The 72089-nt window shown below is 40.9% G+C and overlaps 1 protein-coding gene across 5 annotated transcripts; it reads left to right on the top strand.

Moving 5' to 3' along the window:
• Nucleotides 1-35717: 35717 nt before the first annotated feature.
• On the top strand, nt 35718-38206 carry TMEM74 (transmembrane protein 74). Of its 5 annotated transcripts, none has more exons than XM_039706318.1 (2): nt 35718-35770; nt 36853-38206. In XM_039706318.1, exon 2 carries the CDS (start codon nt 37016-37018, stop codon nt 37964-37966), a length of 951 nt encoding a protein of 316 aa, XP_039562252.1. In that variant the 5' UTR covers nt 35718-35770; nt 36853-37015; the 3' UTR covers nt 37967-38206. The 5 variants fall into 5 exon arrangements, with proteins under 5 accessions (XP_039562252.1, XP_039562251.1, XP_039562253.1 ...); XM_039706317.1 differs by having other exon boundaries at nt 36805-38206; XM_039706319.1 differs by lacking the exon at nt 35718-35770 and adding an exon at nt 35948-36073.
• Nucleotides 38207-72089: the final 33883 nt, after the last annotated feature.

Here is a 72089-nt window from a genome sequence, read left to right as displayed (position 1 = left end):
TTAAAGGATTTTTAATGAGGTCAGGGTAAAGACCCACACCAGGATGTGCAACTTCAGCAATGGGTTCCTCCACCATATCATGGACTGCCAGTTTTGAAAGCTGGGAGTTTTCAGGGAGTTTTCAGGAGGTTTTCTCTCCTTTAAGCTACAGCTGTGCAGAACTGATAATAATATTCTTCCAAAGTAATTTTATACTGGTGGCTTGTAGAGCCAGTGGAAAAAGGAAGGAGAAAAACATTTCTGCATTGCAGACGGAGCAATTTCTTGTTAGTTCATTTGTCTGAAAAAATTATTAGTGTTTCTGAGTCTCACCTTCATTCCAGTGACCCCTTAGGGTGCAGCAATACAGGTGTGGTGCACACCGGGCACACACTGGGCACAGCAGGCTGCAGATTAAGTGATCTCCTCTTTCCACTGTCAGAAGAGAAGCTGGCTGGCTGGTTTTGGAAACCACTTTCCCTATTGTTCTTCTCCATGGAGAAGAACACCAAGTCTGATTCTTACCCTGTACTTTTCATCACAGCTTTCCCTCTTGGACTGCAAGGGTGTGGCAAGCAAAGCACTCAGTTTCCATCCTGCCTCACAAAGGGCCTCCCAGTGCCGGATCTACCAGCTGCAGACATAAGGTGGCCTCCACCTGGGGGTGCTCCAACCTGCTGGCTGCCAGGGCAAGCAGAATTCCATCTGCTCCTCCTTCCCTCTAGATTGCTAAAGATGAGGGAACCTGGGAGAGTGGGTGACCTTCTCTTGGTGAAGACCAAATCCCTACAGACATATTTAACACTCTGCCACCAGTGGGTCTTAATCTTCAGAAAAGATGTTTTCATCTTTTTCAGTTTCCTCTTTCTTGCATATGTTATCACTAGCTACTGTGGCCAGTAGAGGTGGACAATTCAGCCCTCTTTTCCTACCAAATTTGTTCATTCTCTTAGAAACACATCCTTGCATACCTCACCATCAGAGCATGGTGAAACAGCAGTCTCTTCTAGCTCCCATAAAGTTGACAAAGTTTTTTGCTGTTCTGGATTAAACCAATCATCTTCAGTTTTGTGTAAGGTCATCCTGGGTCCTTAGTTTATTTGGCATTTCTATTGTCATTGCTTGGTTGATTCAGCTCTTATAATTTTTGAAGAATTGAGGTAAAAATGTTTGGTAAATATAATTTACCTGAACTCAGAGCCAAGGAAATTCATCCATTCTAGTAGAATAGTGCAGATGATTTTAAGTGTACTTGGAAAACAACAAAAGCCATTATGAAACAGTAACTGTTCTGTACAGGAGAGCAAAACACTGGGTCATGAATTCATAATTATTATATTAATGGACTACACTCAAATCAATATATCTAGCCAGAGGGAGCTGAAAGCATCATTTGACCTAGCACTCACATTTCCACAGGAATACAAAAATGTCCTCACATTCTGCACACCAGGGATTATTGTGGAGCCCTTGGAGGGAGGCAAAGGGCACAGAGAATCAAGGGCATGATAAGCAATGCAGCCTGCCTGAATTCTGGACCGCCAGACTCCAGCCCCCATCACAGCTACAGGACAGAAGTAACCCCTCATGCACACAGCCACAAATTCCCAGCAGTTTAATGAAGCTCTTACTCATCATTTTCAGGCATGGAGGCCAGAAAAGGCACACACAGGTGCAATTATAGGTCAGAAGCATCTCATTATTGTTTCAAGTTGCCATGAAAAGCACAACTGGTTTTCCTTACATTTCAGATTATTCTTTCAATAAACTGAGCTTCAAGCCATTAGCACTGACAATTATACTTTGGACAAAATATAATGGAAAAATCACTGATATGTTGGACAGTTCTGTCTCTAGAGGAAACTCTATTGCTTCTTGTCTTCCAATACACACATGCAGCATTTAAAAGTATAATGCCAGACTACTCTCAATAAATTGAACTTGCTGCGAAGCTACTAGGCATTTAAATAGTTCTGCTCTTTTCAAAGTACACCTGTAGTGCTTGAAGTAATGTTCTCTTCTGCTGCTGAAGATAGAGGTCAATCATGTCAAACATAAGGAGATATTTCCCTTCATCTCTCTAAATGTTCAGGTCATAAATTTCATCATGTTTTGGGGAACTCAGGGGAGGCAAGTAGGAGGTGAGAAACAAATCCATCACTTAGGACATGAGAAATATTTAACAACAACTTAAAGATTTAGGAAAACTTAGTATTCTGTAACCTTGTTGGCTTGGTTCAAAAAATGAATGAAATAATTTAGAGAAATGTGACAAGAGGAGGTGTTTCTGTGAGCTAGAAGCACATTTCCTCCACAACAGAGATACCTGTACTACCTAACAGGGACAACAGAGACACGCATGTTGACTGAACATGCTGTGTTTATTCTATTCTAATTTACTGCTGTGCAGTACTTGTGTGCTGCACACGTCCTGTAAAGAACATTCACTTTCACATTTGCCCACTAAAGCAAATCCCAAGAAAAGTTTTGTGCAAACAACAGTTAGAGAGTGTTGCAAAGGGAAACTGAGAGCAGAGAGTGTGAACAAACACAACTTCTGATCATTTGAGATGACATTTGATCTGACCCAGCAGTCTGGCTGGCTTGCTGACAGCCTGGGGACAAATGAAAGTCCTTGTTAAAGAGAATGACACATTCTGTTTGCAGAACTTCAACATGATCAAGAAATTCCTTTCTCCCTTCCCCTATTTCCCTTTTTTAACCAGTAGATGATCAACCTCCACTCCTTTTCATGTGCTTTGAGAGGGATGCTGCACAACTTTCCAAAAGCCCTTTGACTAATGGCACACCTGACAGCTTGCAGGTGGTGGAGTTTGCTTGCTTCAAAGGAAAGTCTCTTGAGACTGTAAAACAACAAAAAAAAGAAATATTTCATTTTACCAGCTGACAGGTTTGCCTGTAGTGTAGAACTGCAATAGCTCATTTATTGCACAAAGATAGGATAAGTTGACATACCTTATTATCACAAAAAAAAAAATTTTTGGGAGGCTACAGTAGTGACAACGGCTGAGTAAGGGATTGCCATGTTTTATAGCCAAGACATTCCTCCCTGCCTCTTGAGACTTGAATTGTCTGTAATTAAAAATAGGGCTGCTTTTAGCTTAAAAAACAATAGATAAAATTCTAATATATTAGAATACCAATCAAGTTTATTTGGGATTCTTATTACAGGACAGAATGAAAACATGACATTGTTATTCATTTTTCTAGCAAAACACAGGTGTGAGACACACCACCTGAAAAGCTGTGCTGCTTTCAGCTCAGCACTAACAGAATGAAAACATGACATCGTTATTCATTTTTCTAGCAAAACATAGGTGTGAGAGTCAGACACACCACCTGAAAAGCTGTGCTGCTTTCAGCTCAGCACTGGGGTTTTCAATGCCACTCTGCTGCAGCTCATTCATTCTTCTGACCTGGTGGCAACACATCCATGTGATGGGAACATATCCTGCTCAGCTGAGGGCACACTGCCCTAGCACTCTGCTGGGTGAGTCAGCAACACTTCCATTTGCCTGTTTTCTATGCTTTGGGAACAGTTTTGGAGGGCTGAGCTCTTTCTGTGTGAAACTGATTCCATCTGGATGAAATGAAAGCTGAGACACACTCCAGGAGTGCAGCTACTGCTCTCCAGCTGTCTGTGGGCGTTCAAAGCACAGGGTCCAGCCAGGCACACACTGAGGCAAAGCCTCCTGACAGTCTCCTGTAAAATTAGGATGACATCAGTAATATCCACAATTCTAGGTACATAATGAACTGCTAATAAATCAAAACTGTCAGCACTCTGTGTTTTCAGGCTTGCAAGCTGCAGGTATGCATTGTCCAGAGTGCTGCTGTCCTGTCCAGCTGGACACAGGCACCTGCAGTACCCTCAGGAATGATGCTCTGCCTGCCCAGGGCAGAGGTGGTGGTGATGGTGGGGGCAGCTTCTGGCTCTGTCAAACCCAGCTCTGTCTTAGCTTTTTTACATGCTTTTCATATCTATTTTCTGTGTGACTCTTTTGTGTCAAAAGTCATGCACAATTCCCTGGTCGCTGCTTAATCTGGCTGATGGCCATCTCACACATCAGCACCATCAGATGGGGCCTGATGGCATCATCCCCGTTCATGGGATCAATTTTGGGCAAATGCCCTCGAGGCACTGCTGTGTTTGTTACACACACACTCTGCATATGCTCACATTTGGGTCCTAATGTGTGGTGTTTTCCAGGCCATTGCTAAGCATCCCCCAAGGTGCTCAGGCAACAGGCACAAGGCACAATCCACAGGGAAACCAAACACACGGGAACTCTGTAAAAGGAAATGTGCAGGAACAATGCTGCCACAAGGGCAGCAGACAGCAACACACCCTTGAAGATAAAACTCTCACCATTTCACAGCCATCTTGAGAGCTATAAAATAAAATGCATTCCCCTGTGGGACACTGCAGATCTGCTTTAGGATTTCATCTTCCCCTTTCTATTCTAAAACCTAGAAAGACAAGTTAATCAAAGAATTTCACTGGAAAAAGGAAAAGCAATGGAAATTAAACCTGGAGGGTCAATCTCTGAACACAGTGTGAACTGCAGTAGGTCTTCCAGGCATTCATCTCCCTGACTGTCTGCAAAAGAACTATCCACACACCACAACAGCCACAAAGACTCCCTGCCATCAAGTTTAGGACACCAACTCCAAATGTCACTGATAATATTCCAGTATTTTCACCAATAACTTCTCAGCCAGGAAAGCTGGGACACAGAAGTCATCAGGTCTATCATGGGAGCTAGTGCATTTCCAATTAGGTCAAAACCCGCCTACTTTTAATCAGAAATAAGAGAAAAGAGCTATTTCCGTGAACCATTTCATCTGGAAAATATCACCCAAAGCAGTGCTTTCCAACAAAATCCAGTTTTGCTATTCCAATGCAGGCCAGCTCCTAATATGCTTTAAGAATTTGTTTGTCATTCTCGTGTCTGAGAGTAAAAAGCAACAGAAACAACACAGTCATGACTAACTCCCCTAATTAACTTGACCTGTTTCGTGGTTTGGTTTTTATTTATTATGTTACCTGGCTCTTACAATATGCATCCTTCCTGAGAGGAAAAAACCTCCAGACAATTAGTGTTTTTAATTTGTAAATGAAACATTTTGTCTGAAAGATAAACCTGCTCTAACCTCAGGTTCTGCTATCTTCTGCATATCTGGCTTATTTGAGATGTCAACAACTGCAGAGGTCCCTTGTTGATACATTTTTCAGAGATGAAACACATCTCTCATGTTTCATATTTCAAGAATGGTTTTTGCATTATTATCGATGCAATTAGATCAAAGAGACAAGGGATATCAGAGGTAAGAGTCCCATCTATTGGCCAGAGGAGGAACATGATAACCAAATGCTTTCTGAATCTCAAAAATTTCCTACTATGAAAAATTATAAACAAAGAAAAAATACCAGGAAAAAATGAATTATCTAAATGTTAATAACGGATATTAATGAAGGAAAAAAATCTTTTAGGATTCCTTTTTTTTTGTTTTAGGGAGGAAAGAAAAGGAAAATAATTTATTATGTAGGATAAGGAGAAGGAATTTTTGTTGTCATTACTTTGTGCATGCAATTGGGATTGTTTCTCAGGAAACTCCTTCTAGAGTACAGTCATTTTTAAATAACTGCTAATGTTTTACTTGAGTTTCAATTCAGGAAACTGTAGTCAAAGCAGAGACATGGTCTGTTGCATAAACAACAGTTCTAGCACTATCTCATCACTCTTACACTTAGAAAACTTGCTTTTGATAGCTTGTTAAGTTACACAACCAGAATCTGTTAGTCCATGTTTTCTGAAGCTCAGCACAGAGACAAATGTTACTTTTACATGAAAATGCCTTAACTTGGGAATGTGTAAAATTGTTTTCCTTAAGTAGACCACTGCTGGGTTTGGATTTGAGCAAGAGTTTTCAGTGTGGGTTTTTTTCCTTTTTAGTGTGTGTTGAACACCACCACCACCACCACACAACACAGCAACTTCTTAATTCTGAGCCAAACCATACAGTTTCTGGAAACCTGGACTTGTGCAAAGCATTTGATACTGTCCTGCACAGTCTCTAAAATGGAGATAGAATTGACAGGTGGACCACCCACTGGATAAGGAATTGGTGGTCACAGAGTGCCAGTCAATGGCCCACTGTCTGTGTGGGGACCAGTGGTGAGTGGTGTCCCTCAGGGGCTGCTATGGGGACCAGTATTATTTTTCCTCTTTGTCAGGAACATGGACTGTGGGATTGAGTGGACACTCAGCAACGTTGTGGATGACACCAAACTGAGACGTGTCGTTGAAAACAGAGGGAGAGGATGCCATGCAAAGGAACCTTGACAGGCTTGAGAGGCAGGCCTGGGTGAACCTCATGAAGTCCAACAAGGCTGAGGGTAAGGTGTGGCAACTTGGTGGTGGCAGTCCCCAGTATCAGTACAAACAGAGGGACTCAGTTATTGGGAGCAGCCCTGAGGAGAAAGTCTTAGGAGTTGATTGATGGGAAGCTCAGCATGACCCATCAACATTCTGCAGCCCAGGAAAGCCAAACGTGTCCTGGGCTGCATCAAAAACAGTGTGGGCAGGAGGCTGAGGGAGGGGATTCTGTCCCTTTGCTCTTCTGAGACCCCACCTGGAGTTCTGTGTCTTCTATGGGGTCCTCAGCACAAGGATGTTGTCCTGCTGGAGGCAGTTCAGAGGAGGGTCACAAAGCAGATCAGAGGGGTGCAGCACCTCTCGTGTGAGGACAGGCTGAGACTGGGATTGTTCAGCCTGGAGAAGAAATGGCTCTAGGGAATCCTTAAAATGTGGTTTTAAAGCCTTTCAGTACTTAAAGGGAGCCTATGGGAAAGACTGAGATAGACTCTTCATCAGGGAGTATATTGATAGGACAGGGGGTAATGATTTTAAATAGAAAGAGGGCAGGTTTAGATTAGGTATAACAAAGAAATTCTCTGTTGTGAGTGTGGTGAGGCACTGGACCAGGCTGCCCAGAGAAGGTGTAGATGTCCTATCTCTGGACATGTTCAAGGCCAGAGCAAGATGGTCGGAGGGAAGGTGTCCCTACATGCAATTAGATGACCTTTAAAATATCTTCCAACACAAAAAAAGTTCTGAGTAAATGAAACTGCTTCCTACCACACTCCCTTATGATGGTTTAGGACACTGCTTCATGCTCTGGGCTAAAGTCTTGCCTCTGTTTTTGCGTGGTTCTACAGATAGTTCTTGATGCTAGAACATAGGAGCAAACTTCAAAATTTCACTTCCATGAATTTGTGAAACCAACATTTAACCCACATAAACCCATACCATCTGCAAGAACTGCTCATAAAAATCTACTTTCAGGATACTCAAAAATCACTTCAAAATTTCACTTCCATGAATTTGTCAAACCAACCCTTAACCCACATAAACCCATACCATCTGCAAGAACTGCTCACAAAAATCTACATTCAGGATACTAAAAAAAAATCTTACCTTTCCTGCAACTTTTTGTATTTTAATGAAGTGGTTCAACTATTTGGATATCTTGAAAGCAAAAGACCTGTATTCTACAGTAGCTTTGATATTCTATCAAAAATCCAAAGTAAAGGAGAATTGCTTATTCTTAAAAAAGTTGGGGCTTTAATTTTTATTTTTTTTTTTATGGAATAAGACTACACCAAATGGAAGCAGTTGAGCACACAATGGTGTGGACATAAAACCACTGCAGTGCCATATAATTCAGTCCCACTCTCCTTACATCCCAGTGAAAGCCCTGGGGATGAATTGTCATTCACTGCAAGTACTATGCTGTACTCTAGCACCCCTTTTTGCACTTTTCTGACCAAAAATAATGTGAAAAAAAGATATAGAGCAATTAAAACAAATAAAAACCGAGATTGTATTATGTAAGAGAATGGAAGTTGGGGGAGAAAACTGAAGTCACTGAAGATCCCTGCCTGGGCTGCCTCATAGACCAGCCCACACTGGGAACTGTCATGCCTGTAGAGGAGTGAGATAAGATAAAAACTGTAGTCAAACCCACTGCATATATGTCATGGTGTGCTGCACCTTGGCTGGTTTCAGAGACCATGACTGGGTCTGTGCCTTGTGAGGAACACCGGCTCCAGGCATGGCCAAGGGGAGCCATTGGTGCAGGTGCACTCCCAGCAGCTGCCATAGGCATCCAAAACTCCCATTTTACTGCTCCAGAGCACAGACACAGGATTTAGAGGACAATTAAAAAAAAAAAAACAAACAAAAAACATTTGATCTTATTTACTCATTAGAACCAGAGCGGGAGAAGACAGAGACTAAGACTCACCTGAGCAATAAACTTGGTCATAAAAATATAGTTGCAACATTTTCCATCTTAAAAGCTCCTGATTCACAAAAATATGAATGTTTCACTGTGATGATGACAAAAGTCTCAAAACTCTAAACCACATTGTTGTTGAAAAATTGTAAAACAGGGCTAGCAGCAACCTGTTTAGTACCATTTAGTACAGTGGAACTCAAAACAGGAGGTTCTGCATTATGGATCACTGGTATCTTCCTAAGCAACAAGGAACAAAATGTTTCTAAAGGTAATGTAGCAGAAATGTGTATGCAGAATAATGCATTTAAGGGATTTAAATATGTATTTAACTGTGGGTTGACCTCTATTTTTCCATGAAAATTGTCGTATCTGTTTTCTCCAGAAGGCTTATTAAAATTGCATCTTTCTTGGAGAAAGATTACATTTGTTCTTATCCTGATCACGTATCAGGTGATGTAAATTGATACAAAATCCAATGTTTGGATCAATACTGTGATAATAAAACTAAGGGAACTGAAAAAATGGATAAAAGCACCACTCTCCACAGAAATGTTGATTCACTGACCATCTGTCTCACTTCAGCTAAGTGCTTTACTGCTTTAGTTTGGCATTAGACAAGTAAGTCAATAAATTAAATAACTGAAGTCACACTATAATTCTTGGCTACCCTGCTCTATTTTTTAAGCTGTCAAGATCTAAATGTCACATGTAATCCTTTTTCGGGCATACAGTGAGCATGTGCCAAGTCCTGTCTACTCATCCTAAGCACAAACACACACAGGTAACTAGCAATTATAGTCTTGGTTTCTACTAGTCTCCCAGCTGCCATGAAAATTCTTCAGAGTGTAAATATGTGCCTTAAATATATTTCTATTTATTTGCTTACCAACGTATATGAATGCAGTCTGACTAAAGGCATCTGCATACTGAGAGAACAAAACCAGATTCACTCACATGTTGAAGCACTGTGCCCATATTCTGCACTCAGACAGCAAGAGAAACAAGAGAACACATGTAGACCTTTAAAATACCACAATAGAAGGTTCATTTTTACAGGCCATTAGAATTCCATTAGTCTCATCTATTCATTTCCAGGCTGCCCTCAGACTGAAAAGTGAGTATCTAATAGGATGCTTTCGTTAGATTAGAATGAACACCCCCCACACCCTGTCACAATCCAATATGATTTTCACAGAGAACACAATGGGTGGCTGCTCATCCAACTGGAAGGCTGAGAAGAAGCTCAGAATGATATTCACTTTTTTTTTTTTGGACAAACTTAAAGCATAAACAGCTGAGAGCAACATATAGGATAAGCAAATATTTCAGTGATGTGACAAAATTGATTTTAGAGTAACAGTCGATATGCTGTCAACATATTTGATACCCTCATTGTCCACATAAAGAAGCTATTCCTAAATACAGGAGAAAAAAGGTTTACATTATTTCCTATATGACAACATTTCCCTGTTGATCACTTAAACAACACCAACAAATGGCCTAGATTAGATGCAGAAATGAAAGTTAAAAAGCTCACTGCTGGAGACAGCAAAACCTGCAACTCCAGGACAGTAAAGAACATAAACAGCTGATTCAGAAGGTGGTCAAGTTTAAACTTTCTCATCTTTAGTAAGATATATGGGCCTGTGCCTGATGGGTTCTAAGTGTGGTCCTGCAGCTTATCACATGTTCAAAGAAGCTGGTAGCACCTCTGGCCAACAGGAATCCCTGCAACTGTATTAGTCCATGCAAAGGTGTTCTGCAAAGAAGTGCTCTTTTAGTGCCTCATCCTTCTCTTGCAAGGTGAGCATGACATCCTCTGGGTGGAACACATTTCTCCTTCTAAACCAGCAGAAGTACCTACATCTCCTTTTGAGGCCCGAGGACCCTGCTGCTGCAACAGCTCTGCTCACAGGCTGAGTCCTACGTTCCTCAGCACAGGAGAAATGCTGTGCTGGAGAAAATATCAATAGGCCCAAAGAGTGAGCCCATTTTCTGCTCTCCTCTGCAGAAAAGGTGATTATAGGAAGATTCTTTTAATTTTTTAAACATATCAATAGATGAGTAAAAATCTGTGAGCAAATAAACTTTCCAAACCGTATTGCAAGACGACAGGGGGAAAAAAATACAGAAACTAACAGAGATTTAGAGATTTTTAGAGAAAAATATTATGATTCACCACCAAGAGAAAAAAGCTTAATGCCTTCTGAGTTAAAGACATTTTAAATTCTACATTAACATGAGATATTATTTTACATTTACCTGGTAAACACATTTTTGTTTTTACCTTGGTAGCCATAATAATTCATATAAGGTTATGCCCATGTAAGAGGTTTCAGTGTTTAAGAAAGAATATTGAATGCCTCAGTATACATGCCAATCTTGTGTCTAGAAAACACTAGGTTTACAGAAAAGGCTGCAAACAAGCCCCCTCTCATGCATCAGCTCCCTCCACCCCTGAACTATCCACGACTCCCACTTCCCTCCCCTTTTCCCTCCCCTTTTCCTCCCACACCTTATTTCCAGCTGTGGCAGCTGTTATGAAACCAGCACTGGCAGACTCTGACACCTGGCGGTAGCTCAGCAAGTCTCTAGCCTTATGTTCTGTGAGGTTTTTGATTTTAGGAGCTTTATTTTATTTTGAGGAGTGCTTGGAACCACCACTGATGTAAGGAACAACATTTTTGAAAGTTGGAAGCCTTAACAGTGCAAGGAGATTAAGTATACAGCTGAATGTCACTCTGGGAAAAAAAATGCCAGGTAACTGCTCCCATGCTTACACATGATGACAAAATATCTTTAAATGCACTGCAAAAGACTTTAATTTAACAAAATTTTAAAATATCACCTATGCAGTTTTAATATTTCCTAAACCCAGAGCTTTTGACCATAAAATCTATAATCTGTGAGCAGGAATTTCTATGATTCTTCCTGCGTTCAGAGCATGGTATTTTAATGCTGTAGACCTCTTGACTGGAAACACCATGTTGTATTTTGGGAGTTTTCAAGCCATTTCCTACCCTCGTCTGCAGCATTTCTCTGCAGCAGTTGTGATTACCAATCTTCTGGGGCAGACCTGCCCAGTGCCAGCCATACAGCACACTGTATTTACCCACTGGCTTCCCACGGAGTCCAGTATAGCAACCATACATCATGCTTATTCATATCAGACCTTGCATTGGATTATCTATGGATATATGTTACTCTCCATGGATACCAAGCCATTCTTCCTGCTAACACCCAAATTTAATCTGCTGCTCTGCTTTAAATTTATTTTTAAATACTGTAGAGAATTAGGACTTTATATTTCTTGCTTTTGAAAATGCAAAGAGAACATAAGTTAATATTGTTCTCAGTACAGCATAAGCATAGTTGTTCACAATTCCTTTAATTTCTAAGAGATTTTCAGTTTTCATTATTATTTATTGTCTCACCAGTTTTGTCTTTATTAGGCATTCATAAAAAATACTTCATTATCATCTGTAAAGCACAGTTCATTAGCATGGCTGCTCTGTGAAGACAATTGTTTTTTCATTAGCACCAACTCCTCAGAAATTCAGGTCTTTGATGCTTGTTTGAATTACTTGTATCTTTTCATTTCCTCAGTTGTGTTTCTGAAAGATTTCAGGTTTTTTCTACAGCTATTTACATTTATGAATAAATATCCTTGTAAGCCCTGCACTTCTAATTTGTGATGTATTTTGCTTTCAACTACCTTAGTTGTTCATACAAATGCATTGGCATAGAGTTTATTCATAGGCTTCATCCTGCATTTATGAGTGCTAATCTATTAACTCTCTTTATTCCTTTAGGCAGGAATGAAAACATTTGTCCCTGAGCATGCTCCAGAGAAGGAGGCATACTTTTGAAAGCCCCACACTTTCATTGCCTTTCACTTGGATGCCTGGAAAAACCTGTATCAAGAACTACATACATACAGGCAGTGTGAGACACAGAGACTGCATTTTATAAATATAACAAAATTAATCAAATAAGAAGACTGCAGAATGATTAAAAGTTTGTTTTTGTTTTTTTTTTTTTGAGTGTCACCCTTCACATTGCCCCCACACACTTTCCCTCTTAGGCCATTGCCCTTCCCTCTGGGTTCCGGTGTCCAGGTGCTCCTCCTACTTCATGGTCAGTGGGAGCTGGAGATGACCTCTGGTGCCAAAGAGGATCCCCAACATGATCTGCTGCACCACCAAACCTCCTTGGCCCCAGCTCTGACTGGCCTCAGCCTTGGTCTCCAACTTGCCAGCCACCTTTCTATCTTAAACCATTTGGGTGCAAATAGAACAAACACTGTTCTGATTGGAAATCCCTGATCTGACACTGACTGGAAACAGGTTCCTTTCAAGAGCTGCCAAACTCAGGAAAATAGCCTAAGAAATGTTTCTGAGTGTATTTTTTGTTTCCAAGTGTATTTTTCTTTTCATTCCACCACTCTGTTGGTATTTTTAAAGATTTGTCTCTGAAATGGAGAACATTTCTCATGGGACAGATGGTTCAAAAAATTTTAGAATTACATAAACCAGGGAGGACAGATTTGTTGAACCTTCTCTCTATATGCATCTCACTTTTTATGAGGAACCTAGTCATAGTTACAGCTCCCCACACACACTCCTGAGTGTGAGATTGCTCCTCTTTTCTCTACTACAGTGGTACGCAAAATACACACTTGAAGCCAAGGACAGCCAAGGCTGAAAAATGCTGCCTTTGTCCTTGATCATTGTCCTTGAATATTTGTCCTAATATTTAATATAAGGTGATATGCCTACACTTATCACAATGCAGCCAACCTTCACACAAACAGTTAAAAAGGAATACAAACCTTCTACTTTCACCACAAACTCAGGCCAAGGTAAAAATCACAAAGCCAGCTGGCCAGCTTTCAAGAAAAGCTCACTTGCTGGATGGAAAGACAGAAACCTTGTTGACATGGAAACCTATAATTTCAATATATATCTATAATTAACAGATAAAATAGCAAGATGAGAGAGAGCTCAAAAAACCATGATCAACTATAATTGTGAGAGATTTTCTAATACTCAAATATTAGAGGTGAAAATGTTAAAACATCAATAAGGAAGCTGTTAAAACAAATGGTTCTTCCGAGAAATTGTTAGAGGGCTCAGTGGGAATGTGAGAAATGAAACAACAGTAATCTCATGCTGGAGCATTTTTCTGCATTTGTGTTCTATTGCTAAAAAGAACCTTTTTGTAGATTTCATCTATGCATATTCAAATGAGAGCTGCTGTCCTAAAAATTTCAATTGGAATACATGGCAGAGAAGGAAAGAGGGCACAACATTCAGAGAGGTGCAGAGAGGCAAAAGATGTAGCCTTGATACAAATACAGAAGGTGCACATCCCCAGTCATATCTGACCCACGAAGACACTGAAATCCCAAACTGGGAACAATCCTTGGGACAACATAATGGTAACAACCCTTTAGTCATCAGACAAATCCATACCAGAGATGACCTGGCCTAGGCAGAGGGAATGAAACTTTCTGGACATTACTGTACATGGTAGGAAGAATTTTTCTACTCTGTTGCTTTTTTTTTTTTTTTTAAATCTTCCTGGGGCATTTTAAGGGTACCAAACCCCAAGTAATGGTACAGGATTGTTAGACACATTGTGTCCCTTATTAGTTCAGGTTTTGATATCAGCTCAGCAGTAGATCTCACTTCCTTGTAGAGAGACCTCTGAATAAGTATGTGGCCCATGCATCAGTCCAAAAAAAAAGGGCACAAATCACTAGAGCGAGATATTTTCACATTCAGAAGTGACAGGCTCAGTCTCTCTAAACAGAAAATGTTTTTTACAGTATTATCTTTGCTTAATATTTTCTCTTAAAATAATTTTTGTTCTTGATTTCAGGTGTTCCACTAAAATATTTGAGCAGGCATCATCCTTCACAGACAGACAAGCACTCTTACAGGGAAGGGGGAAGAGATCTAATTAATTAACTTTTCCATGTCTGATCTGGAATAAGAAGGTGGAGTTCACAGCAGGCTTCATTTATGGTAGCAATATCTGTAGTGCAACATCATTTGTATTTCTCCACTTGCCAAATATGAGGAGAGATGGTAAAAAAAATAATACAGAAGAAAAGAAACTGTTAATTTAGATGTAAATAAAGCAAGCTTAACAAAGACTAGCTGAAGTTACCACCTGCTGCACAGCTTCTTCACACAGAAGCAGTAGACAAATGGGGGTAACGTGTTTGATGGTTATTAGTCTCCTCATTTTTGCAAAAGTCAATGCAAATTTGAGGCACTTTTAAAGTTGCAGGAATAATTTATTTTTTTCTCTCCATTATGTGGATACTAGTGAGAGCCATGGGAGAAGAAAAGATATATGTTCAAGATCACACCACGTATAATAAACCCCAGGGGTTAAATGACAAACTCTATTTTGTTTTGCATCTTTTAATTTTTAACTGTGCCTTTTTAATATTTTTGCTTTTCTATTTTGTAAAATACAAAGGGCCAGAGGCTCCCTTACTGGAAAAAAAAACCCGAAGTCCATTGGAATGCTGATCTATTCATCATTATTTTTATGGGCCTTGGGAAATTGCAAGGAGACAAAATTTTTGGAAAAAAAAAATCCCAAAACAACTGCCTTCCTTGCTCTCTGTGCAAGTGCTGATCATCAGGAAAGAAAGGCATGATTTGCTGCATATCTTCTCCTGTTCCCCAGCTCATTACAGACCCCCAAGCTGTGAATCCCTGGGCCAAAATGCAGGCAACTGTCAGGTTTCTAAATGTGGAGGGTGTTTTTAATACAAGTCTTACATTAAGTGAAGTAAAACCTTGAGGCATAAATACATCTTTCTCTTTCATATCATTTAAGCTAGCTGAATGCTTCTTAGTGCTCAGTAAATATAAATGTATTTTGCCCCAGAGCCAGAACATGCTGCAAAGAAGTATTGTTCTGCTCAGGATGAAAACCTAGTACGGATTTCAAAGTCTTCCTTAGACAGACAGTCTGTGCAATTGGCAGAATTTATGAGAAGCCTGGGCACTTTTCTGCCTTGTCACGTGCAACTTTTCTAATTGTCCAGCTTTGGAGGCTGTTGTCACTTCAATTACAAGTTCCACATACTACATAAAGGTTGTACTCCTTGAGCTGGGTCATGGATGTGGTGATGGGATCAGGAGGAGAAGAGCACTGTCCTCATGCTCCATGCTGGGTTTATTAATCTCTTATTGTGGGCCTTCATCCTCCTGCTTAGGCATGCCAACCAGCCTGAGCACCCAAAATGGCTCATTTCAGCTAAAGAGGTCAGAATCCAATGGGCCACATCCCAGGTTAAAACCTGAGACAGCAACAGCTTCTTCTGTGGTCGTTAATACCTATTAATACATTGATATATCTTCAGTTAATGAGCCTTCACTAATAGTCGTGCCTTAGAAAGAGCTGGTGCTTTAAAGTGGATGTGGCAGCCATTGAAACAACATTGCATGACTTCTGCAAGAAATGAACTGTATTCACACATCACAAGCACAAAGGTGATTGAATCCTATATTCTGTGCTGCCTTCACCTCTTTTTCCACTAACATGACAGTAATTGGTCTGTTGTGCCATCGGGACTCCAACAACTGGAACAGGCATGGACAGTGAACAATGTCAGGGCCCAAACTACAGTACATGGCTCAGACCACCTCTCTTAGAGGCAAATGAAGTGAAATACCATGTCCCTTTTCTTTTCTTATGTAAACAAATGATTCCTAATGAAGATGTTGAACTTCACTGTCTTTCAATTGGTACATCTGAAGCAACCCCACTGCCAACTATATGAGTCTGAAAGAGTATTTTGGAAAGTTTGATGAGTTTAGTCAGATGGTGAAATATGCTGAAATAAATTTTAAAAAATCCCTTTATTTCTTTAGGACTAGTTTTTTTCTGTGCATATTTCAATATAACAAATACTTCAGAAAAGCATTCTTTATATTTTCCCCTCTTATCAGAATCATTCCCTCTAGCCCTCACAGAAAACAAATTTGGAGCCTGATCACATTTTCTATCCCTTTTATACTGTTTTAGTTAGCAAAAGTGGGATTTTAGATGCAAAAATACATCAACATCTTTCCCTGATCCATCCACTGCCTTCCTTTCTGTCACAAGGTTTTTCCCACACATTTTTACCTGTCATCCTGCGTACATATTGACAGGCCCTGATGCCAATCTTTGCCTTTAGAATCAGATAGAAAGTAGTTTGCCTTGAAGGGGCTAAAGAGCCTTTTCAATACTTGAATGTCCATCTTAATAGCTGCTTCAGAATGAGTTTTCCCATACAGGTTTGGAGTTTGATAAAATAACCTCTGAACTGGTTAGCAGATAGACATTTCTCCTTGCCATTTGAATTATATTTCCATCTCCCTATTTTTTCATTTTTTGCATGGAGCATTTCAGGATAATTAGTTTTATTTGTTTATTCATTTGTCTTTATGCTAGTTTATTTAGAATTCTTGAAGTCCTATTTTTGTGTTGGTGAAAGATTGATCAGGTGCAGATGTGCTCCATTTGTGAAACAAAAATTTATATTGGGTAGATGGAGAGGAAGACAGGAAGAATAGTACTATTTGTCTTCCTTCTAGGAGGACAGGACAAAGAGAATAAAGAAGGAGGAAGTTTCTGCTGTAGCTGGGACTGGAAGTCATGGATTTGGGCATGAGTCATCCTAAACATGTGATAGTCATATTTTCTGATTTTGACAAAAAACGTCAAAACTTTGCTATTCTAAGTGATCCTGCAGAGTGACAAAGAAAGACTGTATTGAAAACAGCATTGAAAATTCAGTTATTTCTAGTTGTCACAGAGAGTGGCTGTGCAGAGGGCTGAGCTCCCAAATAATTGTGTGCATTCAGAGAGCTGCTGCTTTTCTGTGCAAACCCCAAACCAGAAAAGTGCAGCTACAGCAGCTAAGGATAAAAGTGTTTGCTAATGGTATGAGGCCAAATGCTCCTGCTGTGGCCCTTTTCAGGAAGCACATAGACGAAATTTGCAGCTCACTGTTCCTAACAGGATTGTATATGTATGTTCTGCACATTTATCCCAGAACATACATTGAAGTGGGCTTGGTGCTTTGCTCATCTGCAACTGCTGCATCAGTTTATGATGTGAAGAATCACAAAGGCACTCTAGCAAATGGGTCTAAGCATGCCCATGCCAGAAAATCAGCATGTGAAATGAGTTTGAATAAGACAAGTAGATAATTTGAAGGCCAATACAAGCCTCTTGGTATCCCCTGCTCAATTGGTTTTGAAAGTAAAAGCTGCTGCTAAGATGTGCTCTGTACCTTATGCAATTCAATCAATTCCAGCACTTCCAAGGTTTTCTGCAGCACAGAAAGATCTTGTCAATGAACTCCTCAGCTGAACTATGTTTTTAACTTCAGTGGTGTTCAGTTAACTCAGTCACTCAATATCTGTGTAACTTAGGCAATTAGTAAACTTTTATCAATTGCTGGATGTTGTTTTGGTTTTTGACTTGCCTATTTATGTCTATCTCTGGTTGCTGGAAGGTATGAACCTCGATGAAAAAAAGTGTTAAAAATTTACCTTAAGAGAGAGTTTAGGTACCAGGTAGGTTCTCTGAAGAATCTAAAACCATCTAAGTGACAACCATCAAGGTTGTCACTTAGAAATGAATAAACAACTTAGCTACAGAAATTAATCCTTAGCTGTGACAATTTTGTCTGCCTTTTTTTTACAAAAACACAAGTGTTATTTCACAATTTTCTATGATAAAAATGTTTCTCATCCCAAAAAATCTTTAACTTAGCTGTAGATTTTGCTTGAAGGAAACATATACATATATTTGTATAATTTCAGCTGATTATACTAAGATCTTGATTTCATTGCAGGGGGTTAGAATTAGATGACTTTTAAAAGCCCCTTCCAATTCAAACTATCAAACTATTCTATGATTCTGTATAGTCTTTTTTTTTTAAGAAAAAGAAGATTTTTATCTGGAAAGAACAAAAAATCTGGAACTACCATCAATTCCCTTTTGCAATAACTGTAAAGTTTGCATTTGGACACCATGTCAGAAGTCTGAAGGTGTTCAGGAGAGAGGAAAAGCATATTCTTTTGGCATTGGTGGCAATACAAATAAATCATGCCTCATATCTGATTTTAATAAAAGAATTTAATTACCAGTTTATTCTTTTAAGGCACCATTAATTTTTTTTCCAGTGAATTGCCTATTACTCACTTGAAGTCATTACATTTTTCAGGGAAAATCTATTTATAAGTACTCATGAAGCAAACTAATTGAAACATAATTAAAAGGAGACCAAAATCTTAAATAAATCACAGATAGTTTCTTCATGGATTAAACACATGAAGCAGGCAATGCTTCTTATTGAACTTTTCCAAATAGTTCTGTATTACCATTTTAGCCTGGGCATTGACCCCTGAAGCCATGTCACTGCAGTTGGTGCTGGTGCCTGGCCACTGTGGAGGTCTCTGCAGCCCCTTGCCAGCCCCAGGCAGTGCCAGTGGGGGCTTTGGCCAGGCACTGGCTCACACAAGTCACTGCACAATTTTAGCATGCAATGTTAAAAGCCTCTCACCCTTGGTTTTCATCTGGTTGTCATCTGCTTCAAATAATTTGAAATTGCAGAGTTCCTTGAGATGGGCTGGGGATGAGAGAACTCCTCCAGCCCTGGGAGCAGGTTTGCCATGGTGGGACAGGGCTGGCTCCTGATGGCACACTGGGGTTGGCAAAGCCTGCAGGAGGAGCAGTGATATAAGGAGATGATGCTGGGAGTGACTGATTCCCGGACACAAAGGGTGGGAAAGTCCTTCCCTGCAGATACAGTCCTGGGATGGTACTGTGCAGGATCCTGCTCTCCTCACAGAGGCTTCTTGGACTGTGCAGCCCCACCTTCCCACTGCCATTCCAAGCACAGTCCTGCCTAGGTCTGCCTGCTCACTGCTTTGGCAGTGGAAGGACTGGTATTTAGTATTGTCTAGAATAAACACAAAAAATACATAGTAGTTAGTAAGAAATGTAAATTTCAGCTAATTAATATGCTAACTGATTATTATTTTTACTTAATATATTAACTCATACATGTAGTATTTTCAGTATTTATCTTTATTTGCTGCATTTCCCATTATTTTCATTGCCTGAACACTCAAGTAAGTAACAAAGGCTATTTCAAACAAGGCTAGATCTTTTAAACCAGCTAGTACCAAAGCCCATCTGTAGCTTATTCAACCTGCTGCTTTTCAGGGATGTTGAGCCATGACAGCACACATTAACTTCAGGCCTAAATGTGCTGGTACTGTCCAACATGCTGTGTGTATCTCTCAAATGTCTGTAGAGAAAAACCTTTCCATAAATGGTGATACTTCCTTACTTGCTGCTTACTCTAGAGTTGGCACTGAGTCCCTGGACACCAGATGCTGCTGCAGCCCTGTCCCTGCAGAACAGTGGTGTGAAGATTACATGGGACACTGTGCAGGAGTGCCATAGCATCACCTCACTCCAGTGTAAGTGAATTTCTTAACAATGTCCCTTCTGAGGCTTGCATGAGCATACTCAAAAGGGCAGAAATAATTGTAGCGTGTGTTCAAAATGCCGCTGTCACCTAGAATGCCCTATATCTCCATCTGTTCTATTATTTTGTGCTCCTTATAAACTTGAACAATATTGTGGCTTTCCTTTCCACTTCAGATTGTCCCTGCTCAGCACCACAGCTCCTCTGTACAGCTGCATGTGCTGCAGCCCTTCCCCAGCACACAGCACAGGGTGCTCCTGGCAGAAGCTAAAGCACACAGAGTGGGGTCCACCAGGCACAACAGGGACGGTGCAGACCAGATGAAGGCAGCTGAAACCCTACCAAAACACCAGTACTTACTGATTGAATCTGAAAATGAGGAGGTACCTGCAGGCAGGCAGGAAAGGCTTAGAGACAGAACCTGAGCCTGTGTGTGCTCGGGATCCTCAAACCATTAGAAGAAAGTCAGTCTATGATGTCACTGTACAGAGGTCTTAGGAACAGAGCCCATTTTCAGAATTCCCGTGGAAAAAAAACCCCTGCAAGCTTTAGAGGAGGCTATTAATTCTCAAATGTGTTTCAGAAATTGAAAAATGCGCAGGTCGACCAAATAACCTCTTCACTTTGTCAAAGCAACCTCTTATTTTCCTGTGATGCCTTGGGATTGCTTCACACCACAGACAACATCCTTAAAAAACTTCAAATGCAGGTCACCCTGTGACTGAGAGGAAGAATATACTTTGCATCAGCAAGCTTATCAGTGGAGCAATGTTCAGGCAATGGGGTGGATTTGGGGATTAGAGGTGTAGAAGTACCACTATTTTAACATTTCTATTGCTCAGAATGGAAGTCAACAATGCACGTTCAGGTTTTCATTCTGAGCTCATTCAGAGCATCCAGTAACTGAAAAATAAAATCTTCCACTGTGAAAAACATACACTTGTCAATGCTGAATTAGAAGCTGGCAATAACAACAGTAGCAGATGTTTGGGTTTGGGTTTTTTAAAATTCCATTCTATCTTCAAATCTGATTAATTTGCTACCTGAAAAAATGTCAGATGAAATTTTCTGGACTGGAAAAACTCCACCCATTGCAATACTAAACGGTAGTAATGACATATCTTCTTCAGTGGAATAACATTCTCTTACATGTTATAAGCATAAATGGCATTACAAAGGCTTAATGAGGATGAGGACAAGCAGATGAAAATCAAAATGTCATTCAATCATTGGTTATTTAACAAACAGAGGCATATAACTCAATGGCTGCAGTGAAATAATTTGAATTTATATCAATGCAGACATTAGAATTTTCTGTTAGTCATTTGTTTGGGTTTTCTATCCTGATTTGCCTTCATTATACTAATTAAATTACAACCAGAAATCCATGCATCAATAGCATTGCATAAAAATTACAAAAGCCGATGTACTGCATCTGAATTGGTAGTGGCATTGGAACAACCAAATAACATTAAAATATGCATTCACATTTAGTTATTTATTTATTTAGACGAATAGAAAAGCAAAGCAGGACTGATATCAGACACAGGCCTAAAGTCAAATGAAAACAGAAATGAGGAAAGTATGAGGGTCTCAGTGAGGGTGAAAAGACCATTGCTATATACATCATATTGATCCCTTCAGCAATCACATGGATTGCTTCCTTCTCCCCTTTCTCCATTCTCCCCTTCTCCCATCATCTCATATCTGCCCAATTGGGGTGTCTCCAGTCAACAAAGTCTAACTTTGCCCTGGGTGAACTTCTGTGCCATCAGTTAAGCCCCAGTGGGGTTTTCAAAGCCACAGATTTTGGATCACCACTGCAAAAGATCCACTGGCTTCTCTCTTTTCCTGGAAGCACACAGGGCTTCTCTAAGCCATGCAGATCTGTTGAAGGACATTCCTCTGCACCAATTAAATGTGCTCTTGGCATCTTCTCCAAAAAGACTTTTCCCAGTCTTTTGCAACACTGATAATGTAAGGAGACCTTCACACCTGGCTTCTGGCTGACCTCAACATCACATGCTGTTCTCAAGGATTTTGCCATGTTTTGGGTAAAAATGGATTGTTTTTTCACTTGGGATTTATCATCTATTAGAAGATGGTAATAGTTAAGAAGGATATTCTGCAGGACATTTTTTCTGGTCTTAGCATAAGAGGTCAGCATGACATTTTGTGAGATTACTTACATTGCTTTTTCACATTTACTGAAAAATCACTTTGCTCCATCAAATAAGGTAGTGTTTACTTATTCCCATTTTAAAAATCCATGCTGTAGGATATCCTGTGAGTGCTCTAAATGCCATTGACAAGAATTTAAAAGCACAATTAAAAAGATTCGTCCAAAAAAACCCACCAGCAGCAGAACTTTTCATACCTATTCAAACTTTCAGCTCGATTAATTCCTCTCTCTTAGGCATGCTTTGAACTTTCACTGCATTAGTGCACCAAACTACCCAATAATTTCTGAGCATATTTTGCTTTCTCCCTGTCTTATAGTAATTTAGAATTCTTCAAGGAAAAAGAGGTCTTTGCTCTGTTAGCAGAATATGAGCCCGTTTAGGTACCCGGTCACAAGGAAAAGGGATGCTATCAAGGCCTCAAGCATGTCTTGCATGACTGGTTAAATTCAACTATTGGTTTTGCAGCCTCCAAAACTTCCTCCAGCTCTTTAGACAATGTTAATAATTTTGACACATGATTTCAAGAACTTGTTTTATACCTTGACCAAAAGAGATCTCTAGGTTAAGTGTGATCTTTTATCTACTTAAATCTGTTTTCTAAACTGGCACTGGAATTGTTTATCATATCCAGGAAGGCTCTCTGAGTGGGATTCAGTTGGATGGATGTCAAGTGCCATTTTAGATGCTTTAGGATTTTACACCTAGTTGTTGTTCCAGGCACTTCGGGTTCTTCTGTCAAGACTGCTATTTGGTAGCTAAACCAACACCAGAAGTCTGTATTTAGATACCTGCATGACTCATTCTGTCCTTTCCTCTAACATCATCTTCAGAGATGTTTGAACATCACTGTGGAACTATTTTAACCCTGTATCTCTGTATGGCTGGTCTTGTTCTTCATTGTTCAGTATTGATCCACTTTATTTTCAGCATGTATCTCTGTGAAAGGTAAAAACCTGATTAGAGTTCTCAGTGGAACTCTAACTGGAGAATGGTTACAATTTCCCTCCCTTATAAAATATATTCTTCTTAATGATATTAAAGCACCAGAGACCCTTCTTTAAATAAGTTATTTATTATTAAACATCATGAAATCTATTAAAAAACCCTTTTTTATATAAGAGGCTTGGAAGGATCATAGTTTACCATCTACCTAAATATATGATGAATATTTCTGTAAGTTTTTACAGAAATTTATTTTCTGGTACCTCAATTATTCCTCCAAATTACATCTCCTGCTTCTAAAGAAGTATCACCTAAAATGAAGAAATCAAAGACAGTGTCTTAATTTTATATTGCAGTTTTTTCCAGATTGCAATTTTAGAAATAAGTTCCTAAAATTTATAAAGACTGAGAACAACAGCAACATCATCAAACAGTATTCAGATAACCTCATGGCCTCAAGACCAACTTTATTTAACAGTAATTTTCCAACACAGCAGATTAATTTATTCTTAAATGAAGAATGGATAGACATTACACAGTGTAGAGTGGCAGAACAATGTAACTACTTGCATGCCTCTACTTTCTAGTTGTGAAGAATTATTTGCAAAGTTAAATTCAATGTCTGAAAGTAAGGCTATTTTCTCCAGTAATTGGGGTTAGAATGGACCCTGCAGACAGAAGTTAAATGAAGCTGCTGTTTTGCTGCAGCCAAAGACACAAACAGCATGTATTGGAATGAGCAGGCATTTGGCATCACCTCCAGACTCAAAGAAAATGGAGTGTTTGCATTTCCAGAAATGAATAAATCACCCTTGCAACACCTGCATGAAACTGAAGGCATGTTAAAATGTACACCAATATTTATGATGTAACATCATCTATTAACAAAATACTTTCACAACTCGTACTTTCCAAGAAAAATTTAAACATTTTCTTACAAATTCCTGCCCAAAATAATCTGTAAGATACTTGCATGTTTTCAATATATCTAGATTAAATCACCATTTGTCCACACATATAGAAAATTTCAGATCAAGCTTCAGTATAGCCTGGGTAGTAAGTTTTATGTGGCGCTGACCCATCAATATATATTAATAATTCAAAATGGTAATTTTATGTTCTTGTTATGGGAAAAAAAAAGTTGAAGTTGTAAGGAGAAAAAATATTGTTAAACAGAAATGCAATTAAGTATAAGAATATAAGTTGAAAGAAGAAAGAAAATGTAATTTCTAGGCTCATATCCAAAAGGCACTATAAACACATAAGTAGAGTGAGACTATACATATGCTGGCAACTATACATATGTTTTAACACCTTGTCTAATTGGCAACCTCCATTATTTAATGCTCACATCTTCAAAATGGTATCTCTGCACCTACAAAATCCATTCACTCATTTTTGTTGCAATAGCAAATAATGCAAATTTATAGTCATATGTGACTTTGTAAGAGTATTGATCACATCCTCAATTAGCTGCATCTATGCTCTGCAGAATAAGGATCAAATATGAATAAATATATAGAGACAGCAAAGTAGTCAGGTAATTTCCCTTTTTCACACACCCACCCACTCATCTTTTAGAGGGATGATGAGGTGATGATGAACACAAACCCTACACTTGCCCTGAGGATTTAAGGACTCAACAGTGGAACAACAGGCAGTGAGTAGGACACAAGTCATTGGTCGATAAAATAAATTCACCACTGCAAAACAGTGAAACTGCTATTTCTTATGCATAATTCTAGATTCTAGAGGAACTGCCATATACCCATTTCACTGAATCACAGAATGAATCATTGAATGTTAAAGGATTGCAAATGGCCTTGAAGATCATCTAGCCCCAGCACTCCCTGCCATAGATGGGACACCTCCCACTAGACCAGGCTGCTCAGGTCCTTTTCCAACCTGTGACAGGATTGGGGCACCCACATCTCTGGTCAGCCTGTTCCCAGAGGCCTGTCTGACCACCCTCAAAGTAAAACACTTCTTCCTAAAGCTAACCTAAATTTCCTCTCTTTCAATTTGTACCCAATACTCCTTGTTCTGTAACTCCAGTTCCAAAGAGCCCTTCCACAGCAACCCTGTAAGCCCCCTTCAGATATTGGAAGGTGCTGTGAGGTCCCCACACAACCTTTTCTTCTCCAGGCTGAATAGACCCAACAGCCTGTCTTCATAGGGGAGGTGTTCCAGCGTTCTAATCAGCTTTGTGGCCCTCCTCTGGACTTGCTCACAGAGTTCCATGTCCTTCATATGTTGGAGACACCAGAACTGCATGCAATACTCCAAGTGGGGTTTCACAAGAAGATCTGGTCTCTTCCTCAAAGCAATGCTACAGATATTGACACAAAATAGATTAAGTTCAGCAAAACATCTGTTGCGTAGTGGTGGCTCATAGAGGTGAAAACATTCTCTTCTCTCTGTTGTAAAGTCATATTCAACATATGAGAGAAACATGTAAGAAACAGAGAGGAGGGCAACAGAGAAAATCGGGGAGCCATGAGGAAGAGAAGAAGACAAGCTCTGAGAGAAACTGAAGCCACCTCACTCCAGATCAGGCATGGGTTTGGGGGTCCTTACTGACAAAGAGGCAGGCAGCATTTTTAAAATGAGATTTTTACCATAATCCCCTGAAAATTAATTATAACTACCCAGTTATGGTGGGATTGATCTGAACACATCTGTCTACAGTGAGAATGACAGTGTGTGACAGAGCAGTCACAGTCAGTTAGGTGCACTACTCACCTAATTGTAAAGTAAGTGCCTACACTTGGTCAGATGAATCTCATCTCTAACTCTGTTGACTGTGTTGGTCTTCCAGTTACAGCTGTCATCAAGACAGCTGGTTCAAACTAGAAGTCTGTGTCCCAGCTCCACATTTAGTCAGATGACTGCCAAACCTGTCTCCACTGGATCCAGATCATTTTTGATGTTGAGTAGTAGAGCAAGTCAGGGAAAAATCTGCAGTTAAAAATACAGTCAGAAAATTTCAGCAGGAAACAGAAGACAGTCTTAGCTGTTTGCACAGAATGAAGATGCCCAAATAGGCAGGAACTTTTTGAGGCCACAGAACATCTTACACTAATCTATAGACTCCATTTCATGGGTTTTAACATGCTAAATAAACACAATGTCATTTTCAAACTTGAGTAATATTAGAAATATATTTAGATTTTTCTCCTGAACATTCATTGTCTTGGTGCTTTAAGTACATTTCCTAAATTTAGACTTTGCCATAGATGTCTGTGTTTAAGTGTTTTAAAAAATAGTGTTAGTGCAGAGTAAAGAAGTATCTTCATGATAACCTAAATATCAGAGTCGTAATCTTTTCTCTTTCTGCTCCCACTTCTGGTCAATTTGGGGAGTGATTCACTTTAAATTGAGATGTTGCCTCATGCTGAAATCTCACCATCCTTTACTCACATTGACTCAGTTAACTTCTGCTCCTATGGGAGACATATGTTTCCTCAGCCTTTGGGTTCACACTTGCAGAGTTACTGGCTGCTTGTTTCTTCTCTAACATTAAAAAATATGTGTCATTTCAGTTAAACTGTGAGTTGCAACATTATTCCAAGATCTTAAAATCATTAAAATATTAATAAAATCGTTACAGAAAATGATGAGGAAGGAAGAGGACAAGACAGGTTTGCAGCAAGGCACAAAACTGCTGAATTTTAATCCAGGATATAAAAACCCTCTTGGATTGGAACTCACTAAACAAGTCTCAGCAGACAAGAAGAATATGTGGATATATGGATATAGAAGGTTATATCTGTTCTGAGACAAACTGAATAAAATCCTTCATGGTCACAGGTACCCTTTGATTTCTCCAATCATCCAAAACCAGTGATTTTAATGCTACTGGTTTAAAAGTATCACCAGAAAATCAGATGAAGAAGCAGATCAGTTGTTAAAATGTGACAATATTTCTCAAAGATTGAAAAGCAATGCAATTTAAATAGTCATCATACACTTTGTATTTCAAAACTTCAGAAGAAAGGCAGAAAACTCAGTCTCCAGTTTTATCATGTTTTATTACTGTCTGATGCTCAGGTAGCAAAAAGGGTGATTGCAATGTAAATGGACAGATAGCTAAACTCCTATGTGCCCCAAAACAGAATGATGCTCCTCTCCTTCTTTCCTTCTCTAAAGTTATAATTATTATTTTATTAGGTGGAAAGAATACCTCATTCAAAATACACAGAATTGTATCTTTATCTACTTGTCATTTTCCTTTCTTGTTATCTTTTCTTAAAGGAAATAGAAATTTTCTAAATTAATAAAATTAATAAATTAATAAAACTAATAATAAATGTTTTAAATGTTTTTTCTTAGTCTGATTTCATTTTTATATACCCATGTTAGAAGCTTTTTATTAATCCTTTGGAAGTATAACCATGCGTATGTTTTCCCTGCAGGATTATGTCTTTGAACATGAAGAAACTGTTAGTCCCTCTGTTAATTTTTCATTTTCCACGTTAATTAAAAACTTGTCCAGATGGCACTGCACAAATATCTTCCATGCAGATTTCTGGCTTTGAGATGCAGCTACCCACCTCAAGAAACATCATTTCCGTCTGCTCGGGAAAATAGCTCTCCATGGTTCATTTTATGTATAATATTGTGCGGGGGAGAGTGTGTCACTTGGAGTAAAAGGAGTGGAAATTCATTTCCAAATCTCCCACTCTCCATGAAAAACTCCTCATAGCTATTTGTGAGTACCTTTGTGTGTATACATGCCTGGATGCCTCAGAAGTAAGATTCACCAAAGAACTCCTATTATCTCAATGTAATGCATACATATAATTCTCATCCAGGTGGTTAATAAGAGCAGAAACCAGTAGCATCAATGTATTTGACATCTCTTGAAGCAAATTATTAAGCCAAGCTAATTCCCACTCAAGAAGTGCCAGAAAACCACATGCCCCCATTAGGTCTGACCTACTCACTCACGAGGCCTCTGAGAAAATGTACAAACAAATAAATCCTTATTCAAGGAAAGACAAAACAGTAATACATTTAGAATGCAGTAAGAACAAATCCCCCTTCCTTGCTCATTCACCACTAGATGCCTGTTGTCCAGGAGAAGCTCTCTATCTGCAGAGATCTCTGCACCCACAAGCTGCCCGCTCAGCCTGATCAACCCCTAGGGACTCCTCCAGGGGTGCCTGGATCACTACAGCACTTTTCTAGGCTCCTCCACCAACACTCCTGCTCTGATTCCATTCAAGGAGTTTCACACCAAGACATTTCTCACCAGACACTCAGCTACGTGTCCCTGTCTCACACTGAAATAAATCCCATTGCAATGGAGAGAGCATTCAGGGCTCTGTAATGAGGACCTCTTTGCTCAGGAACCAGGTCTTTGCCACAAGTTAGAAATCTTCCTCTTTTCAAGAGCCAACCTTCCTGCAAAACCCAACCTGTCTGCTGGCTCCCCAGACACTGCCAGAAGAAGACTTGGTAATTAGCCAATGTGAACTAAGGTCTCTATCGTTTTGCTTTCTGCTTTTCACCAGCTGTGGGATAGAGACATCTTTGTTTTCCTGAATGGATAGATAGATGTGTGTATGTATTTATTACAAAAAATATTGATTTCCCATAAATAATGCATTAGGAGCACTTCAACTGCTCAAGTAAGTGCCTGTCTTTTTTTCATACTGTGCCCGCAGTCCTGCCTGCATGTCGCAGATTTTACTATCATTGCAGTTCTGCTGCATGCATAACATAGTAACCAGATAAAAATGACTCTGATGTGTCAAGAACAGAAAAGTGTAAAACATTTTCTTTAGCAGCATGTGACTCTCTAAGACTTCTGTTTGTGAAGGAGCCAACACAGTGTGCTGTCAGCATTTGAATATATGGCTTCAAACCCCACTGCAATTAAAAGCTTTCAGAGAGCTGGTTTAATATAGAGCATGACATCATATTTCCTTCCAAGCCTCCTAACTAAAATAAAACCAAAACCATCAGGTCAGGTTTTATTTTTCACTATTGATTCCAGATACCTCTCTTAAGCTCAGCCTTCAGAAGAATGTTCCTCCTTCTTCCAAGGCAATCAAAGGAGGACAGCAAGTAGAACCTCCTTAGGAATATGAACAGTGCCTACGTGACAAGAAAAAAATATTAAAAGCCTTAACCATATCTGATGAATTAAATGTTTATTGCTCTGTGGGTGTTTGGTCTGCAATGCCTGCCCCAGACATCAATAGAGGTCTTGTTTAAAAACCTCTAGTTGCATTCTCAAAATTCAAGGGACAGGCTGGACTTTAAAGGTTTGACTGTTTAAAAAGATCAAATATTTTTCCTTCCAGTTTCAGTCTGATCACACTCCCTTGGAAAGTAAACAGGATCAAATCACTGGGTGTTAGAGAGAAAAATGCATAGATGGTCGAGCTCATTCACATGGCCCTGTAGAAGGATTGCTTCTTGCAGATTATTTTGTAGCACTTCGTTGACAGTTTTTCAGTATTGTAGAAGAAATGTTGCCTTTGGAAGACTCTGGCAGACCTGTCAGGGCCTGTATTACTGTGATTAGTCTTACCTTTCCCATTTGGTTTATCTACCCCAGGTTTTAGTGTGTTGTATTCCACCAGGGTTTTTTACAACTCCTTGCAGACACTGTTCTAGAAGGAACCTCAACATTATTAGACGAGAAAGGACAGTAAGAAATCCTGGCCTGGTTAAAGCTGACTGCAAAAATGCTATAGTCATTGTGATGGGGCCAGGACTAGACACATGGGCAAGGCTTTCCTCCACACATAAATTCAGCACGATACTCAGCTTAAGGGACTGTGGAAGAGAAGGAGGAGAGCTCTGCCTTGAACTTTCTCAAATATGGGCAATACTCAGCTTAAGGGACTGTGGAAGAGAGGAAGAGAAGGAGGAGAGCTCTGCCTTGAACTTTCTCAAATATGGGCTGCTATGGCTGCTAATTTAGATACAAATATTGCCACAACCTGCATGGACTCTAGCTCTGCTTCAAAACCCCACTGATACACTTTCCTGGCATACCTCTGATGCTATGATTTATGAGTTTAAAATAGTTCTCCCCTTAGGTATGAAAAAAAGAACTCCTAATTTAGATACAAATATTACCACAAGCAACCTGCATGGACTCTAGCTCTGCTTCAAAACCCCACTGATACACTTTCCTGGCATACCTCTGATGCTATGATTTATGAGTTTAAAATAGTTCTCCCCTTAGGTATGAAAAAAAGAACTGAGTTCCCTCCTAAGTCACTGCTTGCCCTTTGGCTAAAACAGGTGGAATGAGGAACAAGGCTCAAGGCCCGGTTCTTTCATCTTAATTTTGGTGCCTTGATTTTGGTTCTGTGCTGCCTGGATTGTTAACAAATTACACAAGTTTCCCGTGTTTCAGCTTCTTTGCCTTTAAAATAGGAATACTGATTTCAGCTTTTTTATGTAGTTTACAGTATGGAGACATAAAGCACTACCAAGAGAAAAAAAGATTTTACTATTTTTTTACATTAAGACTTTATAATACAGGTAAATTCCATAAATTATCAGTATTATCTCTCTAATGGGAACACATCTTTGATGTTTCTGTTGAAGAAACTCTTTAACGCATGCTGATAATATAGAATCCCTGTGTACTATTCCTGATAATTTCTATAAAACCTCATTCTGTCACCAGCAATATATATATTACTGAAGACTGTGTGTCCTTGCCTTGTCAGAAACTGCAGCCTTCACTTTCTTCTTTCACCCATAGTTTTATGTGTACTGCAACAGCTAAGAGTAATTTTTGTTTCTAGATTTGGTACAACTGCCACCCCCCCCAACTCTATGGGTCAAGCTATTATTTCCTCATGTTATGATGCAGTCCCCTTTTATTTCTGCACTATTCTCTAAACTTTAAATCCCTTGCTTAAAATCTCCTTGGTGATTTCTTTATTTCTCTCCTAAGCAGCCTCTGATTTTCATCTGGGCTTCCCTCCAGGGTAGTCTATTATCTCACTTTCCCTTTAAATCCCTTCATTCTATAATTAGTATTTTTAGGGGTTTTTGTGCAGAATAACAGGTGGACTACATCTCCCAGATCTAATGTGTGATTACTGGAGGTGATTCTGTCTTTCCATGCAAGTGTGTAGGAAAGTGAAGAGAATAACCACCCAGGAAAACACCTAAAGGAGGCAATGACAGGAATCAGTCATTGCATGATACTTGGCACTCAGCAGCCACAGAGGGTTCAGGGCTGTAGTCTTCAATTCAGGGCTGACCTAGGGAGAAACATGTCCTTTATGTCTCAGGTATGACCACGGTAGGAAATGAATGGCTGACACAACATGGTGACAGCACAGTGATGGTACTTCCCCATCAGTGTCCCTGTTGGGACATGTAGCAATCCCAAGCCCACAGCAAGGAGAAGCTGTTTGGGATCTGTCAAGGCTCCTCCTGTGTGAGATCACACAGCTCAGTGCTCAGCGTTCTGGGGGCACAGAGGGAGGCAGAAGGTGTCTCCTGACCCCGGTGTCCAAAGCTTAGGACTCACAGTGGCATCCAGGTACCTGGCACTCAGCAGTCAGTCTGCTCTGGGCACAGCAGGGCCAGCTTGGCCATGTCCCACTGTGCACCCTGAGCCCAGACTGCTGAGACAGAGCTGTGAGAGTCAGCAGGACACTAGAACAACCAAGGCACAGCCAAGGATAAGCCTGTTGATACAGGGGTGCTCAGGTGCTCGGGGATTCAAAGGAAAAACAGCTGAGTATGAGCTACTGAAGGAGGAGAGCAGGGAGGCTGGTCAGGATCAACAGAAAAACCTGTGGTAGTGGGGTTGGTCAGGTTGCCAGCTTGAGTCACTGGTGTGGGCATAGCAGCTGGGAAACAGCAGCCCTGGGACATCCAGACCTGGCCCTTTCCCTCCTGGTGAGTGAAGGCCAGTAAAGGCTCCACAGGTTCTGTGCCAGGAGCAGACCTCAGCCTGACAGCTCATGAATTCCCACTTGTCCTTCACTAGCTCCTGAGTGGGGCTACAGCTACTGTGTCTTCCAAATGGCCCTTTGCCCCTCCAGATCATCCTTTGCTCTAAGACCAAGACTGACTTTTTTTGTTCATCCTCAGGAGCTCTATTTACCCAAACCATGATTTCATGTGTACAGACATGAGAAGCACAGGGCTTTTTCCAGGATTTAGTCTACTTGTGGCAATTCTGGAACAGCACATCACACACCTATGGTTTCTTGTATCTCTGTAAAATTATCTACTTATTTTGTCTTTTATTAATACACAATGGATGTGCATTAGTGAATCAACCAAAGCAGAATTGCTTTCCTGTCTACTTTTCCTTTATTAATCTGTGGCATTTATTGATCTGTGACAGTAATGTGTTTTAAACACACAGAAATGGTGAATTTTTATTTTTATAGTGAGTTGTCCAAATATTTGCTTGCTAGCCTCAGAATACTTATATTGTCTAAGCCAAAAATTAATTGTATCACATTTTCTTCTCCGGTTTATATATAAACTTAGCCTTGCCTCTTCATTCCCATCTATTACCTTTGTTATTTTTCACAGACCAGTACACAGGTCCATATATTTCCCTAATAGGTTTTAAATTTTTCTCAGCCCCATGTTATTGGCTCCCTAGCCAATTTACTTTACTCAATCTAAGCCAAAAATTAATTGTATCGCTTTTTTCTTCTGCAATTTATACATAAACTTAGCCTTGCCTCTTCGTTCCCATCTATTACCTTAGTTATTTTTCACAGACCAGTACACAGGTCCATATATTTCTCTAATAGGTTTTAAATTTTTCTCAGCCCCATGTTATTGGCTCCCTAGCCAATTTACTTTACTCAACAGTATGATCTATTCAAGTGGAAATGGGAAGTTTATGCAATATTCTCTCTAGACCTCTCTGAATGTATTATTCTCTGAGCCACACTGCCTGGAGTGCCCCTTTATTTTAGAAGCTCTGCAGTCTTGCAACACTTGCACAAGGACCACTGGAAACCCAAGGTCCTGTGACTGTGAAAGGCAATGAATTGAAGATTCTGTGAAAATAAGATCATTGAAGAACTCTGTATACATGTTATAAGACAGAGAGAGAGAAAAAAAAAGAATAAAAATGTTTGGAGGAATGCTTCACTGAGTATCCCATATAACACTGGAAAACACCCAAACTGGTGATAGCAAGTAGAATATCCCAAAACCCATCCTCTACTAGACCATCATGGGATGTACCATTCAGAAAACTTGTTCCAGTTTTGCCTGGTTCCTCTAAAGCCTTCAGGTCTGGTCATGCCCTCAGTGAGGCTTCAAACAGAAAGTCTGAAATAACCTTTAGCTCCTCACAAGCCTCCTTACAGTTTTATGGTGACCATAGGTTACTGAGAATGGGAAAAAACCCATATACATCTAGTTCACATACTCATTTCTAGCTGGGCCAACTTGAAAAGAGCTTGCAGGATGCTCCAGAGCATGGTTGAAATTTAATTGCACGTATCTCAACTGAGACACCTTTATCAGCTGACTGTCAGATTCCATATTATCACTGTGTTGCTACCATAGCCCTGCTCAGTGTCTGAAAGGGCTGTATTATGTGGTAGGCTAGAGCAGAGAGAACAAGGCTCATCCACCCTGACAGTCTACTCCAGTCTTTTATTCCTGTCCCATTGTGTGTCCATCACTCTGGATTTTAGCTCTACATAGCCACTTTTTTCCCTGTGACAAATATTCTTACTCCCGCCCGTACTTGATTAATCTTTTCACCAGCTGTACTTGTGTTTGCAGAGTATGCGTTGCTATGCATTCATTTCACCACCTCCACACCTCAGAGCATTGGCAACAATCACATTTGTTACAGAAAATGCTGTTAACTCATTGCATCCAAAGTTAAGAAAATGAAATGTCAGTAATATGAATTGTGACTAGACAGTGATTTCGCTCTAAGAGTGAACTGTACTAGGCAAAGGAGACACACATGGGATGGCACATAAGAATAGACAGCACTTGGCTTGGCAGAGTTGTGGTTCCCTCTGTTTGCTCCATAGTTTGTGGGACTGCAATTATCAGCAGCAAATTAATACACTTGCCCAACACATGCTGGCACAAAATAGGGAGGAGAGTGGGCGGCAGAGCACAAGATGTTTGTGTGGTTAAATAACAAGAAACTAAGGCTCTAGTAAGTGCTCAAGAGTACATGCTGTAGCTCCTGGGTTTTGAAGGAATGACATGGCCATTTGTTGTGTGCAGACAATTTGTTGCCTTTCTATCAGCTGTCAGAAGGACAATGCCCACCCAAGGACAGTGCTGGGGACCACAAAAGGTGTTCACACTCTTCCAGACTGCATTGCCAGGCCTGAGCACCATATTTTTTCCTGTCAATCATTTAATTAACATTCGTCTATTGGATGCAGCAGGTGCAGCTTGCAGTGTCAGTGCCCAACATCTGTATATTCCTATCCTGCTAATTCCCAAATGAAAATGTACAATAGACTTAAAGAGAGTTTGTTTCTGTCTTTATTTTTACTTGAAACTATTTGTACAATTTACAGACAGGTTTTTTATTTCTTTGATTAGGTTTTATTTGCTCCTTTATATTTATCTCAAAGAGGGCACGGTTATTAAAAAGCACCAAGGACAGCCTGCACCATTTTCCCAACTCCATAATTTTCTCCTTACAATTTTTCTTCAAAGGGTGAATAATGCACTATTCAAGCATTAAAACTGCACTTTGCTAATGGAAACACTGCCTGGAGCTGCTTTGAAATGATATCCAAAGCACCCCAGAGCACTGAACAATCTGTGTGATGGGCACTGAGTGCCCTACTATTGCCATGTTCTGGCAAGTAATTTTGACATTCATGGAAGTTATTCCCACTAAGATTTGAATCTTCTGTGCTGGGTGTTTTGGGTCTCAGCAGGATAGGTCTTCAAAACTGATTTGCCTAATGCATTGCTTCAGAACTGGCCAAGAGTCCTTAGAGAGAATGACCTTGCTCTCTGATGTTAGGCCAACTCCTTCAGACAGTCTGTGTTTGTCTCTGGTTCCTCCCCAGCTCACGTTTCATCTTGAGCCTCTGCTTTCCTGCCCAACAGCCATGCAGGCAGGTGCTGCTCACTTCTAATTCCTGTGTGCACCCTCATTTCAGCTCCATGACAAAGGTGCTTCTGCCCATGCTTGCTTTTTGTCTCCCCAGAGCCCAGTCTCTCCACAACAGCACAGTATTCAGCTCTGATAAACCTTCAGTTCAGACTACTCCATACTTTATTTTCATATTCTAGTTTATCACTAACACTGGCAAAGGAAAAGCATTGGCAAGAAAATGCAGTGAAGGTTCATACTGAAAATGAAACGGTCATTCATTTATTATGTATTTTTTGGCAACAGTCTTTTTTTTTAATAGTTATTTATGCCGGCCAGAGGAAGTGTGTGGACAATCTGCCAGCACGGGTGAGCTCCTGAGATTTTCCAGTAAATCTTGCACCGAGAGTACGTCCCTTGACGTCTCACTCCAGCAGCTCTGGGATCACTCGAGAATCTGACTTTATCTTTCCCTGGAGTAAGTCGTGAGCTCGCAGGACTATGGAAAACAACTCCGGGTGATGACTGAGCTAGACGCACGCATAAGGCTGCAGGGACGCTCCTGTCCGTCCCCTCGCCAGGACCGGGCACTCGGAGGGGCTCTCCGGAGGCTGCAGCCCGGGCTGCGGGTCCCGCAGGGAGCGGCCGAGCCCCGGGGGCCGCGGGGCGGGCGCGGCTCCGGGCGCTGCCGCAGCTCCGCCCGGGGACTACAGCTCCCGGCGTGGCCCGGGGTCGCTGGGAGCAGCGCGGGCGGTGGCGGAGGCGGGCGGGAGGAAGGTGAGTGTGTCCGTGTGTCTGTGTGTCCGTGTGTCCGTGCGTGCGTGCGGGGGCCGGCGCCGCGCCGGGCAGGTGAGAGCCCCGCGGGCAGGAGGAGGAGCAGCGGCAGGAGGAGGAGCAGCGGCAGGAGGAGGCGGCGTGCTCCTGCCCGCCGGGGATGCGTGTGTGCCTGTGCGTGTCTGCGCGCCGCTCACCTCGGTATCGCTCGGGTCACTCGGTGCCGGGTGGATCCAGCTGCTCCCGGCGCCGGCGGGAATCGCTTTTCCCAGCGCGGCCGCTCCTCGCTGAGGTCCCGAGAAGAGCGTGAGTGAGCAGCGGCTGTGAGCGATCACGTATGTGCTATAGACGCACATGTGTTTCCTACGCATGCAACACATTTGTCGGGCTGCAGGCTTCGCCCCGTGACACCGGGCGGCCTCGAGGGGGATGGGGCCCAGGCGAAAGGGGTAATAGCGAATTAATTGCAGATGAGAAGTAATATCCGTCTTTGAGTCATCAGTCTTTGAGGCATAATTTCATTCCAAAAGCTCTTAGATGAATGGTACATCTTATATAGGAAAGCACTGCTTTTCCCACAGGATTATCAGATTTCCTCTGGAGAATACAGATCCTGGATTATTGAGCTACATGGGATTTGCGTGTTTCTTTCTAATTAGTCTGTGAATCTGAGTGTAAAATTCTTTATTTGGAAGGGGGGGATGGGAGTTATATGCTTCTAAAAGAACAGACATATCTTTTCTCTGACATTTTACACAGTTTTTCTGGTTATCCCGTGCTCTGTGCATACTGCCTTAATTGGATAGTGGTGTCAAAGGTTGATTAGATTCCCTAATAGATTTTGGATCTGCAAGAGGATTGCAGTTTTAAATGCGTGGTTAAAACAATCATGTTTGCCGTCTCCCCTCAAACAGTTGAGAGGAGGGCTGATGTATTACATTTGCGTTATCTTCCCTTTGGTTTATTAATGTATCATTGTGAGGTTGTCGGGTTCGGTTTTGTTGGTTTTTTTTCCCCCTCTGCTGTTTCATTTGCAGACCGAAAAGCAATGAATGTCAGAGAGGATTTGTTTAATCATTTAACAGCTGACACAAGCCATGTCCCTAACAAAACGTTGGTGAAAAAGTGGTGAAGAAGATTTCTGGGATACAGCAGCGCCAGTACTGTGAAGCCGCTTCTGCAGGTCAGGAGCAGCATTTGCTGGAGGATGCCATAGCCCAGGAGGTGACGCTCGTGGGGACGAGGTCGATGGCTTGCATGGAGCTTCTCTACCTGGCCGAGGAGAGCAGACAGGTGCCCCTGGGCACTGCTACTGCCTGGAGCCTGCCTCCCCATCCCTACGAGCAGCAGCAGTGTGAGGGGGGTGAGGCGGACCCCAGAGCAGCCACTGCCGTGGCAGCCCTGCACTGTGAACGGCACTGCAAGCCCTTGCAGAGGGGCCCTGTGGCTGAGCCCCCCCTGGCTCCCCAGCCCTCCTCTGTGGGCAGCTCGCCCCAGGAGCACCCTGCCCCCTCCAGCACGTCCCAGCCCTGCCACCCAGCCGAGCGCTTGCCCGGGGAAGAGGATGGAGGGAAGAAGAAAGCCTGCTGCTGTGCCCAGGAACTCGAGACATCGTTCACCTATGTGGATGAAAATGTAAATCTGGAGCATGCAAGAAGTCCCCCTACTCCTACAGGTGGCCAGGATGCTCCTCTGCAGCATCATTCCTGCAGGGAGCTGCCACCTGAATGGGCACACGATTCTCCTTCCTTGGTCTCCGAGGAGGATGATGCTGCCTCGGAGGCAGCAGCTGGGAAATCCGTTGACTATGGATTCATTAGTGCCATTTTGTTCCTGGTTAGTGGCATTTTGCTGGTGATAATTTCCTACGTGGTGCCCAGAGATGTGACTGTGGATCCCAACACCGTGGCTGCCCGGGAGATGGAGAGGCTGGAGAACGAGAGCGCAAGGATCGGTGCTCACTTGGACCGCTGTGTTATCGCTGGGCTGTGTCTCTTAACCCTGGGGGGCGTGGTGCTCTCCAGCCTGCTGATGGTGTCCATGTGGAAAGGGGAGCTGTACCGGAGGAGCAGGTTTGCATCCTCCAAGGAGTCTGCCAAGCTGTATGGATCTTTCAATTTTAGAATGAAGTCTGGAGCAAATGATAATATGCTCGAGCTGTCGTTAGTTGAGGAAGATGTGCTTGCCATAGATAATTAGTGTGGTCATGATTTTTAAGGCAGCATTTCTACGGGAAAATATGTCTCATTAAAGAAAGCAGATGCAGCTAAAGATAGCTGGTAATGCAGTTTATTTGTCTGACAAGAATGGTGTTATCTTAAGCTCTATAATCAAATGTTTGCAATATATGAGTACTTGTTGTAAAGGGGAACTGTGCCAGATGAAATGCAAATGATATAAAATAATGAAAACCACTGAATAAAAAGAGACTTGTGATAAGTAGGTTCCTCAGATACTCGTTTATCCTAATATAAAACATTCCATTGGTGTCTTGCCTATATAATTTTCTTATTACTCCCATATAGAACAAGAATGACCTTGACACTTTGGAAGCTTTTAATTTTTGAAGCCTGCAGGATTATTAACATTCTACTTGACAGAATATTAAGAAGCAGGACCAATAATCAAATAGCAGGGCTAATACTTCATTAAGAGGTGCTTTTTTGTTCTTTAATTTTAAGTAGATCCCTTCTCTTCAATTAAGTGACAGCTATAGGAAGAAAGAACACCACTTGGTCATGGCTGGCCACAAACCTCCCATATTTTCAAACAATTGTACAATTAGTGATGATTATTTAAAATATGAAATAAGAGGCAAAGGGCAGGAAACCATATGGCTCATGGTGCTGGTAGGAGACAAAAGGCTCTTTCAGCTTGAGGTCAGTGGCTCTATTTCAGTTCAGATTAGCAATGATTGATCGTCATTAACTTCTGATAGCTATAGTGACCCATATAAAAGAAGTTTAGTTCCTGGTGGACAGATGTCTTTGTATGAAAACTGCCATAACATGAATTAACAGACCTCTTGTTTGGAGTCTCAAAAGACCCAAAGACTGAAAAAGCCTGGGGATGCTGAGACTGGACACTTCTTCAGTACACATGCCAGAAGAAATTCAAGCCCAGCTGCAGGGCTTTGCTTATACTGGGGCTGTCTGCATCTTATTAGTCTTTTTTGAAACTTCAGGTTTATATCACTAGGCTCTCAACCTTCTCATAACCAGCAAGGAAAGGTCAGGAAGGAGCTCTCTGAGGCTCATTCAATAAAACCCAATTTATTTGTAAAGAATAAATCATCAGGAAATACAGAGGTTAAGTATCAGGCAGTTTACTGGCTGACAAGAGACTCACTTAACATAGGGGATGATCAAGGGTACATGTTGCTATTAATCTCAGTTCTGTGGCACTGTAGCCAAAAACCTGTACCACTCATGCTATTTGCTTTATTACCAGCCAGTTTTGGGGAGTATTAATGTGTTCTGGTAGTGCTGGGAAAACCAACAAAAATTGTTCAGTGCACCACTGTCAGTTCTTACTAAGCAATGGTATATATATATGTGTATATATATATATATATCTTGTTAATATTTATATGTCTGTTATGTGTGTATGTGTCCCTGGCAATGCCAGACATGGGTGAAGAGCTCTGTCTGTGCAGTCTCTGACTGCAGTCTTAGAAAAAACATGTGCTTCACTATGACAGGCTTCTCAGTTGTGAGTTAACTCTAAAATATCAGGAATATGCATTATTTTTAAAATACTTTTTTTTCCACTGTGACACACAGGAGAATAGTTCTCTTGGGAAGGTGGTAGGAGGCGATTTCCTTTATACTCCCTTTACTCAGTAATATGTGGCAGCACAAAGTCCAGAATAACAAGTGGATGGTGGAAACATGGGTTCCTCACAGAGAGACCAAATGCTATTTTGTCACTTGGTTCTTCATTGTGCTTCTCTGGCTGTTTTTGTCAGGAGACAAATGCAGCACCCAAGTCTGACTCAATTAGTTCAGTCCCTTGTGCTTGCTGGCGCTGTGACCAAGGGTCCAAGGAGCTGTCCTGCTCCAGGTTCATGCCTTTGGTCAGTAAATTCCATAGTGTGGTACCCAGGCTTTAACGCTGGCCCTGCAAAAGAGATCCTGCTTCACATATTCTCTGCTCCAGCTGCAGCTTTAGGTCAGTGTTACTGCATAATTAAATGAGCTGCCTTATTAGAGGGTGCTGCTGCCCAGTAAATGATTCTCCCAGTTTATGTCATGATACACAGCATGTTTCACAGGCAGTAACTCAGCAGTGACCAGCATCTCCACAGTCGTCTTTGAAGAGCTTACATCCTTCTGGCTGTGTCATCAGAGATTCCTAATTGAATCTCTAGGATAAATACATGAAATGTCTTACATCTGGAAGCTACCTCAGCCTGTTGTGATCAGTACAAGTGAGGAAGGAACTAGCCTGAGAATCTGGCTGCAGAGCAGGAAAGTTCCTCTTTTGCTGGCCTTGGTTGGCAGGTGAGGTATGTGAACACAGCCTGCAGAGCTTGACATTTTTCTCAGGGTGGGGAGGTGGGAACAGCGCTTCCTCTTATCCTGCCCTGAGAATGGGAACGGGCTGGTCTTCCCAGGGAAAGCCATGCCAAGCAAGAGGGCAGATATTGCTGAGCTAGGGTCAGCAAGGTGGTGTAGGGCAGGGCACTGATGTCTCGGGGGATGAAAACCCTTTCGCCTGCCTGGACCCTGTGTTCTCACCTATGTGACAAAAGCTCTAAACCTGAGGCTGGTAGTTTTGAGAGCTATTAATTTTTATTTTTTAATTATACATATGCATGAAATTGGAGTACATTCCATTACTGCAGAAAGATGTCAGCTTAAGCTGTACAGATCACAGATTTCTTGCAGGAACCATGACATGCCTTAATGCTGATTATTAGCACTAGAAAAAGGAACGCTTCCCTGACTGTCAGTATGTTATTGTCAAGTGAGAAGTTTTCTGACACTTTGTAAAATGCCTGTCACAGATCATGAACCTGCAATACTTTAATGAACCCTGAGATTTTCCCTGAGCATTTTAAGGAAATATTAGTCAACCTAATAATCTAAATGTACACTGCAGAAGTGTGAGGAGTAATAAAATTTAAACGGCAGGACTAACAGAGTTTCTTTATTTTTGTGTGTGTGCTGTGAAAGAGGTGAAGGAAGGCCTTCAAAGCACAGAAATTTAGCAGATAAAAATGCTCGGGACATTTCTCTGATCACTTTAGAAATTGCAGCATGATGTGAGTTAGTGGTGCAATATAAAACCTCTGGACTTTCAGGTTCTCGTGCTGTGAAACCAAACACACAGAAACCAAAGTGCTTGCTGTCTGGTGGCTGATGGTGGAAATGAATGTATGAGCTCACTGGGCGGTGGACAGGCCTTCACAGCATTGCCCTCATGAGATGGTACCAAAGGGCGAGGCCAAGGGACGTTTATTGCCCCCTCATGCACCCTCGCAATTTCACTTCCCCTGCTCGAAATTTAAATGCTTTAAAGGTACAAATGGGAGAAGAATTGTTGGTGTTTTTTTCACTGCCTGGGCTAAAGTTGTCACTTGATTCATTAGAGAGCTTTCTCCTTTTTTGGGCAACTAAATTTTGGTATATACTGAGTGGGTTTTAGGTGCCCTCTAAATATCCAGATTCTGAATATGATTTCCAAGTACCCTGGAAACAGAACAGGATTTGTGCCCTTAGTCAGTTTATTTCTGACCAGCCCCAGCTGCCCAATATGACACTTTCCCAGTTTCTACCTCATGACATGTCTGCTGGCTGGGCCCAGCCCTGGTCTCCACCTTCCCACTGGGGGCGTCTGGGCTTCTCTGAACTGAGGGAAGGGAGGTGACAGCTGCCAGTGTCCGGCTCCCTGCTGCTCAGGCAGCTCCCTGCTCACCCTGTTCTCAGTTCCCTTTTCTCGGTCAGAGGCTGTGGCTGGACCTTGGGAGCTGCATGGCATCTGCTGGGGATGCTCACCAGGACAGAGGCTGTCACCGCACCGTCCCAGCCCGCACGCTGCGGTGCCCAGCGTGTCTCCCACCAGCCTCGCCTGCTCCTGCCAGCCTGAAGCCAGCCCAAGAAATGCCCAAGACTCACCTAGGAAGCTACACTGGGTTGTTGCTGGGTTTTTATGTGTTTACAATTTTTTAGCCTTTGTAATTCTTTTAAAAATCTGTCTGCAATGAGTATAGAGTTTACTGACTAAGAAAGCAACTGGTTTAATTTTGTAAGACTCTCTCACAAGGGGGTGAAAGATCACAGTCCATCATGAGCTGTTCAGTAGTGCATTTGATGCCTTATTACAATCGCAGCCGTGTTCTGTACAGATTCAAAAATAAAATCTATGAATTTGAGTCATTGTGGGCCTCTTTGCTCCTTGCTGATTGCAGTGATTGGCTCTTCTCTCTGTGCCATGGGTGCAGTCCCCACTCCTCAGTGGCATGGAGCCCATGTAGGCAGCAGGGCCACCTGGCAGAGCCAGTGCTAGATTGAGCTGTGCCAGCACACCAAGCCCATCCCCAGCTCACCCATCCATCACAGCTCACACCTCCATCATGTCCCTGCTGCTCTTCCTTCCCAAACAGAAGTGCCAAGCGATGCAGTTTCAAAGCCTGCTGCACTCGTGTCCCACCCAACTCCACACAACCAGAAAAAAAAGAGAAAAAGCGGGTGGGAGCAGCCACGGCTGTGTGAGCAGGCAGCTGGGGAGGTGCTGTGTCCGGGGTGGGTGTTGAGCCCCAGCTCACCATCACCACATGCATGACCACTTCAGTATCACATCCTCATCTTGGCCCAGCTTGGCCATGGCCAGGGCAGGAGAGCAGAGAGTGCTGGGCCAGCACCAGCCATGGTGATGATGGGTGGGCACGTGGCTCCTAGAAAGCCATGGAGGTGATGGGAGATGCAGGGAGATGCAGGAGCTGTGTTCCTGGAGCTCTGTGGGCTGGGCATTGCCCTCTCCCTCCAGAAGAGCTGTGTCAGAGTGGGCAGCACTCAGAGGGTGCTGGTGGGAGCCAGCAGCGACTGGCACCAGCAGCTAAGCAGGACCTCCAGGGAGCCACAGTTTTCTCCTGGCTTTTTTTATTTCTCTCACATTCCCAGTGTATGTCAGTGAAGTGCCTTAAGCACCTTTGACAACCTGTACTCCCTCCCAAACACAGTTCAAAGGTATGCCACACAGGTTGTGCCTCGTCAGGTCACTTTTCATTCTGCTGTGACAGAATCAGACCCTTTCCTGCCGCTGTCTGTGAATCACCATGTGGGTGGGAGCGCTGTGGTGGGTGTGGATCCAGGCTGGAGCACGGACTGTCCGCTCCTGTTACCTGTTACCTGTTAGAACAGAGTACAGCAAGGCCCTAGGGACTGTCTGCTCCTGTTACCTGTTAGAACAGAGTACAGCAAGGCCCCCGTTTGCCACCCAGGTTTCAGGCTGCTACAGGAGTAATAAAGGTGTCCCAGAAGTGGCCAAATTGGCTGCAGTGGCTGCACTGATGACAAATGCAGGCTGTGGTGTGCAACTGATGGTTAGCAAGGGGTTAAGAGAGTAGATGTATTTATAGATATGACAATCCATCAGCTTAAAGAACTGGGAGGCTTTCTAACTGAAAGCAAACACACAAATTCATTTTTACTCTTTTTACAGATTGCTTCTTACCATTTTAAATTTTGAAGGATTCAATGTCATACTATATTCACAGGGGTTTTTTTTCCCCTGTGTTTATGCATCCTGGCAAGGTCAAGAGTCATATAGGCTGCGAGGAGGTGAGACTTCTCTGATTTTCTTATCAGTTTAGATTAAATTGTGGATATTGTAAATCTGCATAAAACCAAACAGACAGCAACTTCTTATTTGAAATGAACCTGCTTAATATTTGTTTGTGTAAATATAAATACAGTGCCCAAGGTAGAAGCTGAGACAAAAAATGCACATTTTATTTAGATTTAAAAAAAAAAAAAGTTAAAATATTTCTGCAGACTTGCTGTATTAAAAACTTGTAAAGAGTTCTCTGCTTATTTATGTGTAGATTGGCCCACTGTTATATATGATAAAAGACACTGAGCTATTAACTGAGCATTAACTGAGCTGCATCTCATGGGCATTTGGCCATTGTTTTGAATGAGGGCATTACAATCCAGCAAGTGTGGTTTTTGTTCACCTGCACCCAGTGTGTAACCCACAGACCACTGAAAGTTCTTCCATCTGCATCGAGAAATAAGATGCTGAGCAGCATGAAACATAATGTTCTCAAAAAGTCTCCTGCCACAGATACCAAAGAGAGCCTCCTGGAGAGCTGGAGAACCAAGGCTTCTTAAGTCCTAGTCCAGCACTGCAGAAAAGGCTAAATTAGAACAGAACCACTAGAATATATTAATCTGAAAAGGATACCAAGATACCAATTTTTTTTTATGGAGGATGACATTTAAATTTAATTTAAAGTACAAAATAATCTTTAAAAACTCTCAAAAACTCAAACTAAATTTGCTAATATTTGGTGGTATTTGAGTAAGGTTTTGGACATTTAAGGGATTTGTAATTGGCTTTTTCAAGGCATAAAAAAATCAATAGGCTTCTGCTGAAAGAATAAAACAGATATCTTTACATCAGCATAAAAAGCTTCTCTTTTCCAATGATTGTTTCTGTTTTGACAGATGTGTATGCAGGGAAATTTAGCTATTGTTGAATAAAACATTTCCAGAAGCAAAATTGATTAAGTCCCTTTTGCAGAAGAAAAAAAATCAATTCTTCCCATTAGAAGGATGTAAAAGATGTTGATCAGCTAGAAATGTAAATAAAGTTCTTTAATCACTATTCTCTAACTGCAGTGTATCCATCTACATGGGATTGTCTTGTCTCTTTATAGCTTAAAATAAATTTGGTTGAACTCTAACATGAAGCCTCTTCTGACAAACTAGCCAGAGTAACTGTGCTTGAATGTAAATAATAGCAAGTAGCTATCCTGACATTTTGGTATTACTTTTCTCAAGGATTAGCTGTTCATGAAATGAATGTATATGTGATAACAATATATCCAGGCTGGGAACAAAACTGTATTCACTGAAAGGAAGAGCAATAGAAAGTATGTGACTGTTCAGTTCCTATGTATTCTGATTTCATGTAATAAAGGCAGCACTTTAGACATCTCTTCATTAGTAATTGTTGAGGGCTATTAAAGGTCATGGAGGGCTATTAACAGAAGGATGCCAAGTCTAGCTCTGTAAGTCCCTAAGCTTCTGATTGCTAAGAGCTGAGAGAATGTGCTGCTGTATGCTTGCCCTTCCCTTGGTTTTAGATAAAGCTGTAACTGCTGCAGGCTACTATCTGAGCCTATTTTGTGACAGATGGACCTTTGATTTGATCCAGACTGATCCTGTGTTCTCAAAACTTTGTGCTCTTGCTACAGGGGCAATACCAAGCAGTTGTTTGCCACTGTGGCTTCCTAAAGAAGGAATCAACAGATCACGGCCTTACCTTTGTTTTTCCCTCCTTACAGGAATGGTAACCGTGTCTGGAAGCGCTCTTGAGAGGTCATTTTCCAGTCTTCTGGAACTTTCACCCTCCATCAGTCCTCAAAGATGATTACTCATGGCTGTGAAATTGCTGCTCGATTCTCTGAGCACTCTGGTGTGAATTTTATAAGGCTCACATGATTTGCAGATACATTATGTATCTGTGCAGCCTCTTCTGCTCTCTACCAGCCTAGGTTCTTAAGTTCTGAAGTCTGTGGATAGTCTGAATACTTTTCGATTTTTTAATGAGGTGAAGAAAGGTTGAAGCACTTCAGCCTTCTCAATGTCATTTTCAGTTGTGCCCTGTCTCACTCCCCACCAAGCAGAAAACTTGTTCTTTCTTTGCCTTTTTTCTTCTTTCTAGTATAAATATAGAGCACTTACTCATGACCTTTTTTTCTCTTCTATGAGGATGTCACTTTCTTACCTCTCCAAAATAAATTAAAATTATTATTTATATATTAGAATTTCCCCAGTGGGGAAATGTCTTAAATTTTAGGTCATTGTTATGGTTAGCCAAATCCATGTTTCCAATTATTATTTTTCTTTCAAATTTTCACATTTCATAGATGGTATTTTGTTTCCTTAATTTTGGTTAAGAATGTGCTAAATTTTCCTGAATGTCTTTTCCCTTTAAACTTCTGCTATGTGGGAACATACTAACCAGTGCTTTGAATTTGCTGAAGTTTCTTATTCCTTGGGACCACTTCCCTGGAGATAGAAATACTCTATTATAACGGCCCTATATTGTGAGGGTTTTTTTTGTACAGCTGAGCTCAGTGAACAGCCTGGTGACTACAATTCCCACTCCTGCCCACCTCCATTTATTCCCCACTCAGCCTTTCTTCAGTGTGGGCAGCAGTGGTCCAAGGTGGAGATATTCTGTTAGTCTTGCTTTTTAAGCCAAGCTGTGTTATTAAGGAAAGGCTTGTCTGTGGGATCAAATTACAATGCACAGCCATTGGGATGGGAAATGTCTTCACTTAAACTTCACAGGATATTGAAACCAGTCTTAGCAAAGAGGCGAGTTAGAAGCAAAAATCAATATTGGACAATGCTGAAATGCCTCTGTTCAGCTGCTGTTTTAAGTGCCTTGTACAGACCTTTCAAATCATGTTGCCAACAAATGGAGGAAATACAGCTTTTAAAAAGTCAGAGAATTATTAATAGTGTGCTTGACCTCCAGCTCTGCACAGTCTACAAAAAAAGCATCATTTTTCATATGCTGCTGCTTTATGCCTAATTCTGCAAGCCCTGTTGGGAAGCATTGCTCATAGGAGAAGTGCAGTCAGAGAGTGAGGGTCAAAGCTTTAGATCCATGATGGACTGTGGGCGGGAAAGAGAGCAGGAACAGCTCATGGTCAGCCCCTGAACAAAAAGGGAGGGTTGCAGGAACCCTACACCTCATACATCATTCACACAATAATGGTATTTCTTGTCCTCATGTGTGAGAGAAGAAAATTAACTGTGCAGAGGTTATGCTTGCAGCTTTCCAGCAGGGATAGAGAAGTATGGAGAGAAGCAAATGTCAGATGTCTTCATGAGAAAATGAATGCTCTAGCCACTATCCTGGTGTCTGAGGAGTGATTGGGGAACCAGCACTTCCAATTGTGCTCCCCAGCAGGCTAATCTGTTGCGCAGCATTTGTAGCACAAAGAAGCAGTCTGAACCTTTATTAACTTTAACCACTGCCTGAGTAACCTAAAGTGACAATCCATCTCTCTTATTGCTGTTATTAAGTCAGTTTTGGACAGTGCCTTATCATCTGCAGAAAAAAATACAGAGGAGATATAATGCAGGCAGCAAGTCTCTAGGTAAAATTAGGCTGTCTGAGAAGGGGAGAAGAATGCTGCATGCTGCGCTGAACAAATCTTTGCATTGATTTCTGCAAACAGAGCCTTTCTAGGAGCACCACAAATGCATGTATTTATTTAGTGCTTGGTTTCAAAGAGCTGTCAATCTTTCTCTATCCAGATATCTCCTGTTTGTGTTCAGGTCTGGGGTGCTCTAGGGTCATGCGTTATTTCTGCTTGTGCTGTTCTTGCTTTTTGCTTTGATGCCAGCTCTGCAGTTCTTGGTCAGCCTCACGCAGCCATGTGTGCAAACAGAACCACTCCTGCTTGGTGGCAGTGGGCAGTGGCCAGGTGACACATGGCTCTGCTGCAGCTCCAAGGGTGCACGTGTGAGCCCAGGAAATGGAATGCCTGTTCTCATAGAGAGTTTTAAATAATCATTTAAATGTGCATGGAGATCTCATTGATACATCATCTGAGAGCACAAATCTCATCTGTCTGTGGGCATGCTGTGTGTGTGCTCTGTGGTCCAACAAAGAACTAGTTCCTCCTCTTTGACTGTCCCACTTATTATCTGGTTCTGTGCCCAGTGCATAGGAATAAAAGACAATTCTTTTATACCTCCCCTTCAATTCAGATGGGATTAAGCCTTCATTTCAGCTAGGTGGCTGAGGTAGCCTGAGATAAAATTTGAGGCCAGTAATAAGTTACTACTCCTGCACAGAGCAAGATGAAAGGAAAGTAGTTGTGAATTGGAGAGATAAACAGCTCCTGGGGATGCTCCACAGCATGGCAGTAATAGCTCAAGTCTGTGGTTTAAAATCACTGCCTTAACTACAGTAAACAGAGCTGATTTTAGTGGCTTTTTTTTCAAGGTGAAGGCTAGAAGGCAGGCCATGGAGGACAGATGTGAAAAATTTATACACTATTTAAGAATCCTTCACTGAAACTACCCCACATTCCATTAAAAGTTCCAGGATACATAACAATAAGCTTGAATATCTGCAGTCACTCACTTACCCACTGGATGAACCAATGCATTGCAAGGTCTGTATCCAAACACCTCAGGAGTTGAGTTTGTCACAAAAATACCATCTTTTCTACCTTGACCTCTTGTGGGAGCACTAAGTTAATTTCTATGTCCACACAGGATCACATGATATTTACTGTCATTTATATAGGACAATGTTTTGTTTAGTTCCTCTTCAAAACAAGATAGTTTACCATACAGTTACCTGTGCCTGTTACTATTTTACCTCAGTGAGCAGAAGGGGGAAAAATAAGAAAATAATTTTGGTTTTGGTTTTTTTTTGTTTGTTTGTTTTGTTTTTGTTTTGTTTTTGGGGATTTTTTTGTCAGGGAAAGTATGTGGAACTAAAAAAAAGAAAATGGAAGGGAGGTGAAGGTCTTGTCAGCAAGAGGTAGGAATATGGATTTCATAAAGTTAATGGCTTCAGTCAATAATTATTGTGAAAATAGATTTTACAATTCATATTGAATTGTTTGTAGTCAGCTTGATTGATGCTGTTGTAATACAGGAGGCTAATCAAGACTGGGAATCAAAGAAAAAGAACCAAAATCCAAAGGCAAGCCCTTACAGATTAGTCATTCTTTATACTAGTAAGCCAATTTATCAGCAGTAATAAAAAGTCCTGACTTTGAAAGCAATGGCTAATTTTCATAAAATATGTCCTCTAGTTTCATACAGTGTTTTCAAAGGTTCCTATCTTTTGTCTGTTTTAATGGAAGGGATAGTCAGATGCCAGGAGTTTTTTACACTACACTATATAAGACCAATTATATTTCCAGTTACTTTGTAAAATTTAGTTGCTTTGGACAGACCTTAAATTCTCTCTCATGTCATTCTGTTGTCTTTCAGAATAAAAGTTGATTTTGCATTTAATTCCAGAACACTCTATATTATTCAAGTTACCCTAAGGGCACAAATCACCTGAAAACCTTAGGTAGTGTCTTCATGAACTGCTGAACAAATCCAGCCATCTTGTGATGCACCAAAAGATCTTGTTTTTTTCTTTTTATACTTTCAGTCCCCCCCAACCTCTCCCAGCCTTGCAGTCTCTCTCTGCCTTGTGCATCAGCCCCCTTATACACCAATGGTAGGCTCAGACTATTTCATGATTATTAGCATAATTTTTATCACTTATTTCCATTTTATATGACCCATTTGCTTTACAATATATTTCCCTTTCTCCTCTTGTTCAGAACTAGCTCCAGAACTAGCTAGAGACTCATGAGCACCTTGGGGACAATCAGATGCTCCTGGGAGCTCGTTCCTCGGGGCCCAGCTGTGTGTGCAGGGACAGCCAGAGCCTGGCTGAGCTGTGCAGGGACAGCCAGAGCCTGGCTGAGCTGTGCAGGGACAGCCAGAGCCTGGCTGAGCTGTGCAGGGACAGCCAGAGCCTGGCTGAGCTGTGCAGGGACAGCCAGAGGCTGGCTGAGCTGTGCAGGGACAGCCAGAGCCTGGCTGAGCTGTGCAGGGACAGCCAGAGCCTGGCTGAGCTGTGCAGGCTGCCCCAGGCAGCACAGAGCTGCTGCAGGAGGGCACAGTGACTGAGCCCTGTGCTGTGCCTCTCAGCACATCACACAGCTGCGTGGGTCTGGGCTGGAAGTGTCTCCTGCATGCTTCATCCAGGTCTGGACAGAGGCAGCTCGAGTGGAGTGCAATTGCCTCTGTGTCCTTATGTCCTTAATCATCACTGCAATTGTCCTCACTGCTCTGCCAGCTCTGCTTGGATCCTCAGCCCTCTCCCTGTTCAGCACCTCCTCTCCTGTTAAATTTATCTCTCTTGTATTACTCACTGTCTCTTTGCTGTCATGAGCTGCATGCAAATGCTGGGTTTATTGTTTGAGATAATGCATTCCTGCTATCTCAATGAAATAAGTATATTCCATTTGTTTATTAGCTAATTAAACTAATCTCTAGAAAACCTTCAGAATGTCTTCTGTTCTTCTGCAGTGAAGCTAATTTATCTTTATAGTGCTGGCAGTAGGAAAATGGTCTATATGCCCTGCAGAAAAGTTTGAGATTCATATGTTTTTATCCCAACTGTTTCACATTATAACCTAAAAGTCAGATTTGGATATTCAGGAAACTTTGGTACTGAATGATCTGCAGTGAAAGAAACGTATGGGAAGTACAAGCATAGTCTGATCTTACCTCTCAAGCTGACATATTAATAATTTGACAAAACAGATACTGCTTAGAAGTTAAAAAATAATTATTTTGCTCAGAAACGTCTCCCAATGACTGTTTGTTTCCGCTGAGCTGATCACTGGATGGCACTCAGTGTGCCACGGTGCTTTCAGAATTTCAAAAAAAGTGCTGGTAGAGAAGAATCCATTTCACAGAATTGTGGTAGAGGCTGGTGGACATCTTTGAGCTCATCTGGTCCAGCCCCCGCTCAAGCAAAGTCAGTGAGAGAAGATTGCCTGTAGCTCATCCAGTTCACTTTTGAATATTTCCATTAAAGGTGACTCCACAGCCTCTCTGGGAAGCATTTTGCAGTGTTTGACCACCTGCAGAGTAAAAAAATAAAAAATAAAAAATCTTTATGATAATTATCAGAATTTTCTGAATTTCAGAATTCATTGCCTCTTGCCCTGTCAGTGCACAGCACTGAGAAGTCTCTGGCTTTGTCTTTCTTCCCCCAGCCCCACCTCAGGTTTTCTACACTTTGATAAGATCTCCCTGAGCCTTCTGTTCTCCAGGCTGAGCAGTTAGCTGTGATAAAACCAGAGCACTGAACATTAAAACCACCACATATGGAGGAGCTCAGACCTTCCAGCAATTACAACTTGTAGCACCTTCTGGCTGAGTTTGGAGATCTCTGCCTCTAGACAGATGAAAAGGAAAACACTGCCTCAAGACAGATGTCTCCTAAAGAAGAAAGGTATTTATCCTTAACCCAATTCACACTACAAGATGCTTTACTTTAGTAGGAGTTTCAGGTTTCTGCCTCTTCCCAACAAAACCAGAACATTTAGCTTAGCTTATGTCAGTTTGAAATCAAAATATATGAAATTAGAAGCTGGAACATTTTGCAGAAGAATGTGAAAATGAAATTTTATTATTTTCTTGACTTCTCCCTCTCTGCAGTTCATATAAAACTATTGAACTGCAATCTTTGACAATTTCATCACAACACTATTAAGCATCCCCATCTCAGTTCTCCAGCTAGCTGGTGCATTTTGATCACCTCATTTTTGTGTGGGTTTGATTTATGAGCACCAGAAATAAAATGTGGACACTGGGCATTTTAACATTTTTTTCAGCTGAAGGTAGCAACTTTTAAATTAACAGAGTCAGATATCTGAGGTATATATCAGTTCTCCTTCCTATCAGCAAAGGCATTTCATTATTTTGCCCCTGGTTTAGGTCATAAATTATGTCATCCACTTTCTTATTTATTTTTTACAGTGCAGGAGGTTACTACATGTTAAAATCTCCCTCTCCTCTGCAATTTTTTTTTCTTTCTTACTTTTTGCCAGAGGAGATATGCAGACACTTTCATATTAATATGTGTTTTCTTGACTTACAATTTTTAAAAAATCAGTAAATAATAATAAAAAATTTCCTTCCACTGGATTGTTAGCATGAGCTAAAAATGCAAACAGCTTGTAATAACTACAGCATGTGATGAGGTTTCTTCTCTGGCCATGAATCAATGAGAGCTTTGCCAACTGCTGTGGCCCACAGTCTGCAAAATTCACCAAAAGGAAGAAGTATTTTTTCCATAGCTGTGAGAACAGATATAGCACTAATGAAATTTGGAGTTACAAGTGCAATTGATCTTACTGATATGGAGACCCAACTTGTAGGACAGCATCTCCACTGCAGTGGGAGCATTTTATGTTTCCTGCCCCTCCAGCAAAGCCCTGAGGGATGCGCTGTGCCAAGCAGCCCTTGGACACCAGCATGGAGCAAGTGCTGCTTTCAGCAGATTTATCTCATTCCTAATTGAAGGTTTTCCAAAGATGTCGTTGCTGATTCTGCTTCTTTGTATTGTCTGGTGAGCTGTTGCTGTGCTGTTCTCTCAGCTGGAGAACTTAGGAGGTCTCTGTCTCCAGTTGCTGGTGTTCACTGAATGTAAGGATATATACAGCATTTATCTGCCCCCCACCCTCCACCCCAGAAAAATTAGATTGGCTAGACTGGTTAATAGGATCAAAATGTATGGAAGGAAAGTTGCTAACAGAAATGTGCATTTGAACATAGAGAGTAAGTGAAGGAGCCTCATTTCCCTGTGTGGAAGGAGCCTTCTGAAACCTTTTTTTTTTTAATTTTTTTTAATGATTTTTGTGCTTTTCTTATACCCACAATTCTAACAATTCTGGTTTTCCAAAATACTTTAGTATCTATTCTTGGTTATGAATGATATTGTAATATATATAACAACATCGTTTTTTTAATGTGCATTCCCCATTCTGATAGAATGTTTGATTTGTTAATAAAACTTGTACAGAGAGAAAGTCTATTTTCCTGTAGTAATTACTCATGAAAATTATATCAGTGCAGCCAGGAAGAAAGTAGAGATTAAACAAGGTCTGAAACAAAGGCACTTTGAAGACCAGGTTTCTTACGTTAGTCCCTCCTGGGAAATTTATAGGCACATTAATTAATGCCTTTTGCCTGTAAGTTCTTTTCCACTGTAATTGTATACACCCATGTACAAAGATGCAGAGACGATCTCTGTATTGTCGGCACAGAACTAGGAAAGCAGGGTATACTGTTTACTGCAATTCAACAGAAAATGATACACTGGCCCTTACCAAGCAAAGGACAAAAGAAGGCTCATGACCTGGCATTTTCAAGCAGTACCAGGACAGTAAAACCTTATCAGCAGAGCTCTATCAACTCAAGCCCTTTGTCATGACAGAGTGAAGACCTTTCCTCTGCACTGTTTAACCACAGGTAGACATACACAAACATTCAGGATGCTTTTGCCCAGGTCTGTCAATACTTACTGCAGACCAGAAAATTAAGTAGTGGGTTACCAAATTTAGCAGATGAATTTACACTTGGACTGGCACTGGTAATTAAGCAAGCTGGAGTAAGTACCAAGTGAATACTGTACCAAGGCTTTTGCATCCCTGGAAGTTTTGAAATGAAGATGGACAGATTTTTCTAAAATAACAGCATTAAAAACTATAATAATTATTATAATCATTATAGATGGCCTTTGAAATGTATAATACAGGAGACCAGAGAGGTAATTACAGTCTCTTGTGACCTTAGATGCAGTAATTGATTGCAATTACTCTTCTTTGAAGCCTTAACATGCCTTACTAGCCATGGGGTCATCTCATGTAGGTCAGGTACCATAACCACTTTGCTTCAATTCTCAACACATACTGTTTTCTTTCCCTTTATAACCCTGCCTCTACACAGCAAGGCTGTGGAAGAAGCAGCCTGTGCATCTTAGGTGTGTGCACCAGCCAGATGAGCCACTGGGCACAAGGAGTGGAGTAAGGCCTTCCCTCTGCAGGGAGAAGTACAACATGCATCCCCTTGTTCTGCAGAGGAAAAGGGGCGGAGAGGACATTCCCCAAGAAGCTGCCTCTGGATAACAGTTTCCCTGGGTTAACTTGGAGCCAGGACTCTGATGTATCACACTTTCTTGGACTGATGGCTAAAGAGGCAAATCGTCCCTGTATGAATAAAATGTCTGTCAGGCGAAACAGAGCCGTGTACATTCCCTGTGAAACGCCCGTGTGCCAAGAAAGGCAATCTGCTGGCACTGAGCACGCACACAGGGGCTCTACAAAAGGCCAATTCTTTGCATGAGCAGGGCAGGAGAGATGCCATGTCCCATAAAACAAATTGCTTCTGTTCAAACCCCTGAGAACAGGCAGAAGCAGAGGTTGCTGTTGAGTGCTCTATCTTGCACTCTTTTAGGTTAAATGATTGTCACAGAAAAGGCTGCCTCAGTGTTTCTGTAAAGCAGCACCATGGAATGGCAGTTTAGTAGGAACAGCTAGTCTACTTATTTACTTATATCAGAAACCCATTTACTTATATCAGGACCTTATTTACTTATATCAGAACCTTATTTACTTATATCAGAAAGACCCTGCATTGTTAGATTTTGTTTTCTTCAAATGGGTGATCCAATTTTTACAAGGTCAAGTGGCCTTTGACTCCTAGTATTCAATCTGTTAGGAATGGACAGGAGGGAATTACCCTAATGTCAGCTCAGAAAAATGTGCTTTTAATACAGATATCTTTGTCAACAGAAACAGGGCTTCTGTATTGCCTCTGCTGCAGTTTCATATTAGTTATTTCTTGACTTCTTGGGAAATGCAGAACTTGATCTGACAGATGCCTTTCATTTTATTAAGCATAAATAATATATAACATTACTTACTTATTTTTTTTCACTTCACTAATTAGCAATTTCTGCACCTCTTGAAGAAATGCAATAGAAATGAGAGCCACAGGCAGCAGAGAGCTCCTTCCAACCTTCTTAAGTCTTCTGCACAAGCATTAGCTTGCAAATGCCAAACACAAACTGGATGTTCTCTCGCTGTGCTTAGTGTGAAATGCAGAAAGGATGAACAGAAGCTCCTTGGATTAATCTCTTACTTGACAAACAGATGATCCAGTCTCAAACCTGGAGTTCAAACCTATGCTACATTCCTCCAAGCAAGTGCAGAAAGGCTTGTGCTGAACATCTCACAACTTTTTATGAGACTTGTCCTGTACAGCCCCTTTTCTCCCATGTTGCAAGTGCATCCACACCTAATCTGACACCCACAGCACAGCTCAAGTACTCCTTCAAGTAACAGTGATTTCTCAGTAAAGGATCATGAAGAGACATCAAAAGTGGCCTCTGAGACGGCTTTCTCTGAGCAGTAGGCTGGCTCCTACCCATGTGCATGAGTATGTTTGATGAATTTCCTTGGAGAAATGAAAAGTTGAAAGATAATGCTAAGAGTAGCCTGAGAGATAAATTAGGAGCTGGGGATGGAAATTAGTGTGAAGGAATTCTCAGTAGACTGCTAGTGAGTCACGGGTTGCAGATGTCTCTTACATGAGGAACAGTCCTGCAAGGCAATTACCAGGAGCCTCAGCACTTAAGCCATATGATATTAGATAAAAGACGTAAGGGAACTGTTTTTCACAGGCAGGAGGGAGAAACATAATAAAATTCTTTATTTGCACTCAACTGCATCTAATGCTGTACAACATCTATTTATTGAGGGAATTAGTTTTACTTATTCACAATACCATCCTGGCCAATTACATGACAAAGCCCTTCTAACCCTGCTATACTGTTTGTGAGATGCAAGTAGACAGAGAACCACAGAGAGCCATAAGATAAACACTGCTAAAAGAAAAACAAAAATGCAAACTCTTACTAAGAGAAAATACTTGTGTGATAGAAAGAGGTCATGGTGGTGAGTAGGGAGTTAGATGTCATAGTATCTCCTATTCCTTTTAATAAATGTAACTAGCCTAACTCATACTGAATTGTTGGAGTTTGGGTTTTTACTGTCCCTAGTAAATTATAATCAAATCCCAGCACTATCTCTGTAACAGAACAGACCAAAAAAAAAAAAAAAGCCAATAGAATGTTAATAGACATGAAAAATTAAATCTCATATTTCCATTCATTATTCTTGCCTTCGTATGAAATTAGGAAGAGGTCAGGGACATAATGAGCTGCAGTCTTGCACTTAACTTTGAACATTAACAATACAGCAAAATAGTGTTCCTGAAGTGCTACAAAAGGAAATCACCTAGTTATGTATTAAGAAAACAGTGATCCTGGCAGTGTGAGGGATTAAAAAAAAAAAAAAAAAAAAAAAAGGTGGTAAGAAGCAAAAAAAAAACCCAAAAAAACACCTCATGTGAGCAGTGTAATTTTCCCAACTTTTTAGTTTTTTCACACAGCTTATATTCAGACACAGAATGCAATTCATAATTTATGTGATGCACTTATGTGCTCACACATTTCACATTTCTGAAGGCTGTTCTTCAGCTTTTACAAATTGCTTCTTACTTTAATAATAAAGCAAACATATTAGATTTTCCACTAATCTTAAAAATGTAGGATGAATCTCTTCAATACTTTTGCTGATGTTAGCTTCAGTCTCTTTTTAGTGATATTCTCAGTTGTCTCACAAACCTTCTGTTGGAGGGGGTTTCCTGGTCTTTCCCATGATCCAAGCCAAAATAATTTATTTCATCATCTACTTTCATCAACACACTCAGACAGTATTCTGTGTTTGAATCATATTAATAGATATCACACAGAAGTTTATGGTCCTTATCTTCAGGTTTTAGTTTGGATATCTTCTCCTGTGAGATCTATTTAACTTCAGAAGCATAACATGTTTCTTCTGGCCCTACACCAATGCTACTGTGAGAGAAAACAGCTCAATATTTGAAGTAATCCTTTGCCATAATTCATTATTAGATGGTCATTAAATATTTGCACTGCTGTAGAATGTGTTATCCTGAAGTCAATTCCCAATTTCTTCTGAGAAGTCAATGAAAAATATTTCAGAACCAAAGTTGTGTCTGTGTTGCTGTCTTCAACTTATACTTTAATCTGATCTCTTTCCTCCTTACTCTTAGTTGTGATTGATAGATCAGGTAGAGGTGTGCAGAGTGGATGCCTGGGTTATGTAGGATATATGACACAATAACGAATTTACAGAATTTGTGTCAGCAGGGATGTCTTGAGTTTATTTTGGCTAAGATCTTCCTGAAAGAATTGCTGACTTCAAAGTTAGATTAGGCTGCTCAGGATCATGTCCAGCTGAGTTCTGAAGATTGACATTCCCAACTGCTTCCAGTGTTTTACTACTGGACCACATATGAAGAATGTTTTTCCTTACATATGTAACCACAGTATATTAGAAACACAATTGGTGTTGTGAGAGCTACCTCTGTCCCTTTGTCTGCCTCCCCTCTGGTCGCCCCATTCGGTATCTGCAGACAACAATTGGGACCTCTTATTTACTACAGCTCCCTGGATCTAGAAGCCAAAGCATTTACAAAAGCAGCTGTGAGATGTACAGCTCACACCTTTCTGAGCCTGGCAGGAGCTCCTGAATTTCACAGGGAAAAAGAAGGGTCAGAAAAGTGATCAGTATCATCTTGCCCTCTCTGATGGGCACCATGATCCACCTCTGCAGCTAGGCTTAACTTCTAATTTGGAACAGAAAAATTGTGTTAATACATCAATTAGAAATAATTTCTGATGTTGAATGTAGGAGTGTAGATGTTCAGTGGTGGAACTCAAAACATACCAAAAGCATTAATATGGCTGTCAGCACAGACCTGCTTTTCTTTTGTCTCAAATCCTACTAAAACACAGGAGCAACAAGCTTACCTCAATAAAAGTGGTTTATTGTTCAGAAGGTCCTGTCCTATACCACCATCTCTAATACCTCATTTCTTGAGCATTTAATACTGACTGAAGCTTGTGAGCTTTCTCTTCTACTTACTGTGAGCATTAGTTCTGGAACATCACAATTTCCACACCACCAAACTGTTCTTAAAAAAAAAAAAAAAGGAAGAAGGTTTCTCTGCAGTTCTGTTCTTGTGCTTCCTTTGCATTATTTTTCATTTTTATGTGTTTCAGTTGCCACAAACGAAACAGGAAACAGCTCAGACTGAGTGGCATTGATGTCATATTAAAAGCCATCAGCCAAACATTTATCTATCCTTGAAGATTTTTTTAAGTAATTTTATTTAACAATGAGGTTTGAACATTTTACTTGATGCTGTATTTTTCAAAATGGATTAAATCTGCAATTAATCTACTGTAAAAATATACATTAAATTACATTAAATATACATTAAGTGAAAAATAAAAGAAAAAGCAGACAACCCCTTCTTGTCTATATTCTGTTTGAGGCAATTCTCATTTGTGTTTGAGTCAATAAGTAATCACTTTATATTTCACCAATAAAATTATGCTGCTGCACCTTAAGAAGGAAAAAGATAAAAATACTCAAATATTGCACTGAGGGGTGTTACACTAAAGACAAAATCCCAAATGAAACCAGATAGAGACATTAAATACATAAGAAATTGCTTTCCAGATGGAGAAATCTTATCTATTCCACAGACATTGCTCCCTCTAATGGAAAATTAATGTTAAAGTTGCAGGTAGAGCCTCCCTGTTATAATCCATTTGTGGATATGGTTCATACCCCTTTCTGGAGAAAGACGTTACCAGGAGTTACACAGGGAATGAGAAGATGAATACTATAGCAGGGGAAAAGAGCTTGGGTACAGCAGGACTGGCTGGGAAATGGTTAAGAGAACAGAAATTATAGAAGTGGCATGAACAAGAGAGACAATTACAAACAGCACCCATGAGGAATGGCAGCCTAGTGAAGAGGGCAGAGAGGACACAAATGTCCACAGAAGAGTTTAAAAGGTAAGTTTCAGAGAGAACCAAAAGATTTGGGTGAAAGACAAGAGTGCCACATGCTCAGTCACAGTATTTTGTAGTTTCAGAGTACAGTAATGCAATGATGCACCTACTGCTCTTTTTTTTTTCTCCTGGGCTTTTCTTGGGCTTCAGGAAAGAACATTAAATGAGTAGATTTGGTTTTGCTTGTTCCTCTAAATCTGTTTTTGCTGGGAAAGCTCTTAATGCATCACTGGATCTCACCTCTGATTCATCCTTTCCAAACTGACCTCAGAGGAACCAGGGACTGAGACCCAGCTCAGGAGCTGTAACTCTGGCACGAAACTAACAACAATTACCATTTGCTTCCCACAAAACTGGAAAAACAGAACCTCAGATTTCTTCCATATTGCCTTGGCTGCCTTCCCTTCAATGGGGTATGTCTTCTCCAGGTTTTGTTGTGGGAACTGACAAGGCAAAGCTCACAGCTAGGAACATATTGGCATTCAAGCTGATATTCCACCACTTAAGAAAAGGGTTAAGAAATGAAACTAGTATTTTAATTCACAGAGACAGTGTGTTCCAAAGTCCTCTGAAATCAGTGGACTGTATCCCACCAACGTCACCAAGTACTGGCTTAAGGCCTTAGTAAATAGCAAATTTATAAAGGAATCATTGTACGTTGATGGTGCAAAAAAAGATGTCTCAATAATTCAGAAACCACAACTGAGAAAGGGGTAGAGGCAAAGACTGGGGCAATGATTGCTAGTGGTGAAGGCTGGAAACATACAGATGTTAGACCAAAGTAGGTGTGAAAAGGAAGTTGAAAGATATCAAAGTTAGATTGAAGTTGGTCTGGTATCACCTTCTGCTCAAGTGTGGTGTTGTGCTCTGATGTGCTTCTTATTCCTTGAAACACTATTGCCTTTGCAAATTTCTTTGCCCGTAGCTGATATTGACTACTTCTTTTCTTGATTGCAGTTGAACTATGCACCCTGCTAAATGAACACCTTAGCTCACACAATCTGCTCAAGAAGGGTTCTCCCAGTCTTTTCAGTTTTTCAGTTTGGATGTATGAATACCTCCAAACACACTGGCACCACAGCCCTTGTGCAGAGAAGCAACAATGGAGAGGTGAGCTGAGAGTACAGTGAGTGATGGGATGTAACATCTCCCAGACCTGAGAGCTCTTAGAATCAGGTTAATAAGGATGTCTCTGCATGTTGTGAAAGTGTCTTGGTACACTGGCCCTGAGGAGCTAGACACGAGGAGCTAGACACTGCTGCTCCCAGCACCTTATGTGAAGCTTAGTCAAGAGGGTTGGAAGAGATATTCAGATTTTGGCCTAATCCAGTACAGCATTTGAATATATTTTTTACTTGAATTAGCCTGCATAAGATGGGTTTTCATGACAGCTTGTCAAGCTATCTCACCTCGAGATGATCAGATGTGTTGCTTTCCTATAGCCTGGTTTCCTCTCAGTGAGATCTACCACGTGGCATCCACAGACATGAATGGGCAAACTTTGAATAGTTTAGGGACCAGGATCATAATTGCTGTCAAGGTCTATCAGTCACAGAAGAAACAGTTCCTCGTGGCCTGCTTCTCTGGTGCTTATTTATGTGCTTGGTACACGACAGGCAGTGCAGAGCTCCTGCGTTCAGGAGGTGAAGACGCTCCCTGTGCACCAAGTCAATGCCAACAGATCTGCCTTTGTAGGTGTGCAGGCAGAGTGGATTTCACCCGAGGTACGGGAGCAGCTGCCAGCTGGTCTCTGTGTGGCTTCTCTCACTCCTGTCTTGTGATGCCAGGTCCTTGATAGCCAGGGTGCCTCAGTGCTTGTGGCTCTGACTCCAGCGCTGCAGAGGAGCAGCCCAGGAGGGACAGGAAGAGATCCAGCAGCACTGCACTAACATTAATCCTCAGAGTTTGCCCTCTGAAGGACTGGGTTTTAATAGCTCTTTGCGTTTTCCACCAGCTTCTTTTCATAAGGAAAATGTCAGCAGACTGCAGTGGACTGAGAGTTTCCAGCAGGGAGCAGCATTTATTCATTTGTGAAGGAGAAGCTCCCGCCTCAAAAGGACCAGGCAGCTGAAATACAGATCAGAAATCCTTTGCTTAAGAAACAGTGTTTGCAGATGGATGGACAACCAGCAGTGTGAAGGGTGAAGCAGGAAGGGCAGGTTAAAGTTGGCACAAGGCCTTGCTTATCCTCTTCATCTGTCTGATGCCTCTGCAAGCACGGCTTGCTATTTGGAGGCTCAGAGGCAGTGCCAGCAGATGAGCTGGATCAAAACATTCCCATTTAAGGAAAATTTTCATCAAAAATTTCAGTGTTATCCCTGGCTCAGAATTATTACTTCAGGTACTGGAAACTCAGATTAAGGTCTCACTAATTATGCTTGCATAATATTATCACAATCCTAAAAATATAGCATATTGTTATACATCTAGCACCTAGGCTACTGTCTGTTTCAAAAGCTTTCAGTTTTAAAATTTCTCTTCTAAAGATGTTTCTTACTATGACATGTTAACAATTTCAAATCCAGTCTCAGAATGTCACAGCTTTGAAATCAGATTTCCACAGAGATAGGCTGCAAACAAGTACAAAAGAGAATATTTTAGTACTTGAAAACTAGTAAAAAATCCTGTTCACTACCTAAGCAAATTTCTATTAAAAATAATTTTATAAAAACCATATACCTCATAGAGAGCACTTGTGTTATTGCTGGAATTCTCCCTGCCTCTGCTTGTGTGCCAGCTCTGTGCAGCAGCCTCCTGCTGTGTCCCCTGAGATCAGCTGTGCCCCAGTGGTGCAGTCTCACAGTGGGTGAGTCAGTCCATGCAGAATTAGGTAACAGCTGCAGTCTATGGCCAATACCCAAACTGGCTTTAAACCTCGGGCTGCATTACAGGAGAGCTAGAACACCATGTGCTTGTGTGATTTGATTGTCTTCAGGATCCTGGGACTCTCAGTGTGTGCCACTGGCACCTCAGGCTTTCAATCCCTGAGTCAAGATGACAGAAAGTATCATCCCACCTCTAGCTAAAATGTTATGTAACTTTCTAGTACCTTGGCCTTCCCTGCAGTCAGAATGCACATAGTCACAAATTAGATTAAATTAATTTTTATAGACACACTCACTTTTCTTTAATCACACTTTTTCTCTTCAAATTGGGGCTAAAGGTTTGTTTTAGTAAGATTGTTATGAACATTCAGTTTTCTTGAGAATATATTTGCTTGTCTTTATTTGCCTTAATTTTTTTAATATAAGATTATTTTGTCTAAATTCAACTTTACATGTCCTAGATTCATAAAGCTTGGTTCCAAGATAATAGCAACATTCCTGTAACATTTTTTTTTACTCCTCAAAGTGCTTTATCCTTTTAGCAGTAATTCCAGATTAATGTAGCTTTGTTCACTGGCATTGCTTATAACATTTTAGAATAATTAAGCTGCATATATGTTTTCTGTATGAGAAGCCCAAAGCCAATACCAACAGAGTATTTTGACTAGTTTGAAAACTGGTAGACTTAGTATTAAATTCCTTTTATAGTTCAACTTTGAGAAGTAGAACTGCTAGTACAGAAGATTCTCCAAAAAGCATCAGCCAATACTTCTTAAATGGCAGCAACTCTGCAACACTGGTATTATGAAGTGACCCCATGTACCTTGGTAAATCTCTCTCTTAATTAGTAATGTGGAAAACATATACAAATACCTGAATTAACTGAGAGGCCTGTGAACAGTAGGCTAGCGTGTGGCTTGAAAGTGGGTGGGAGCAAGCTGCACATCTGTGACAAATGGGGGAATAATCATTCTGGGGTGATGCCAAGTCCAGCCCAGTGCCTTGTCTCCATCAGTCACAGATGGGATCTTGCAGATTTCTGAGGAAGAGCCTAGGAGCAGCACAAGGGCCTGGTTTTACATGCTCAGACATTCTCACAGCCTTCAGCATCTGATAGCTGGGGACCTTTCTGAGGAAGAGTGGCTCTGTGTTTTCAAATTTTTTTCTTAAAGAATATATCCAGCTTCTTCTTGAAACCATGGGAACTGCATACTTAGTCTCTGGTGGCAGGGACTTCCCCAGCTCTCTCACATTCCAAGCAATGAGCTGGCACCCTTTGTCCTGGACACATCACGTGCTGACTTCATTTGATAGCTCCTGTTATTGCACCAGGAGAGGAGTCAAAATGAATCCACCTACTGCTCTTGATAGCTCCACCACCCTGTGGTCTCCTAGTATGCAGAAGATGCTCAGCTGATCCTTCATAGGATCCCTCCTGGCAGTGACCAGACACTAAGGAAAGGACAGCCAAGGACACTGACTTCCCTCAGTCAAAGCCATCAGGCCGGTGACCATGGCCAGCCCCTATGGATCTGCCTGCAGATCTCTCCCCAAGCAGAGCCAAGCCAGCAGCCTTGAGGAGCCCTGGGAGCCCCACTGCCCAGGCTGCACAAAGCCTTTCTCCACTTGCGGCAAATGCTGCCGTGTGGTGTGGTAATGGCTGAACTCGATTTAAATAAACCACAGCCTATCCACAGCAGCACAGAGCTCAGCAGAGGGTAATTTACTCTGCCTTTTAGCAGGGATCCTTAAAGAGTCATGACAGGTCCAAGTAATCCGTCAAAGAGCAGCCTGAGCAGCCAGCAGTCTCTGGATGCTAATCCCTTATGAACAATAGACTCATTATATGCAAATTAACAGGAGAAGTGGTGATTGGCCACTGTATCTGCCCAGACAACTGCTCCATTTCAAAGGAACTTTAAGTAGCCTGAAATCTATAAGGTGAAAAAATTAAATGACCACATTCTGCATATTTTTTTAAAAACAACCTGATTTCCTCAGACAGACTGTGCAGTCTGTGTCGTCAGTGAATGCTGATGACATGGCAAGCTGGACATAGTTCTCAGTGACTGAAATCCATGGGGAAAACAATAATAACAAATCAGTGCAGACACTGAATTTCTTGAACAGCTCTGTTTTTGATTAATTTTAATTCCCTATTCCAATACAGATTTACTTGTTTAATATCAGAAAATCCATCTGAATTCAAGGAGTGAGTTGGATATTTGTGGAAAAGATACATGGGTGGTTTTCTACATTACTGTTTTCTTACTGAGGAGTCAAAGCTGAACCTGAGGAGCAGGACAGCAGCCAGATACTGTCTGACAAACCAGAGCAGGTTCCCACCTTGGTTTGAAGTTCAACATCTCTGTGGTCAACTGCTTACTGCTTTCTCCAGCTGATATTTTATTGTGGGAAGGTTATGAGTTTTCTGATGCCAGCAAAGCTGATCTTAATTAAAATATTCCATTGGAAATGTTTCATAAGATAGGAATACAAGACTGACGCCAGTCTGTCACAATTCACTAGACTGCTTGAAATCTGGAATCGGCCTGGCAGGTAGCCTCACTGAAGCCAACAGAGTCCTGCAGAGAAAACTTGGCTTTTGGATGGGTGGTTTCCTCTAATTTTTATTTTTGAAAGTACACCATGTCAAATGTGTTTATGGTGCTTTAAAGAGATAAGAAACGAATTGGGTTTTTATGTCCCTGTTTAGCTCATGATAACATTTAGGCTGAGTAAATACAAACCACCATAGACGCAGCAATTGATACAGCAGTCTTTAAAGTCAGGCTTATAGGGATCATAGAATCATAGAGCCGCTAATGTTGGAAAAGACCCATAAATCATTGCGTCCAACTGCTAACCCCTGATGTTCAATGCTAAAGTGTGTCCCCAAGTGCCACATCAACAACTTTTTAACACTTCTAGGGATGGTGATTCCACCACTTCTGTGAGCAACCTATTCAAATGCCTGCCATTCCTTTCAGTGAATATTTTTTTTCTGATATCCAGTCCAAATCTCCCTTGGCACAGTTTGAGGCCATTTCCTCTGATCTTGTTGCTCGTTAGTTGGGAGAAGAGATTGACCTGCCTCTTGCTACAACTCCTTTCAAGTAGTTGTGGAGAGTGAGAAGCTTCATCCTAAGCCTTCTTTTCTCCAGGCTAAACACCCCCAACTCCCTCTCCTGCTTGTGCTCCAGACCCGTCCCCAGCTCTGTTGCCCTTCTCTGGCCATGCTCCCACACCTCAATGTCTCTCTTGTAGTGAGGTGCCCAGAGCTGAGTGCAGGACTCGACATGCAGCCAAGATGACAGAGATGGATTTAGTTCCCCAAATATACACATCTACTGATGAAATTTTCAGTGAGAGTTTGACAGAAGTTGACTCCCCAACTCACCTCTCCCCTTAACAGCTCAAAATCCCATTCCCATTTTCAGCTTTACTTTGAGGACACAATCCCTCTGACACACTGGAGCCCACAAAGGCACAGCTCTTTTCCTATGCCAGTCCACGGATAATGCTCAAAGAGATGAAGCTCAAGTGATGCTGTGGCTGTTACAATTATAGCATGCTTCAGGAGTTGCAGGGAGAAGTTATCTGACTGCTCCTTTAGGCTCTCTGTCCTACATCAGATGCATTTCTAATTGGTACCTTTTGATCATATAAATAATTTATATAAACAAACACATAGAAAAACAAACAAACATATTTCACATTCCTCTTCCCTGTGAGAAAAATCTACAAAATTCAGGTTCAAGGTACCTGTAGCAGATGAACACATTCATAATAAAGTTGTTACCTGTTTCAGTTCTGTTCCCATCTTTGAAGACTTTTTCCTATGAAAGCACTCAGCACATGGGACCTCAAGTGCCAGTGCTGTTACATTGGTGATGCTCATACCATGCAGCATATAGAACATTTTGCAGGCTTTTCCTAATTAAAACTGATATTAAACAACTGTTTCAGCTGTACACATAAGATAGAGGAATGTGACTCAGCCTGTATAAAAAAGTACTTTGTACTTACATTATGCTCTCCTTCCAAGGATTTTAGTGTGCTTTCCAAAAGAATTCATTTAGCTTTACAATATCACTGGGTGTTTACTGAAGGAACAATTTCACCACATTCCCAGTAGAAATATTGGCAAAGAGGTCATGGGTAACATTTTCAGATGTTTTCAGTGCAGAAATGTGCATGCACAATGCAGACATATTGGTGGAAATAGTTCTTAATTTCACTAACTACACGTGGAGATGATCAAATTCATGAATGGTCACTTGAATCTACATCCAGCTGTTATTTGGCCAAAATATGCACAAAAAATGTTGTATATTTGTGACCCCTAACTTAATGAACTTCAGGCTTTAAGGTCATGAAGGAAATCTGTAGGTTCATTTGATGCAGCCTTGCAGAGATCTTCAGTGACTCTTCCTGTTTTACTACCAAAATATGCATATTTTTTACCAAATCTCTATGTGTTTGGGGAACTAATGAAGCAACCATTTAGCATGGATCTTTGGTGACACTGCTACTGTCAAGTGCAGTGAGGATCTTTGTGACAATCAGGAAGAACATGCATTTTGATCTGCCATACTCTGGCAGAGACACCTGAAATTCAGGAAAGAATGAGCTGAAAAGACAGATATCTTTTTATTTTGCAAAGTCTCACAGCAGAAAATATTTTTCCATAATGCAAAAAGTTGTCATTTTTTCTCTTTTTGCTTGCTCATTTTTATGGTCTTCTGAGTAATTTCCCATTTAAAATTCCTTTTCTTCCCTCTACAGGCCACCATCCCCAAAAGTATCATATTCATCCTTCTTCTGACTGGATTTTTGAATGATTGTTTTGGAGTCTGGCTTTATCTCCCTGGAGTCTCATATCTAGGGATCAGCAAACTGGCTCATATAACTTACAAACTGGCCTGAACCATAATTCAGCACTAAGGAAGTGTTTTGAGGATAAAAAAAATCAGTGTGCTTTTCACATTCATATACTTCTCTACTTCCACCTCCTAGGATCAGCTGGAATGCCAAATGATGCCAGGTTACTTGTTGTCTCAGGAGTTTGGATACAGTTTTGAAAGCCCCATGGGTTAAAAAAAATTCTGTTTCTTCAGCAAATTGACAGTTGCTGGTGACTGTAATTCATAGGTATTTCTCCTTTTTTTCCCTTTCATTCAGTTGTGCAATAATACCTGTGTTTGAAATCATAGGGGGGGACAATTGGAAGAGGACATCCATAAAGGAATAGGAAACCCAAAGAAATTAATTTAAAAAGAACTCTGTAGTTTGTTATGACTTCCCTCCCCCCAAAAAATCAACAACAAAAAAAAGGGGTTTATTTATTTTTTATTTTATTATTAAGTGAACACTTATTCTTGAAGTGTTCATTGTCTTTTATGCCTCATTTTGATTACTTGAGAAGTTTTGTGTGTTTTTCTGCTCTGCCCCCCTTTTGCAAACATGTAAAAGTGTGCAATCCACTACATTTTTATTGGGAGAGTGCCTACAGTAAATCTCATCCAGAGACTTTCTATATATGCCCTCTATTTTCACCCTCACATCAGGTGAAGCTAAGCAGCTCCACACTTCTGGGAAGACAAGGATGCCAAACAGAATAAATGTCTGGGCTTTGCTACAATGCCATTTCCTTTGTTTGATTTAACATGCATCTAACCTACTTTGCTCAGTCCTTTAGAGGAAAACTGTGTAAACACACAGGCTCCTTCTCTGAACTTGAATGGAAGTCACCAGCAGAGTAGTTTTGTGGGCCACGTTCAGAAAACATTTCATTTTTATTAGTGGCCTTTCATTTTTATTAGTCATATTCCAGTTAGTAATGACACTACTAAAATTTTCTCATTATTCTGTGTATACGTCCTTTTCGTGATCCAGTGTTGTTTCATTAACAAAGAACATTTGTAGACACAGTTTCATCAAAACAAAAAGAAAATACTGTAAGTTATTAGCTTTCCCTTAAAGGGACAAGAATTTTGCCTTTGATTTTAAGGGTCATCAGTCCTCAGCTAACAGAGCACTTTTAATGTCTGCTAGCACAACTTTTTTTTCCTTTTAACAGAAGTGTGTCTGTTTTCTCCTCAGATTGTGTACACCAAGTTGACAAGGCTTATTTAGAATGCACAGCCGGCTGGATGTGGTGTTGAAATAACAGATGTTCCAGTAGTTGAACTAGGCATCCAAAGGGATAAAATCAAAACCCATTTGTCAAATGGAACTCGCTTCAAACATGGTAGCTAAATAAAATGTAACCCGGCTTTCTGTCTTTGGCCCTGGCTTTACAATCTTATTAAAGCCTGAGGGAAAAAAAAATCAATTGATGCCCAATGTCTACGAATGATTAAGACATCCCTCCTGCTGCAGCTGTTCATCTAACTTAACACTTCTGCTGTCATGCTCACCAGCTCTGTGCCAGTGCTTTCCTTTCTGTCCCATCTGCCCCAAGAGCACCTGCTCAGAGAAGGCACTTAGCAACGCTTTTACATTTACAGAAATTGGTCAAAACTATTGAGGATGACCTTGCCAGCAGATACAAGGCTAAGAAGAACAAGGCTGTGCCCCTAAATGGCTGCACTAATATTGGCAGCCTTTTTCCAAGGGTGCAGGTCCAGGATTGGGACCTACTGAATATTCATTTATTGTGATAATTTTGGAGTTATTGCTTCACTATTTGTAAGTGAAGCATCTTTGTTATATAATAAAATGCACTGTTTGGTTTTGGCTTTATACTTGAGGAAAAATAGAGAAATTCACATATTTAATATAAGAACTGAAGTGTTTTTCAGGGGAACTCAGATATTTTTACATTTCAGCAGTGCTAATTTAATTAGCCTGAAACTAACTCAAATAAAGCATTATTGTCCATGGTGGTGGTAGTTTTAGGATCTTCCTTCTAAAGAATTTTTATCTCCATGAAGACTTACTGTGAAAAGCTAACTTAAATATTCCTCCAGCAGTTTACAGACCCTCATCCAATTCCCACTGAAGTTAACAGAGCCATTTCAATTACTCCTTCAGTAGGAACAATTTGTTATGGCAGAGTCTCAGTCTTCATTGACCCCTGTTTAATTTATCTTCAGCAACTACCCCCCTACTCCCACACTGTGAAAATACTACTGAACCAATTTCTCTCTCTTCACCTATTTTTACCTATTTCATGATTTATTCTCTTAAAACTGCTTCATATTGGCCTTTTCTGCATCCCAACAGTTGATTCCAGCTCAGTTTGCCAAGACATAATCCTAAAGTTGATTGGATTTTCAGTTCTCCCAGATCTCCTTCACCCGCAATTTGAAGTCTGCTATGGTCAGCAAGGCAAATATTAAGAGTTTAAGTTGCTGGGAAATGAAGTAGAAATATGCATGCAGTTAGGGAACAGTACTGGAACACTGGGAGCTTTTTGCTCTTGCATCTTTGCTTTATGGATGGCAAAAATAATGTAAAAGCCAAAGGTATAATTCACACCTTGAAAAGCATCTGCCTCTGCCAAACATTTTTATTGACAGGATCACTAGGAGAATTACTGGAGGTGCAAGATGTGAGGAAAGAAGAGGTACTGTGTTTCTTGACTGACAAATGGTATTGTTCAATTTGAAGTTAACTAAGGACTCCCAAAGAAAATGCTTTGGCATGATGACTTAGTAATCACCCAAACACTCTGGTGAATTAGGTGCAACAAATGACACTCAGCTCTAAGTCAGCTACAAACTGGAGGGAGTTATAGTAGCTAGAATCCTATTATGAAAAATATTAGCTAAGAATTTTAGATCCTCAAAATCTTTAGTAAACAACTGATAGTCTTGGATTTGCCCATAAATCTGTTTCAATAATTTCATGGATATCACTCTCAGTGTAATGATCTGCTGTGCACAATACTGTGTTTACTTTGAGAACACTGCAGGTTCACATCCATAATTAGAGTGTTCCTGCTGACGACTTTTACAGAGACCACAGTGATAGGTATAACAGCACTGCCAGTCTCTGTGTGGTGGTTTAAGAACAGCTGTCAGGAGTCAAACAAAAGATCTGGTGGCCAAACTCTGTCAACAGCCAGTAATAGAGGCCAAGAGAAGAGTCCAATGGCAGGTCAAGTACATAGTGATGATTCCCCAGCCTCCCCTTCCAGCATACAGCAGTCTGCAGCTCAGCAACCTCCTTTCCAGAGGAGGGATCTATGTGTTAAACAGTCCTTGCGGGATTTCTTTCCTTTCCCCACAAGTTTGTCTACTCAAATTAGAGGCTACGTAAACCTTTTGGAATCCACCACTGACACAGAACTCTGTGTTCCACAGCTTTCCTAGCAAGGGATAAAAAAAAATTTCATCTTCTTAATTGAAACTATTACTCAGTCATTTAACTTGGTGATTTCTACTTGTAATGTGCAGAGGCAGTGAGCAGCCATTTCCTGCTTACTTTAGTCATTTCTTCACAGACATACATCCTATCTATGCTCATTGATCTCTTTTCCAAGCTGTTGAGTCCTAGACCATTTGTTCTTCATGTTAAAGCTTTTCCACACATTTGATCATGATTGCTGCCCTTCTGTGATTCTTTATTTTTGATATCACATCCTCTTGAGATGGGACATCAGAACTACATGAACTCCTCTGTAGATGTATTATGCACTTAAACTGTTCAAAAATGTTGATTTTTTTTTTTCTTTGTTCTTTGTTTCCTTACATTTCGTTTGGTTTTGACAGCACCCAGGCTATGGAACTCTTGTCTTTAGTTGGAACCTTGCTATTTTTACAGCAACAATAAATGATGACGCATTTTTAATAATTTTATTTATTTTGACTAACTGGCATTAAAATAACAGTAAGAAAATAATTTCATTTCCTATTGACTGCTTGACTTTGCCCTCTGACCTCCTTGCTGTCTCTGACCAGTCTCTGACCTAAATTGTCCGGCATTTATTTTCATTTTGACCTCAAGTAGCCAAGAGATTGCCACTTCAAATAATGTGTGATTTTCACTGTATGGCTCAAACAATTTTGTTTTCTAATTTCAAAAGTTCACAATAGCAGTAATTGGTCAAGGATCTTTTCAAAATACAACATTTTAAATCAACATTTGAAATAATACGTTGGAGACATAAAGACGTGGAAATAACAAGCAGTTGAAACACCTAATTAGTCTCATTATTTTGTGCTTCACAAGGTAAATTGTGTTGTAGATCCACAAGATTTTAGCTAGGAGGAACTTTTTTTGTTCAGCAGGGTTTGGCTGATAGAGACTCTGCCCATCAAACCATTTCAAGGCAGGATTAAATTATAGCAAAGTAGCATATCCATTTATATCCTTGTACATTAGTGTTCTTGTCCAAATACACTCTTGTACATTTACACTCTGAGGGGCCTTTTGCTTCAAAACCATACTTATCTCTCAGATCAAGAACAAGCACAAATTCTATGGATCAAAGAGGCTCAGTACAATGACCTCTGACATGTCACTAACCAAATGAAAACATCTGACAACAGTTGTGGATTTTGAAAGGTGCTCAGGTGAGCCCCACTAGAGTTCAAACCTGGGTATTATCCATAGGTTAAAGACAACACAGCCTGATGGCCTCACTGTTTCTCACCACTGAGCATGAGAAGGGACTGAGGGAACAAAGTGCTGATGCACAGCAGCGAGCCTTTAAAGCTGGTGATGAATTTTACAGTAGTACCATCTGCTGTAGTACTTTCTCTGCTGAGAAAGGTTCTGATCCACTCACGGAGAACTGCAAGCTTTAGTTTAAAAATAAATGATGACAGGTAAGGATATGCTTAACCATTTGCTCTTCTTGGTTCCCTCTGAAAGGGGAATTTGAGTATTCAGACTATGACATTTCTAAGTTCAGTTTCATTAATGAGATGATGTTTTTCCATTTTCAGACAGGGGTATGAAACTTCTGAAGGATGCAGTACAGCACAGGCCTGTCTTATGTCACCTTCTTCACTTATCTCACCTTCTTCATGCATAAATGACTTAGCCAGTGCACTGAATTTGAAAGGCACTTACATAAATTGAAAATGTATACTTTCTTCTGGCAACAAATATTCAACACTTCTTTCAAATATTGAAGCATTATAAATACCTTTGGTAAAGATACAGATAAAAGTAGAATAATTCTTTAAAATAGATGATTAAATTTAAATATTTGAATGTAAAGGCAGAGTCACACTACTTCAACTTCCATTTCCTTGTCTGATATCAGGCATCTCTGAGCAGCTCTTGTATTGATGCAGCTGTCTTCACTGGTCAACCAAATGGCCACTGTTTTTTGAAGAAGCAGGAAGAATAAATCAATATCTTTCCATCTGGGGAAAAGAACTTTCCTTCTGGGAAAGTTCCATCTTTCCCAGAAGTGGATCTTTTCTTGCACAGACTTGGCATTGGTTTTCCATTCCTCTACAAGAATTACAAGAGTGAAATAGAGTGGAAAACATCAGATCACCAAGGTCATGTGATGAATGAGGCTATTAGAGCAATTAGATGAGTTTTATCTGTTTTGCTTGGTAAAATAAAATTTTAAGTAGGCTCATCTATCTCACCACACCTGATTACTCTGGAGGTCAAACTTGCAGAAAACATTTAGAATAGCAACAGCAGAAAAATTGCACATATGGGCATCAGATTACTTATAAACCCATTTTGCCTAGCCTGTGCAAGGGAAGACTGCAAAATTCTGCAGTAAGGGTAGGATTTGCTTGACCTAAGCAAATCTATGAAATGTTTAGGAGTTCAGTTTAAGC

The sequence above is a fragment of the Passer montanus genome, unplaced genomic scaffold (genome assembly GCF_014805655.1).
Source record: "Passer montanus isolate IOZ18808 unplaced genomic scaffold, ASM1480565v1 scaffold19, whole genome shotgun sequence".
NCBI lineage: Eukaryota > Metazoa > Chordata > Aves > Passeriformes > Passeridae > Passer > Passer montanus.
Note: the sequence above shows the minus strand (reverse complement) of the source record. Positions and strands in the feature narration are given on the sequence as shown.

What these genes read in the sequence shown, in the direction of transcription:
- TMEM74 (XM_039706318.1), top strand. Translation starts at nt 37,016, where the DNA reads ATGGCTTGCATGGAGCTTCTCTACCTGGCCGAGGAGAGCAGACAGGTG.